Consider the following 72089-nt stretch of genomic DNA (forward strand, 5'->3'; position numbering starts at 1 on the left):
CCAACAGGTTGTGTAGCACAGGGGCGGAATTAAAAATTTTTCCAGAAGCTGAGTAGTTTCAAACATTTTAACAAATGTTGAAATATATTTTTTCAATTTTTTCATACAGATAAAATTAAATTTTTTAAAATCTACATGTATTTTTTGTTTTTAAAATATGAGAGAGGGAAGCGCATGACCCTTGTCAGCCCCCCTGCCTCCGCCCCTCGTGTAAAGAGGTGTGATAGCTGGGTTTGAAATGATGGATGCAAAAGAACTTCCACCAGGAGACACTGGATAAGTGTTGGTGTCTGTGCTACCCACCTAGTAGTACTTTGGTGGATTTTGAAGGGGTAGATCGTAACGAAGGACAAAGAGAAAGAAAGATGCGTAACTTATATGCAGGTAATTGCCTATACAAACTGACAAAAAGTGTTTATTTTTATATTGATATTTTTGGGTAATTTTTTTTCATTTACATATTGTGCCCATTAAGGTTGAAATAAAACTTTGAAAGCGTGCCATCAATATTATTTGCGTAGACAAATGGCAACGTGAACTATTATTTTAGAAAAATATTTACAAAAAGTAACTAATTCAACCATGCTGAGTGATTATGTTGGTCAAAATGAGTGAGAGAGAGAGAGAGAGAGGGAGAGAGAAAGAGAGATTTCTTGGAATCATGAGGCCTTTTTTCTACTTTACCAGATAAGGTTCATGAGGCACCGGCATATACTGGCAGAGTCAGAAATTTAAATTTTGGCAGGAAGAGCACTAATTCAAAAACTTCATCAATGTCTTTAGAGATATTTATATACATAAACAACGATCAAACATATAGCAATGTTGAGTCTTCGGTTCACAGAATGAACCGATTGAAAGCTTTTTTGTACATTAGTTTGTAATTCTTTGATTCCTCAGGCTCGACCCTTTATTAACATATTGACGAATCCAATATGAATTATGACTTGGATCAAATCAATTTTTTTTTTTAAATATCTATACGTGCAATTCCTTCAAAACCTGAGGATATTCTTATATGTTTTTGTACATAATTCATAATACAATCTCATATTTTTTTTATCTTTTTGGAGACCTTTGACATAATTTTTTCAAGCCAGTAATGTGAAAGTAAACATATTTTGTAGAGTTGATATGAGCAATGCCAGACATATTTGGCTGAGAGATACTCACCATATATTTCAAGGGCATTTTATATATAAACGTGTAAAAATTTAGAATCCACAGATAAGTAAGACAATTGCCCACACATAACCACATCTGTCTTCGCCCCTGGGCCCGCCAATGCCGGCATAGATTATTTAGAATTTGAGACGGAGCCAAAAAAGAAGAATATGGAAAACAAGGAACAAGAAGAAGGATATTCAACTAAGAACGAATCCTTCAAAAAGGGCTTACAATAGCAGCGCCTGATTCAGAGGAGATTCAAAAATGACAAACTAGATTCTATTGATCGCATGGTATGCATTGTAAATGACTGCGACTTCCTCTTCCGTTTGTACGTGCTTTAAACTAGGAATTCAGTGGTTGGAATGAAGAAACTCAAGTCAAGAAAGGAACCTGTAGCGTGTAGACCGTGACTTGTGACCATCTCAACCGCTCAAAATTAATGTGGGGAGACAAGAGAATTGATGATGACGTACTCCTAATCACAGTAGCAAAATAGGCATTTTGCACCAATCTTTTCGAATGAGTTATAATACGACTCAAAAGATTTGGTTTGTTCTTTGATTTCTCCAAAAGTTTTGAACAATAGAGATGTGATCTCCGCGATCGAAAGCTTAGAAACAATCCACTTTCATTTGATCATGATGTGGTTTAAGTGTAGGTAAGTCTTCATAAGGACCGAAGTAGTTTGATCAAAAGCTTTTGAGACACAGGAATCATAGTTATTGACCGATTAAGTAGATCTCAAGCCATAGTATTCATGACAGTTCCTAGACCTCCAGCTAGGGATGTGGTACACCGGGCAAGCCAAGCTCATGCTCGGCCAGTTTGAGATTGGCTCGAGTAGTCGAGCCAAGCTCAAGCTCGGGTTGTTTAAGCTTGTGTCACTTGATTCATATATCTTTTTTCTTTAAATAAAAATGAAACCACAAAAAAATGGTTAAAATTTATCAAATTTATGGTCATACCCTTGAAGATTAACAAACAGAGAAGATATGATCTGAGTCGAATTTAAACAACTCAGATCATATATTCTTGGTTTGTTTAAGCTCCTGTCACGTGATTCATATATTTTTGTCTTTAAATAGAAATGAACATCACAGAAAAGGGTTAAAATTCATCAAATTTACCGACATACCCTTGAAGATTAACAAACAGAGAAGATATTATTTGAGTCAAATTTAAACTAAACAAAGAATATATTATTTGAGTCGAATTTAAACAATTCGGATCATATGTTTGTTTAAGCTCGTGTCACTTAATTCATATATTTTTTCTTTAAATAAAAATGAAAACCATAAAAAAGTTTTAAAATTCATCAACTTTACAAACAGAGAATATAATCAACACGCAACCCATTCTACTTTAATCTCTTTCTCTCTCCCTCTCTCTCTCTCTCTCTCTCTCTCCACACATTGTTTAACACAATTTTCATATATATGTAAACTGCCACTATGATCACCACAAAATTTATTTACAGCCTTTTTTGGCAGCTTTCTTTTTCGTAGATGACGGCTAACTAAACTATATATGCTCAGTGTTTTAGCATTCATTAGCATAGTAAGAAACCGTTTAAAGTAGCACCTTAAAACTAAATCTTACAAGCCAAAAGAAACGCCAACAGCTTTAGCTTTTTTTGTTCTCTTGATTCTTTGATGATAAAGGACAGGACAGTACCATTTTCAATTAGCTGTGTCTATTTATATGCACGCGTTTTGCAGCAATTCAAAGCAAAGTGCAATTTTTCCACATCTTTGATTTGGAAATGTGGACTAGGACCTCCTGTAATGTGGACTTTTCATGGGCATCATCTTTGATTTTTTCTTTTTCTTTTTTTGTGGAAAAATTGCACTTTGCTTTGAATTGCTGCAAAACGCGTGCATATAAATAGACACAGCTAATTGAAAATGGTACTGTCCTGTCCTTTATCATCAAAGAATCAAGAGAACAAAAAAAGCTAAAGCTGTTGGCGTTTCTTTTGGCTTGTAAGATTTAGTTTTAAGGTGCTACTTTAAACGGTTTCTTACTATGCTAATGAATGCTAAAACACTGAGCATATATAGTTTAGTTAGCCGTCATCTACGCAAAAGAAAGCTGCCAAAAAAGGCTGTAAATAAATTTTGTGGTGATCATAGTGGCAGTTTACATATATATGAAATTTGTGTTAAACAATGTGTGGAGAGAGAGAGAGAGAGAGAGAGAGAGGGGGAGAGAGAAAGAGATTAAAGTAGAATGGGTTGCGTGTTGATTATTTTGAGATTAAAAGACAGACATAGAGTGATGGAATAAATGAAAATAAAACATTAAAATACATTACAATATAGAGCGATAGAAACATGTGTCACGTATGGAGTTCGATCCAAATATCATACATTCATGGGAAAAAGGTCACTGAATTCTTCTTTTTCATTTTTATTCAATCATTTTTATATTCTTAGCTAGAAGTCAAAAATTTTAAATTGTGAAGATTGTACCCAACATGTATTAAGAGGATATTAAAAATAAAGATGATATTTTTCTACTCATCAAATCCAAGAACATCATAATTGAACATCCTCATTGCTCAACTCAGCCCACGTAGAATCTATCGCTCTCCCTCAAGTTAAAGGACAAAGATACCAAAACCTCAAATTTCAAACATTGGCAAAGTTCACTAGTTCAAAGAAAAAGTAATTTATTGCTAGTTGCTAACACCACTTGAATCATGTCAAAAATTTATGGTCTTTGAATCGGGTCGATAACCACTAGTTACGTAATGAACACACATATGTGACATAATATTCTAAATGAATTAGCTACGACTCTCCCCGAAGTTATAGGACAAAGAAAACAAAGCTTCAAATTTCAAACATTCACAAAAAATTACAAGATCAAAATAAAACATAATTTATTAGTATGTCTGACTGACACCACAAGATTATTCAAAAAAATTTTGGTCCTTGATTTACAATGAGAATCAATGGTTAATTAATGAAACACACACACGCACGCACGAAAAGATGACTAAAATATTACTTAGCAATTAGTTAATCAAGAAGAAAGCTACATTCCAGTACTATGTGAAGAAATGGAGTAACTGGACAAATAGAAGGGGAAACAAAGACTAGAGAGGAGGGAGGGATATAAACCGTCTGTATCATTTGTTCGAGAGTTCTACATACATGGAAAAGAAAGTGATGTCTACTCGCTCATTCTCTCTTTTATATAACTACATAATTGTGGAAGTTGAGTACTTAAACGTTATAAAGTTCATCTACAGTAAACTTTAATGTAGATCTTAAGAGTAAGGATCAAATTTGAACATGTTCATGGAAGAATATAATTGAAAATGTTGATCAATTGATTTGTTCCATCGAGTGATCAGATCATCATATAGTTCTCATTGGCTTGTCAAGCTATTGTTGGAATACTATCTAAAAAGCATGTGGTTTTGGTGGTCTTCCACATACACAAGATCCACCTTTTGGATGAATAGATCTGCACATAAAGCAATTAGTTTTCTTGGCATTTATGAAAGGGGACAAGAAAAAGATGACAAATGGTAATAATAAGGCTCACCAGTTTTATAGCCTAAGACATAGTTGTTCTTGCTTTAGTTATGTGCCATATGTTTTAAGGTTTTAGTTTTATTCTCATTCTAAATTTCATATTTTTTTCTAGAACTGCGTTTGTTAAATTTTTGCATATCATGCACTTCAGGATATAACTTTCTGCCTTGCTAGGAACTAGCCTATTGTCTACTTGTATGTCCTTTGACATATATTTGTTTCTTCTAACATAACGCATTTCATGCCATTCACCTTAGCCCATACGCATCTGGTTAATTTTCATTAACCTTCTCTGATCTTTATGTCTTTATCATACAAAATTTTGAGTTTATATTTATCCATTTTAAAAGCAACAAGTTAGAAGAGAAGACTTCAGCTTAACTCTTTGTAAAAGCGACTATGGTGCACAATAAGCATGAGCTGAGTAATCCCATTGTAATCCATAATTCCGGCGGTATTAAGTCGTGACGTTGAAAGCTATGGGACAAAGTTGAGCAATCAAGAAAATTAATTAGTAATCATAGAAGTGAATTGTACATAGAACTCCAATTCTTATAAAAATGAAAGACATGCAATATCCAAAACTTTACCTGATGAGAAAACTGTAGGTTGCATGTGAGTGTGTAAGCTAAAGATTAAGAGTGATGAGCCATTGAAAAGATGCAAAGTTATAATTAATCTTTATCTAAAAGTGTATGAGACAATTATAAGGAAACCTTTGCCCCCAGGTTTTTATATGCCCTTTATCCGAACCTTAATAGTTAATACCTTTGTTTAAAAAATGGCTTGTATATCTTGTGAATGTTAAGAATGTTTTCTTGAATGATATTGAATCAAGAAGTTTCTACAAATGTCACTTCAGTATTTGATATCCCTGTCGATAGATATTACATCTAGAAAAACTTTGATGTTTCAGAGAACCCCTATGGCTAGGCTTCATTTGATTGATTCAGTAAGTTATTTTTGAATGAAATTTTAGATAATGACATTGTAGACATGCCTTATTTGCCGAAGATACTCATAATGATTTTGTCATTTTATTACTTTACATTGTAATATAATTGTTATTAAAGAACGATGAAGGTGAGATCAAACAAATGAATTTTTTATTTGAAATGTCATATCTAGATTTGCGAGTATACTCTCCCCTAAATGCAATACCTTAACTTTTCAGAGGATATGCTTTATCATAAACCAAGTTTACCTCCTAATGTCAACAAAAGATGAGAGATCAATGGTCATGAAATGGTTTATACACTTAAACTTTTGAAGTGAAGATGAAATTTTGATGATAGAGTGGAGACTCCTACCTTGTATCAAAAGCTTGCGAGAGCCTTGTCTGATGTATCTAGTAATAAACTTTATATTGCCAACTTTATCCTTGTCGCAGGCCTGGCTAATTCTAGCAAACTCCAACTCACGGCCGAGCTATGATGAGGGCCATTAAATATATAAAAAAAATATTGCAACCAAAGGATTGATTTTATCCTCTTCATTCGAATTATAACCAACATGAGACCACTAGTTCTTGTAATTCTATAAATTTCGTAGAGGTGTAAGAAGTAGAAAAAAATATTCTTATCCTCTGATAAAGTTGAATGTTTTGCCATGATCACAGCAATAATGAAGGATATTTGTAAGAGAAATCTTATTAAGGATATGGCAGTTCATATTGTGAAGTCAATCTTTGTTGTGGCAACAAATATGCTATTTATGTAGCACATAATCTCAATTTCTATGAACATATCAAACACAATTGAAATCGACGTATTATAATTGTGAAAAATTTCTTAAGAAGACCACATAGCTGCTTCTTGTTTTCTCAGAGCTGTGATTAACTGGCTTTTCACTAAAGCTCTTGCATCACCTTGTTTTTCATTTCTTATTGACAAGCTTTTCATTGACATACAATACGTTTAAGGGGTTTATTTATATCCCCTTTTATTATATTTCTTCTTTTCTGCATTTATACATTTTCTGTTTTCTTTCCTTTTTATGTTCATTCTGTCTGCTAGTGTTTCTATAGCAATTAGAGGCTTCAAATATCCAGTTTTCTAGTTCTTGGATGGTTTTCATCAGCTAAAGAAGTTGTCGCCTTCTGATTACAAAGATGTCTCTGTCCGGGATAGGCTTCTTTTGTAGCTTTATAATGTAAGACGTTACTTTTAATATTTTTGTTTGCTTCGATGAACATTGGAGTGTGAGCCAAGCCTCTTTTCTAATTTTTTCTTGTTGCACTGATATATCAGATTTCCTTCAACTTCTAAACATCTCTGCCGTCGGTCTTGAGATACAAAGTTACAGCGAAAAAGACATATTGCACCTCGAGGAGTACGTAGCCGACTAAACGGACGGGGATAAGAGGCAGCATGTGCAGCCCTAACTGGTCCTCCACTTGGAAGTGCTTCACTATACAGTGAAGAGCCCTCAAAATATTCTTGGAAGGACTTCCCGCTGATAGGGAACTCTGACCCACATCATATGACCACTGACTTAGAATCCACTATTCAAAAAAATGCGCAAGAGAGAGAAGGCAGCATTAGCTACGCGATACTTTGGTGGTGTTATGCAAAGTTCCAGTGAGTTTCTCTACTGGCAGAGATGCGTGTCATTTGGCTTTAGGGCAATACGAGTGACCAGTTTTTTCCTTCAATAAACTACCTTTGGTGCACTACAACAAATAACAATATTGCTGATGGATGTCCCGGTACATCACGAAATCATGTGCAGTGACACCATCTTGGCGGCCATGCACACCTTGATCGACCTTACATAAAGGCTACAAACACAGAAGATGAAGGGGCAAATACATTTGGACAGTTGAAAGCCTGGATGATTTTTCCATGTGGTTTTCTTTTCCTTTTTGCAAGATTGGCTAATGATTCCAGCGGATCTATTTTTACGAGAGTAATTGACCAAGAAAACGCTTGCATAACTTTAGGAGCAATATGCCATGGTTTTCTATCAGTGTCCTTTTATGTCCTCTACGTGAACCTTTCTCCTTTTCTAACAAACTACAGTCTCCCAACCAGATTCTTATGACCCAAAAAACCGGAACCACAACGACCAAGATTTTGCAGTAGAATAATAATGACTGACCATATGTATAAACAATTCCGTTACATTTTACAAAAAGATGGATCTTGTCAGGTAATAGTTTTGCTTGCGTAAAAGATTGTTAGCCAGGTATCCAGACGTGATGGCCTGATGGGCTGGACACCGCTCCAAAAAGTATTAGATCATTTTGAGAGGACTCCCGCAGCAAACAGAAGATTTCTTCGAGAGAACTGCTTGTAAAGAGAAGACATAATCAAAATAAACATAACATAGTATAACCAACAAGCAGGAAGAAGAAGAATTCACCATTTACCCGCAAAGCATAAACAGGAGTAGCCTTGGTTGGAAGTGTCTTCAAGGACCTCAACCTGCTTGCGCTGTTGCCTCTGCCATTTGAAGAGTTTGGCTAATTAGGTTACTTACTCAAACAAGTACATTTATTTAGCTGCATTACCAATTTACCAGCAAAAACAAGCTTACTTTTCTTCAGCCTTAGGAATCTTTGTACTTGCAGTGACATCCCAAAGTTTCACAGTGCAATCGGCAGAGCCAGAGGCAAGAAGGGAACCTTCACAACTGACAGAACAGAAAGAATATGTTTACCAAGAAAAAAAGTGGTATAAATGCAACTAGCAAGACCAAACATAGAGAAAAGAACATCTATAACCAAATCTCATTCATAATAGTTAGATTATTAGCTTCACTATGATTTTAACTATTTAGAATTTCGTGTGCATGCAAGACAACCAAAAGACTAGGGCTATATGCACAGGGGGTAGCTTACCTGAAAGCAAGGGTCCATACACAAGAGCTGTGCCCCATTAATGGAGTAACACAACGACCAGTAGAAAGATCCCACATCATTATCATCCCGTCCTCATCACCAGATGCCATGTACCGACCATCAGGGGACATTGCCATAGACAAAACCATACTTCGATGACCTATAAACATGCGAACACATTCCCCACTTTGGACATCCCATAATCTAACAGTCTTATCGCTAGATCCAGTTGCAATGTAGTTACAATTTGCATGCCATTGGACACACTGAAAGATAAATTTCAAGAATTAGAACTAACTAGAGACAGAAGGGAATGCAAATGTGTCAGATAAAGCTTGTAAGCAGCAGTACAAGAAAAGGACCAACGACTTGTATACAGTAATACGACTTAGTTTCCTTTGAACAATCGAATCAACTAAGAATGGTCACTGATAGGAGGAAACCTGATGATCAAGAGCATGGCATCACTCAGCAAAATGTACGATATCTTTGAAACGAATGAAAGAATTTTACCGCTAAAAAAAACTGCCAATAAGTAACTCATTACATCTTATGAATCTGATTTAGTCCCGTTAAAGAGAGACAGTTTAAGGATTAAGTAGCAAAGATGAACGTAAAACTTGCAGAGAGCACAAAAGGATCAAAGAACGTTCTCCTTTATTTCACTTTTGAGCCAAAGAGAATTGATATGAAGTCGAAAAAACATTATCCTTTTAACTTTTCACAGGGAGGTTAAAAGCACTTACAGTAGTCAATGTCCCGTTTTTATGCATAATTTTTCCATTTAAAATGTGGATAAATTGCAATTATATGGCAAGTTTGGTCGGAGTTTCATTCAAACGATTTAATTTGGGTGAAAAAAGGAAGTGTTGAAGCAGAGACACTTTCCCACAAGGTGTTTCATTCAGGTCCTAGAGGAAAGACAGCACCTTTGGGGGGGTACCAATGCCCACTACGTAAGAAGTCTAGCCCATTATGGCAGAAAATGTGCACTGATAAATTAGCTTGCGGAACAAATTTGTATGCTAAATTGGGTCACTTCCTATTCCCTTACATGCCCTATGTAACCCTAAAGCAATAACTAGGATTATAATGAAGGTCTTACCAGACCTAATTTTTCACCAAAATCGGGCCCATTCCACCTCTATAGAGGCCACCTGGATTGGTTTGGAGTTGAATCAAATGAATTAATGGGTTTGCACACCAACTTGCACAAGTAACAACTCGTCGCGTCTTCCGCATGGCCACAAAGATTGTTCTCAGGAAGGTTTTTCTTGAAGTTCTAATAAAATGTTGTTCTTTATGAAAGTCTGGAAATTCACAAAATATAAATATATAGAGAAAAATGAAAAAAGATTATAAGATTGTGAGTTTTCTACTAATCGTCACAGAAACACTGAAAATATTCATAATATTGTTTTGTAATTCTAAGAGAAACAAAAAAACGGAAAACATACCAAAAAAAGCAGATTTAATTTTTTAAATAGGAAAAAAATCAGAATGCTTATTATTGGTAATAAAAACTCAATATTCTAAAAACACAACTAATGTTTGTGCCTTTGTGGCCATGGTCTTCAGCATACTTCTTTCCTAGTAAAATCCAATAACTAAACCAAAACCAACCAGCCTAAATCTAGTTCAGGACATTCATAGGTGTTAACATATCATGTATAGGGAACCGGGTCTGGATATAGACCCGGTCCCATGGGCACGGGTACCGAGAGTGGCTCGGTACCCTAGGCGGGTCTCCCTCTTATTTAATCCCACTTATGGTGTAATTGTTGATTAAGTGGAATAATATTTTCTCTCTCCTAGGGTTGCGGTTGTGCCCCTAGGTTAGAGCTTCTCCGTGGTTTTTCACCTCTCTTTGAGGTTTTCCACGTATATTGTGTGTTCCTTCTCTTTCTCTCCATCTTGGTGTGTGTTTCTACATGGTATCAGAGCCAACGCGTGAGAGATCGTTGGTGTGCTAGTCGTGTTTCCGCCGTTTTTCCGCCGCTGCTGTTTCCGCCGTTTTTCGCCGCCGCCGCCGTCCAACGCTGTCGCCGTCCAATGCGCCGCCATCCAGCGCCGTCGCTCTCTGCTGCGCTGCCGCCCTCCAGCGCCGCCGCAATCCAGCGTCGTCGCCCTCTTCAGCGCCGCCGCCATCCAGCGCCGCCGCTGCCCACCGCCGTCGCTCTCACCAGCACCGCCGCCGTCCAGCGCCGCCGTCGTGTAGCGCCGCTGCCTCTTGTTTGTCATCTCTGGTGCTGGGTATTCCTTCTCCTTGGTGATTGTGATGGCCGAGGAGATGTCCCTCAAGATCGATGATGCCCTAGACTCGGGCAGCAATACCAAGAGCGAGATCTTGCCTGTTCAAGTCACCTCCATCCGGCTGAACAAGGATAACTATCTCTCTTGGTCGGCTGCCCTAGAAATTGGGATAACCAGTCGTGGTCACCTGTCCTACATTACTGGGGAGAAGCATGCACCTTCTAAAACCGATCCGCGATGGGCTACTTGGGCGTTGGAAGATAGTCAGGTTAAAGTATGGATTTTTCCGCAGATATTCAGCCTTTGATCTTGCGTAAATCGACTGCCTACGACATGTGGACTGTGCTTGCACGGATGTATGGCCGTAAGAAGAGAGTATTGCGTACGTATCAAATCAAACGTAGCATATACTCTCTTAAACATGGTGATTTGTCTGTAGCCGCTTTCTTTGCAGCCCTGAAGACTAAGTGGGAGGAACTTGACTACCATGTGAATGATGACTGGCACTGTGGGTCTGATCATGCCTTGTACTGGGACAAAAAATGGATGGATCAGACGTTTATTTTCTTTGGAGGCTTACGCGATGAATTTGAATCCATTATGAGCCAAATTCTCAATTGTGACGAGGTCCCCGGCATTGAAGAGGTGTATGCCCGTGTGGAATCTGAGGAACAGCATCGCCAGGTGATGCATATTGACACCAGTCAGGGGAGTTCACCTTCAGCCTTTGTTAGTCGTGCTTCTGGGATTGGACAGCGTCCTGCTCGGCGGTGTAGCCATTGCAACAAATCGGGACATTCTGTTGATTTTTGTTGGGATCTTCATCCTGAGAGGCGGCTTGTCCGGGGTCGTCCTCCTTCTAGCCGCCGGAGTCCTTCTGTGTCTGAGCCTAGTCAGAGTAGTCCTTCAAATGTTGCCAAATCTAAGCTTTCCTCCGATCAAATCAAAGAACTGCAAGCGTATATCAGCCGACTGTCTACTACTCAAGAGGATGCTTCCACGTCTGAGGGGGCTAAGTTAGCCCAAGCTCTCGTGGCCACTAGTGACCAAGGTAATTCCTCACATGGTGATTGGATTGTTGACAGTGGCGCTACGCATCATATGACAGGGGACCCTAAGATGTTCCAAGAATACAAATTGTCTTCTGGGCAGCAACGTGTGTCTATGGCTGATGGTTCTTCTATCTCTGTGGCTGGAAAAGGGAGTTTGTCCTTGTTAAATAAATACTGTCTTCATAATGCTCTTCATGTTCCCAATATTCATGTGAATTTGTTATCTGTCACAGTATTACTAAAGAACTCAACTGTAATCTGATCTTTTCTGTTGATCGGTGTTTTCTGCAGGACTTGGTGACGGGGCAGAAGATTGGGATTGGTTCGGCTATTGATGGACTCTACAGACTGCCTGTGCAGGTTGCGTCTGCTCTCATTTCAGCCACTAGTGGACAGTTGTCAGGCATGGAAGACAGATCTACTATTATGCGATGGCACGAGCGGCTTGGTCATCTTCCGTTTCCGTTGATTAAGAAGTTGTTTCCTAGTTTGTTTCATTCTGTTTCCATGGACTCCTTCACCTGTGAAGTGTGTCAGTTGGCTAAACATGTTAGGGCCTCGTACCCTATTTCATTCAATAAAACTACTCGTCCATTTGCTTTGGTTCACTCTGATGTTTGGGGTCCTTCGGGAGTACCTACTTGTCGTGGTTTTCATTACTTTATGACCCTTATTGATGATTACTCCCGTTGTACGTTCGTCTATCTGTTGAAAGAACGTAGTGAAGTTCCCATTATTGTCAAAAATTTTGTGGCCTTTGTGGAGACTCAGTTTCAGACGTCTGTTCAAGCTTTTCGCACCGATAATGCTAGTGAGTATGTCTCTCAATCCCTAGATGATTTCTTGAAGAGCAAGGGTATTGTTCATGAAACGTCCTGTAGTTACACACCTCCCCAAAACGGCGTGGCTGAACGAAATAATCGCCATTTACTTGATGTTACCCGAGCTCTTCTGTTTCATCGGCAGGTTCCCAAGCGCTACTGGGGGGATGCGCTTCTCACTAGTGCCCACCTTATCAACCGTATGCCTACTCGTGTGTTGCAGGGCCATTCCCCGTACTCTATGCTTTGGCCAACTCAGAATCCCTGGCCTCTTACTCCTCGGGTGTTCGGGTGTGTCTGTTTTGTTCATGACCATAGTCCCACCCTCAAGAAACTTGATCCTCGGTCTATCAAGGCTGTCTTCCTGGGGTATTCCTCCACTCAGAAGGGATACAAATGTGTTGATCCTACCACTTCTAAAGTGTATGTTTCCCGGGACGTCACCTTCCATGAACATGAGGCATACTTTCATGGGAATCCTCTTCAGGGGGAGTATCTAGGGCATAGTAGTGAAGAGTATTCCTCAAATCAGTTGATTCAGTTTATGGATTTCTTGGATTACAAGGCTAGTGACAGTGTGGCAGACACAGTCAGAGATGATAGAGACTGTCACATGGACGAGGGCCTTGTTGATAATCAGCCTACAGCCCGTGATCATTTGTTTGGCCAGGTGTACAGAAGGAAGAAGACAGATGTGATTGAAAATGTTGATGTAACCAATCCCAATCCTGTGAGTTCCCCGGATGACCCAAGTCTAATCAATGAAGAGCTTCCTATAGCCGTGCGCAAGGGCACCAGGTCTTGTACTTCTCATCCAATTCAGAGATTTGCCTCTTATGCGAAATTGAGTAAGAATTACAAATGCTTTATAACATCCTTGTCTAAGTCTGTTATTCCCAGGTGTGTGGAAGATGCTAGAGAGGATCCTAAATGGCTACAGGCCATAACAGAGGAGATGAATGCCTTGGCAAGGAATGACACTTGGGAAGTTGTGGATATTCCCAAAGGGACTCATTTAGTTGGTTCAAACTGGGTGTTCAATGTGAAGTACAAACCAAATGGTACTGTGGAAAGGTATAAGGCTCGTCTTGTTGCAAAGGGGTTCAACCAGAAATATGGTATTGATTATCTTGAAACCTTTGCCCCTGTTGCCAAACTGAAAACTGTGAGGGTCATATTAGCACTTACCGTGAAAAAGGGGTGGAGCATGGATCAACTTGATGTTAAGAACGCATTCTTGAATGGCCATCTAGAAGAAGAGGTCTACATGAGTATGCCTCCTGGATATGTTCAAAGCGGAAAATGTTGTCATCTCAAGAAAGCCTTGTATGGATTAAAGCAGTCTCCTAGAGCATGGTTTGAAAGACTGAGGATAGTGATGAAGACAAATGGATACAAATAGGGAAATGGTGATCACACCCTGTTCATTAAGCAGAGAGATGGCCTGGTGAGCCTTCTTCTTGTGTATGTTGATGATATGATAGTCACAGGTGATGATGAAGAAGAGAAAAAGAAGATGAAGGAGAGGTTAGCTGCTGAATTTGATCTTAAAGATTTGGGTAAACTAAGGTACTTTCTGGGGATAGAGATTGCTCGGTCAGAGACAGAGCTGGTTATGAGTCAAAGGAAATACACTCTGGATCCTCTAAAGGAGACAGGCAAACTTGGATGCAGGCCCTCTCTAACTCCAATGGAGTCCGGTACAAAGATAAGCATCAAAACTGACAACATCCTAGATGAGGAAGGAAAAGGGCGGTATCAGAGGCTGGTTGGTAAGCTCATCTATCTTACTCTTACTCGCCCTGATATTACTTATGTTGTAAATGTGTTGAGTCAGTTTATGCATGCTCCTACTGATTGTCACTGGAAGAGTGCAGAAAGAGTGTTGGGGTACCTAAAGAATGACCCAGGAAAAGGATTACTCTATACTCAGCAAGACCAACTTAATATTAAAGGATACTCTGACGCAGATTGGGCAGGATGTACTGATACTAGGAGGTCTACCACAGGGTACTGCATCTTTCTGGGGGGTAACCTGGTTGTATGGAGAAGTAAAAGGCAGGAAGTTTGCTCTAGATCCAGTGTTGAGGCTGAATACAGGGCTGTGGCTATGGGAGTTACAAAAATATTATGGTTAAAGATTCTCCTAGCAGATATTGGTGTTGAAATAGAAGAGAAGATGAGGATGTACTGCGACAACAAGTCTGCAATTAACCTTGCGAATAATCCCGTTCTGTATGACAGAACTAAACATGTGAAGATTGATCGCCACTTCATACGGGAACACATAGATTCAAAGGAGTTGATCCTACCTTATATGAAGTCTGAAGATCAAATTGCAGATGTTCTAACCAAAGCCTTATGTACATCTCAATTCGAGAAAAATGTAAGCAAGTTTGGCATGTTTGACATGTATGCCAAGCTTGAAGGGGAGTGTTAACATATCATGTATAGGGAACCGGGTCTGGATATAGACCCGGTCCCATGGGCACGGGTACCGAGAGTGGCTCGGTACCCTAGGCGGGTCTCCCTCTTATTTAATCCCACTTATGGTGTAATTGTTGATTAAGTGGAATAATATTTTCTCTCTCCTAGGGTTGCGGTTGTGCCCCTAGGTTAGAGCTTCTCCGTGGTTTTTCACCTCTCTTTAAGGTTTTCCACGTATATTGTGTGTTCCTTCTCTTTCTCTCCATCTTGGTGTGTGTTTCTACAATAGGCAAGGCTGAAAACTATATACCCATATTATCATCTAGTGAGTCCAGAACAGTTAACAGCATTTGCTTTAATGTCATGAGTTATGAAGTCATTAAATCATGTAGGTATCCAAATAATTAATATTCATTATTTTTTCCATAAAAACATGTACTTTAGATCCAAAACTCAAAAGCAGGTATGACAATTAGAGCTCATATTCATGGGATCTCAAAGAACAAGCTGGATCAGGTCTAGAAATGTAGGATTATGGTTTCACTTTGGGTAAACATACCAAGTTATGCCATATCAACAGCTCTTCCATGCTTTTATTTGCATGGTAAGTCACCACCACACTAGCCTTCGCACTTTCATGTTTTCATTTGTTGGTTAAGTGCAACAAATATAAATCAGTTTGATCAAAGTTGTCATTATAATGGCTAATAGATATTAATAGAAAATATTGTCTATGTGAAAGCTTTTATTCGATGAAGGCTTTGGGACAAGAAAATTTTCAAGGGGTTGGTCATGAGCACGTGGAATAAAGAAGACTTTGAATACTGGGATACCTTCCAACCTATGTCACACGGAGAGGAGTACCCGTATGGTACGGGTACGGCCCTGGTGCGGTCACGTACCTGAGATCATTTTTGTCCATTTTTGGACTCGGTCAACTTTGACCAAGTTCAAAGTTGTCCAATTTTTTAGTTGAAAATTAAAAATCCCCCTCTTTTCTTGTTTCCTTTTTCACTCTAAACCTTTGTTGTACATAGTTCCTCACAACTTTTCATTTAAAATCTTCCATACAATGTTTCAAAAATCTATTCCTTCTCTATAACTTGACTCTTCGATAATAGTGTAAGTCATAACCACAGCAATGTCAATATATCTTAAAAGTGTGACCTGTTGCTCCTTCTAATCTTGACGATGCGACAGAGAATCAAGAAAGCTGATATATTTGTATGTTAATTACTTTCATACTATGTTTTGTGAATATGTTATTCATTTTGAAATTTTTTGACATATATATATATATATATGTTCGCGTGTGTGTACGGCCGTACCCCCGCACCCAAATTTTTTGAAAATGGTCCATACCCATACCCCTACCCGCACCAGTACCCATACCCGCACCCGTACCCGTAACTATGTGACATAGCTTCCAACACATGCAACAAACGGACTAAAGAAAGCAGCAAAAGCTTACATCAACATCAGATAAATGTCCTGCCATTATTCTTAGTGGTTGGATTCTGTCCATTGACCAAATTCTAGCAGTTCGATCATGCGATGAGCTGGCAAAATATTGTCCTACAGGGCTGAACTGCAAAAGGGCACAACAAGAGATTAAAAGTTCATTTTTAAGATATTAAAAATGAAGCTAAATAAGCAAAGGCACAATATCAAGTCAAGGATGCTTTTCAGTGGATTAATAATTTAGAACTCATCAAAGTCAGAACCATTAAACAGGATCATACAGTTCCAGAAAACATTCAGAATGCCAATTTAGTAATGAAGGTGAGGATCACACTTTTTAACATAGGACCTACTGCAGATTCAGTCCACTGTCACAAAAATGATTCTCAAGTTTTATCAGCAAGATATTTCATTGAGTATTACTTGGAAAGTTCGTTTTTCACAGGTCAGTCTCAGGAATCAAATCACTTTTTAAATGAGAAAAAATAACAGAGAAGGTTATGAAATTGTGAGTTTTCTACAAGTTTCTTAAAAAGTATTTACGAAAATTCAAAATAACTACTCAAATGTTCAAGCAAACAAAGAAAATTTTAAATTCCTTAAAAATTATTAATAAACAGGTACCGGTGGTTTGGAAGTCCAGGACAGGAGAAATGTCTGAGAAATCTGTCAGTGCTGATCAGAGCAAAGATGAGCTGGAGATGGTGTGGTGTTATCTTCTTGGTTCGAGGAGCACTATAATGGAGGGACTATATCCATCATCTCTAACAACAAAGCTTGGCTTGGGTAAAGAGACATGGGAGGCTAGAAGGCAGACGGAAATGGGAGGATGACTGGAGGAAAGCGCAGGAAGCTCAAATCAGGATTAGAGTTTGCTGTGCTAACATCTCGCTGAAGGTGGGGTTAGCTACCTTCGAAATGGAATTTCAGGCAGATGGGTTGGACGCGGGTTAAGAAGGTGTTTTGATTCCTGGCTTTGGTCAGGATCCTCTTGTCTTTTGGTTTGGCTTTTCCGAAGACCATAAGGTGCTGGTTTTGTTCTTGGAGACAGGTTCAATCCTGTCTTAAGTTGTCAAGTTGGTCGATGCTCAGCATCCCCATTTTTTGAGCTTGTAAATCTCTTTCTTTCTGAACAAAGGTGGGGCAACCCCCAGCATACTTTCCCTTGGAACAAGAAAGAATTTTAGATTGGCAAAATTTTCAAAATATTAAGACTTTTTCATGCTTTTTGTTTTTCATTTCTCCTTATGTTAACACAATATTTGCAGAAAACATGGACATATCTGTGACAAATTGACAATGACTCAAAAACAAAAGAAAAAGTAAAGGAAGGTGAATGTGACTACCAAGTAGAATTTGGAGGGAAAGAAACCAAAAAAACCACAGAAGTCATGGACTCAAATAATACATAAAAAGAATCTACAGTGAAGTTGCTCAAGTAGCAGAGTTTCCATTTACATATTGGAATGAAATCACAAGGAATCACCTTTTAGGTCCGTAAAAACATTTGCATTTAACTATTCCACTGAAATGTTTACCTGGACATCCCAAACAGGGTAGTTATGGCCCTTGTAGCAAACAAGGTTTGCTTTCAACTTTGTGCTCCACAATCTAACTGCAAGATATGCATGAATTGGGAGGTCAACGTTGACGCAGATAGGATGCTTGTAGACTCAGACACCAAAAATGACCAAATTGGAAAGCTGCAAAGCACAAGAATTTAAACCTGTAGAATCTGCTGAAGCAGTTAAAATGAAATCTCCCAAAGGACTAAATGCAGCAGAGTAGATAGGTCCAGCATGGCCCTGGAATAATGTGTAAGGCCTTTTCCCTTCCAACCCTGCTGAAGCTTCAATATGAGCAGATTCAACATCACCCTCCGCATTGTCTGAAATAAAAAACATGCCTTCATTAAACATTGCTGTTCAGGAGCCAGCTCCCAGTCAAATGGTGCAAAAGAATCGTCACCAAAAGACTAGATAAGGTATCAATATCTCTTGTGGGTCATGGACTATCATAGATGCTATGTCACATAGGTATGGGTACGGGTACAGGTGCGGGTACGGACCACTTTCAAAAAACTTAGGTGCAGGGGTACGGCTGTACACACACGTGCACATATATATCAAAAAATTACAAACAGAATAACATATTCACACACACATATATATATATATATATATCAAAAAATTACAAACAGAATAACATATTCACACACATATATATATCAAAAAATTACAAACACAATAACATATTCATAAATCATGATGATCTACCAAAAAACTGAGAAAACAATGCAAGCACACATGGAAGAAAAACACAAAAAAGTTGAAAAAACAGATGATCTACCAAACAGATGAAAAATGGAAATCGTGTTATTGGAAGAAAATTTTAAGGAGCAGAACTCCAACAAAACAGTTGCATCGATCGGCAATATACAAAAGGACACAAAAGCAATGATTTCAATTTTCAAACATGACCCTGTTCTCAAAGGACAAAATTGCAGCGCACAACTGGTTATTAGATTGAAGACGCACAACAGGTTCTATCTACAACTATCAAGAAGTGCCGTTGTGGCCAATAATTCCATGTTAGGCATTATGAGAAAAGAAGAACCACAAATGAAACCAGGCAAAGAAGGAACAAAACCAGGAAAAGCAAGAAGAGGGAAAGGATTGACATTAAAAATTGAATAAAAAACAGAAAAGCACATTTAGCCAAGTTCAGGAACAAAGAAATCAACTCAAATGCTAAATCTCGTCTGTTAAATACCCTAAAACCCTACAAAGAACCGAACAGAAAGTGAAGGACCGACGAAGAAGCCAAAACCGGCCAACAATTATTACAAAGGCACAAACAGAAAACGAAAGAACAAAAAATGAAAAAAGGAGCTCGATCTTCACAAAACAAACGAGATTTTCAACAGATGAAACCAAAAGCTGCATCGAAAAACCCTAAAAACCTTTATCTTCGCCGTTCGCTGCTCGCAGTTCGCCTCTCGCCTCTCTCCTCTCTCCATTTGCCGTCGCCGCTCGCCGGAGTGGAGAATCGCCTCCCGTCGTCGATCTCGGTGAAGACGAGTGAAGAAGAACAGTCGGGTGTCGAGGGTTATGAACTTACGATATTTTTAACGTGAATAAAGTAAACCACATTAAATTGTAAATCACGTTTAAAAACAAAAAAAAGGTCGAAATTGACTCGGTCAACTTTGACCGAGTCTGAAAATGGACGGATTCGACCCTGGGTGCGTTGACCGTACCGGGGTCGAAATTGACTCGGTCAACTTTGACCGAGTCTGAAAATGGACAGATTCGACCCTGTGTGAGTTGACCGTACCCGGTACGGTCAACGCAGCACCTGTGCCGCACCCGAGGCCGTACCCGTACTAGTACCAGTGTCGTACCGGTACCAGTGCGGGTACTCCTAACCCGTGTGACATAACATAGATGCATAATTTGGAAAAAGATAAAAGGCAGGACAAGGATGCAAAATCAACAGCATTAAGGCATTTGCAGTGATTACCATTTTCACCTAAACAGCCAAAAGTCTTGTATAATTATCTATTGTTCACCCTTTTTTGTGTATCATTAGACCATTATCACCAATGTTGTTCTCAGGCTTTTAACGGTACAGTTTTTTCTTAGGTATTTTTCGGCAAAGTTGTTTTCATAGAAAAATCTCAGCAAAAACTCAAAAAACCTTTAAAAATGGAAAAAAATCAAAAAACAAAGTAGAAATAAAATAAATCAGAAACAAATGCACAAATAAAGCTTGATAAAAGTCATAAAAAGAATGTTTATTGATCATAAAAGTGACAAAAAATAATGTAGTTAAACTTTAGATTTGAACCCATGATGATACTAATATTAAAAAAGAAAAAAATGAAAAAATCGTGAAAGAAAAACAATAAATTCATGTTTCTTTTCAAAATATCATGATTTTTTCACATTTTCTTCGTTCTTATCTTTCATGTTAATATTGTGACATTTTCTAAAATAATGAGATATCTATGGCATTGCATTAGACTTGTGACGGATTAAGCTCATAAATAACTGCCCAAATTTGAAGGATTCACAATTCAAACTATTAACCAAATACATAGTGCAAGTTGATATGTAGTAACTAGAGATGACCCTGGGTCATTTCATACAAGGATATTGGTAGTGATTGCCACTTTCACTTGAAAGGCCAAAAGTCTAATACAATTATCTAATGTTTACTCTTTTTATCCTTAGATTTATCAAGAATATATTTAGGAATCGTTGCCTAAATCTGAAATCACAATTCAAATTGTTAACTAAATATGTAGTACAAGAAGTTACAAAGTAACCAAGATGACTCTACAATAATAACCTCACGTATGTCCAATACATCATATGGTTCCAAACTATGTCACATAGGTACCGTGCCGGCACAGGTACAACTATGGGAACCGGTGCAGGGCATTTTGAAAAAAAAGTGGATATGAACTACGAAAACGGATCCACATCTGCACTTTCCAATGGAACTGCTGCAACTATGATATATATATATATATATATATATATATATATATATCATAGTTGCAAATAACGACTTGGGGTTTTAAACAGCGAGGTTTTTCTCGGGTATAATACAGCAAACCTAAAAAACTGAAAAACTAAAAAAACACTTTTTTTCGTTTTTAACATTTTTTTAAAAAAATGCATTTTTTCAGTTTTAAACGGCTAGTTAACTTATTGTGTTTTTTTCAAAAAAGATGCATTTTCTGTAACTATGATATATATATCGAGAGAGAGAGAGAGAGAGAGAGAGAGAGAGACGAGATGGGAGAATAGGTGGTGCAAGAACTGGTCCACTTGGCCTCATAATGGCACCCTAATCTCGAGATCAACACTACTCCACAATGCCATTAAGATAGCACCCTCCAGGAATTGAATTGAGGACATTGCTATAACGCACCACCCAACCCAACTGGTTGTGCTACCCATTACTTGGTGAGAGAGAGAGAGAGAGAGTGAAAGTGTCTCCCCCTTATTCCAAGCATTTGTTGTAAGGGGTACACCCCTTGTGGAGCATCCAAACATTTTGACCGCATGCCTCTTTTTTTAAAAAAATATAAAAAAAGTGGGCATTATTTGTCATTTCTCCCAGATGCCCATGACCACTACGCAAGGGGAGGCCCGTGTTTCGCATGGTGTCGACAATGCCTTGTCGAGCATCACTAGCATTGCGAGGGGAGGCGGTCCACACCCCCTCCTAAAAGAAGGTGCAGCAGTGGCCTCCCCGACCGCGACGTACATAGTCGCTCCGCACAATCACAAAGCAATCGTGATTTTTTTATGTTTTTTAAAATAACGTCATACCCATTATGTCAAATGCCTAACGTAATAGGGGACTTTATATATATATATATATATATATATATATATATATGTTACATGGATACGGCAGTTTGGGCCACGTACCGGCGTCGACACGCGGATCCCGACACTTGGACACGGCCGGATACCTTTTGGATCGGGTCTGGGTCAGACCCGATCCGAACCACTTTCATAACCTGTTTTAACTTTAGTTTTTAACCCTCGACGCTCGTTTTACGCTCGACGTTCGACCCTCAACTCCTTGTGGTGACAGCAGAGTAGGCAATGGCGGATTACGGCGACGGCAACAAGCTCCGGCGATCGACGGCAGCAGACAGGTAAGTGTTTTTTTTTTCTTTTAGAAGTTAGGGTTTCAACTTTTGCCGATATGGGGATTTGGGGATTTTGCCAATTTGTTCCATCTATTTCATTCCTTTTTTTCTTATTTTGTTCTTCCGTTTCAGAGTTCTTCCTTTTCTCTTTGTGTTTTCTTTGCCGTAACGAACTGCCGTTTCAGAGTTCATGCCCTCGTTGCCATCGTTTTTTCTCCTTAACTTATTATTTTGTTTATTGGATATGTCCTTCTATATTTGAAGAGTTGAATCCATTAAACATGTTATTGAAGTCACAATCTGAAGTCTCTTTGTGTATTTGACTGGTTCTGGCTTTCTTGATTGCACAATCTGAAGTCTCTTCTTTTGTTGCTGAATCTCGTTTTTACATTAAACTGCATTTCTTTTGTCTTTCTAATTTCCTGCCTTATGATTAACTGAATATGTATTTCTTCTCCTGAACTGGAAGTCTGGAATTCTTTGATCTGCCTTATGAGATTGGTGATGAAAAAACAATGTTTTGTTTGAGACTTTCTTTCGTATGATTTATGAGATTGTAAGAGTGAATTATTAATTGCATGTTTTTTTTTATTATCATTTTTAATTTTTTTGAATATAATATTCACCGTATCCACGTATCCTAAAATTTTGAAAATTTGTCCCTGTACCCGTACCGGTACCCATAGGATACCCGTACCCGTATCCGTGTGACATAGATATATATATATATACATTAAACAAACACAACAATACATACATAACTCATAAGTCATAACTTATAATTATGAAGAAGAAACCAATGAATGAAGTATGAAAAGAATCATAGGATGATGATGGAGAAATAAGTTCAGTTCATGTAAAATAGAAGGTTCAACATACGTGATTGCAGCAGTAGTCAGGCATGCTAAACCTTGTTATAAACTGTTTAGGAATTCAAAGAAAATATAAGTAAAACAATGGTCATACATACATACACAATGGATTTAAAACAAAAAAGCCTCAACTTTAAGACAAAATTGAACATGATCAACTTTGACCGACTCTAAAAAGTGATGGACATGGCTCTGGGTGCATTGATCGCACCAAACACGGCTAGTGCCGCATCCAACAATGTATCAGTACTTGTGTCCAATAGTGTCAACATGGGTACTCCTCCCAAACAGGGGTATCCGTGTTACATAGGTTTGACAAAAGGTATTAAGTAATTATTGACAATAGTTGTCAACTCAATGTTTGTAGATTCATGATTTCCTTAGGCAATTGTAAAGAACGTGATCAAGATGCACAAGAAATATGTCCACCTTATTGAGTTAGAATACTTTGATATATTGAACCAATGAGCTGAAAAATTAAATAAATATCATTGACGAAGACAAAAGAGTACAATAACCTCAGTGGAGACAAAGAGGTTGATAGTGAAGGGTTTTCATATGCCAAACGAGATCTGGATGTTGAGGAAAAAAAAATATGATCATGATCCTGATAATGATGAAGTTCAATTATTTAACAACATAAATCTCTTGTAAATAATCATTTATTATTTTATTCTTGAAAACTTAGTGCCCCCTTGTCTCTTGGTTCCTTATCCCAGAAGAACATGCTCACATGCACATCCTGCAGAACAGCAGACCAGATTGGAAATTTGGAAAGCTTGAGAGAATGAGAATGAAGAATGACAAACAGCAGTTTTCTGGATCATGTTTCTCCAGGAAAAGAGAATGAGAATGAAGAATGACAAACAGCAGTTTTCTGGATCATGTTTCTCCAGGAAAATTCTGAAAATGAAGATGCCTTATCATTAATGATATTGGCATTGATGACACCTAAAAATTGTGTCATATCATATGATATGATACAATTTATTAGTTTCATAAAACATGATACGATACAATTTATTAGTGTAGTGGCTTGACAAAGATAAATGATCTACATCATATTATACCATATCATCCAACCTTTTTTTTTGGTCTAGACTCTCATTCCTTCAATTTCCAAAAGGATGACTAATATAAATAGGTATAAATATAAAATTATATATATATATATATATATATATGTATATATATATTTGTTGCACCAGCATTTCAGACCTATGTAACATGGTAAATGAAAGAGGCTTTTGCAGCTATTTTATCTAAACCAAACCAAAACATAGCAAAAAAAAAACAGATACAAGAAAATGTTCCAAGTGGAAAAAAGAAAAGATCAGCACAACAGCTTCCATATTTTTTATTAGCGCCAGAAAAAAAAATTGAAAAACACTTACACGATTTTACTTGCTGACCCTGTTTTGAGATGTCCCATACCTATAAAGGACAAAACCAAAAAGAAAAACATTACAAATGGAGCAAGTGAACATATGATATATTACGCTGAAGTACCTTCAAAGATGAATCAGAGAAGCCCCCAGCTACTAGTGATCCATCAGAGGAAATTGTAGAACAATTTAAACTGCCAAAAAGTTAGAGATGGGAGTTGCAATCAGCAACATTAAGCCAGGAAAACATTTGAAATGAAAAGACTACAAGCTCACAGTAATTACCTATTATGAGTGTTTATAAACGTATAAAAACTAACTGATGGAAGGGCAGAGCTTCCTAGTGCTGCACGGTTCCTTAGGTCCTCAAGCAATGCCTGCTCCACCTCTGTTGACCTATTGCATGCCAATTTATCAGCGGTGACAACTCTGACTGGTAAATAACATTAATCATTAAAATTAAGATGTCTCATATGTAAAATACACATACATGTAGTGCAAGTGTGCAACTGCTATGCTTACAATTATATCTATATAAAACAAGTACCAGTTCAAGTTTTTTTGAGCAAGGCTCTTATTGCATATTACTTGAGAAGTTTGCAGTTCTTGACAAATTCTTGGGAGTCCAGAAAATTTAAAAATATAAAAAAAATTATGGAAAAGGTTATGAAATTTTGAATTTTCTATGAGAAGTTTGATCTTTCGAAAAAAAATATCATAATGAAAAAACTAAAAATGCGGAAATTCGATTCTCTAACTAAATTTTCTAAAAAACTTGGTCCCAGCTTAAAATGATTAGTAAAATATTAAAAAATATTAAATAATAATAATAATTTTCTTCTGAAAAATCGAAACAACGTGCAGAGACTAGAGCATGATATTCTTACTATGAGATTTTCTTTTCCAAGGTTTTCACTTTTTTTGTGGAAAATGTGGATATTTGTGATTGTGATGAAATCAAGACATTATTGAGTGTTTCTCACCGCAAGTCATGTTTTAAATGTTCTTTACTTTTCCTTTTCTAATTATTTTTTTTACAAAAAACATCAAAAATAAAGAACTGTTACTAAAATATTAAAGAAACCACCAAAATATTTAAATATATTAAAAACATTTTTTGAAAGAAATGCAAAAAAAAATGATACTTTTCACGTTGGCTTTTGTCAAATAATTGAGGTTTTTCACTTTGTCTCTTTCTTTGTTTTCACTCTTTTTTGAAGAATATATATATATATATATGCATAGATACATATATAATAAAAACAGGGTTGGATTTGAAGGTAAAAGTAGCATAGCTCTTCAACAATCATGTTTGTTTAACACTGTAAGTATTGTTTTTTTTAATGTCTTTAAGGGATTGTATGCATTGTGCATGCAAGTGCTCAGTTTTTACATGGTTACCTCTCTTTTATGCTGCATGTCAGGTTAACCATATAATCCAATCTGTTGGTGGCAACTACCAATTCCATGCTGTGTGAAACTAAGTGCATCTTTTTAAAGAACACAGCATTAAGTGTGACGGATTGGGGACACAATTGTGATATTACACCATAGTAATTCAACCATTTCAATTGCTTAAATTTCGAAATTTAGAAGACAACGACTTTTAAGAGAAAGTGTGAGATCTGAGATCCTGAATTTTCCTCCCATAAGTATCGTGATTTTGATAATGAACTACAAGCATCATTCATCAAAATAGCTTTGGTAATTCGAAAATGAAATTAGAGTTTGCAGTAAAGAAGAAGAGTCCTATTTGGAAGTTTGTACCAGTCACCAACTTTGAGTTTCCAATATAATTTTAATAAATTGGAAGTAGATATTTTAAGAGAAACTGAGATTGAGTTAAAGTTCATCTTAAAAAAGGATAAAACAATGAACACAAACTCTATGCGAGAAATTTTAAAATATTTTTGTAACTTATGCAAAAGAAGAATTCTAAACAATGAAACAATGATTTCATTAACAAATTCTGACATTGAAATAGGGAATCGAACAAAATTATGTTTTAAGAGAGCTTAATTTAGCAAAAAAGGTCTTTTTGGCTTTATCATGAAAGACTATGGTCTTACATGATAAATAGGCTGGAATATAATTTTGATAAAAATGACATTTACAACTATGTTGTCAACAAGTTTAATTTTATTGCCTTCTACATCTATCATGGGCTCACGGCCAAGTACTTGTATCAAAGGTGGGTTGTTGGGCCTCTGCCTCATTCCCCAATCAGATGTTGTACTGTGTCAAAGGTTGGTTGTTGAGTTTTCGAAATCAAAAAGCTCGTCTTCTTCGAATGACATTTAAAGGATGAAATTTTTCATCCTGTTTCAAAAAGAAAAAGATTCCCTCAAAATTCAAAGGTTGAAATGCTATCATTAGCTCTACACACACACACATATATACAAAAGAAATCAAGCACATACCTCACAGGCAACGCAAGTTCAGATTTCACCCGAGGAGCTACAGAGACTGTGCTTGCTTCAGAACGGATACTTTTTCCTGTTGCACCAACGATCTTATCCTTCTTTACTTTCTTGGCTAAAGTTCCAGACTTCCCTCCTTCTGCTGACCTTTTCTGAGTAAGAAATGGAAAGATATGTAAGCCATTACTTCATCATTGTTAATAAAAAGCTAGTAGCCTGAAGCAACAGTCATACAAGAAAAAATGGAAAAGAAAGATAAATGATAATCTTAAGAAAAAAACCTCTTTCTTTTCTTCCTGCTTCAATGAAGAGGAGAGTAAAAACGAGGGTAGGAATACAGACCCACTACAACAGAGAATCATCAACCAAACATTATTTATTTTTCTCTGGAGATAATGATATCCCTACATCTCAAAATCTGGATTCAGAGGCAGACCTGGGCATCCTAGGCAGATGGGCTGCATGGTTATCTAAGTAACAAGGACTCTTCAGAAAAGGTTGCTGCACCCGATTGTCAGGTGCAACTTGGGTGCTTCTCATCTCGGGTGCACAAATTGCTTTCTCTTTCTTTGAATTATTGATAAAATTATAGTTTATTAATCATTAATTGCTAGTTCTAATTATTCTGAACAATTTTATTACTATTTCCATTGTTTGTAGATAATTTGCTTTATAGAGAGAGAGAGAGAGAGAGGAATTGAAAAGAGCCGGCCATCTTTGTGCCGAATGGCTGTTTTTTTTATTTTGTGCCACTAAAAACAACTGCAAAAGGTGGCAACAGACTTGCTTTGCCATGGTTTTTTAATGACAGAATGCACCTTTTGCAACGGTTTTAAGCGACAAAAAATTTTTTGAAAAAAAAAACAACCATCCGCCCACAAAGGAAGCTGGCTGTTTTAATATTGCTCGCCACACCTGCACCCATGTCTTCTTGGAAAATGTAGCACCCGCACACTGCACCTGTCTGACACAGCTGTTTATCATACCTTGGTGGAATATACGGCTGGGTTGTTTTTCTCTTTTAATTTGATTATTCCTCAATATTCTGAACAAAAATATTGCTGAAAATTATGCTGATTTTCACTTCCCACTCATTCTTATTTTCCAGTCCACCTAGGCAACCCACTTAGGCCCCAACCGGGTGAGAAACAACATATACAGAATTATCTTTTGGCAGACACTGTGCCACATCTTAATAAAGATAGGGACCAACATAGCCACTTGGATGAGATAATCCACTAGTCCAGTTTCTATGTTTCTATGGTGTAATAAGTCCAGATTGTTTATTTATGTATTTTCTGCAAACCATGAACAAACAATTGCACATCCAAAATTTTACATTTTCTTGCTTCTTTATGCATTTTCTGCAAACCATGAACAAACAATTACATATTTTCCACGTTTATCCATAAAGTCCCAAATTAAGGAGAAATTCCTATAATAGGGACTGTAGAGAAACTAGGAAAAAGAACAATGGAACCTGTACATGAAGTAGATTAGACATTACAAAAATCTTTTCCTTTTCCTTTTTGCGTAAGGAAAAAGTAGAAGAAATTCTTATGTTACCATCAACACATGCAGAGAATGAAATACAGAACAGAAGAGGCAACAAGATGTTACAATAGGTATTCTAAATATGGATTTTAACATAGCATGCAGATGCTAAAAATGCACAAGGCCCGTGTATTGTGCAAAGACAGTTATAAATGTAAAAAAGACATTAGCTAAACTATTATGGAAGTATGCATCTTCTCATCAGAATTTCGAATAATTAGACAATACAAGAAAGAAACCCTTAATGTCTGTTGATAGATTGTGGGTTTCGGGTCCGGATCCATACCCGACCCGCCTTGTAGCCCGTTTTGGGCTCTACTTAAGTCATGTAACCCTAATCCTTAAGTGTTAATGATAATCTTAAGAGAGAGAGAGTCTGGCTGCTAGTGGGCACCAACTCCTCCTCATTCGTGGTTTTTTCTCCCTCGTGTTGAGGGTTTTCCACGTTACATCGTGATCATTGTTTCTCTTCGTCTTCTTCTTGTTCGTATTTCTACATGGTATCAGAGCCGTGAAGTTCCGGCGTTTATGGTTTGTCTTTTGCCCTTGTTGGAGGAGGATTCGCCCGGCACTGTTCATTGACTCGCCCGGCACTGTTCATCGTCTCGCCCGACACTGTTCATCGCCCGTGCCAGACGCTCGTGCCCGAGCTTCGCCCGATGCCCTTGCCCGACGCCCGTGCCCGACGTCCGTGCCCGACGCCTGGGCTTCGTCTGTCGCCCCGCCGCAGTCTCCGCCCAGCGCCGCTCAGGATTCCGCCGTCTCCGCCTAGCGACGACCGGCCCAGCGACGCCCTGATCAGCGTCGTTCCTGTTCAGTCGCTTCCGCCCAGCGTCGGCCTGCCCAGCGACGCTCTGTCCAGCGGCGTTCCTCTCTGTCATCCGACGCATCGCCCACCGCCGTGTCTTTTTCCGGCGGTCTGCTTCCGCCGGTGCGCCGCTCTGCCTGGTTCCGGCGGTCTGTTTCCACCCAGCGCCGCGTCGTTCTGCTTCGTTTTTTTTCTCCGGCGCTGCCTCTCTGTTGCTGTCTCTTCTGTCGGTGAGGTTTAGGCGTTCTCCGTTTTGTCCGTTGCCTGCTCTCTGCCTTTTTTGGTGTTGTATTGTGCTGTTGCTCCCTGCTGCCCTTGCTGCCTACTGGGCTTCACCTGTAGCTAGACTGGTCTGTGATTATGGCAGCCTCTTCCTCGTCAACCGTCAACACCAATCCCACTGAAATAGGGGCATTTAGAACTGAGAATGTTCCCATGCAGGTCATCACTCTTCGCCTCACCAAGGATAATTATTTCTCGTGGTCGCCTGCTATGACCATGGGGATTGCTGGCCGTGGTCGCATGGCCTATATTGATGGGAGCAACCCCGAACCAGCAAGAACAAGTGATGTGTGGCATACTTGGTTTCTTGAGGATAATCAAGTGAAAACTTGGATTGTCAATTCTGTTTTCGCCGATATTCAGCCCCTTATCCTTCGGAAGAAGATTGCTAGAGACATGTGGGTGGTCCTCGAGCAAATGTATGGCCAAAAGAAGACTGCAATTCGTACTTACCAAGTAATGAAGACAGTCTATGGCATTCGACAAGGGACCTCGTCTGTTGCAGAGTACTATGGGGCTTTGAAAGCCAAGTGGGAAGAGCTTGACTATCATTCTGATATTCCTTGGCATTGTCCCCATGATCAGGCGCTCTATGTTGCTCATGAATGGGAAAACAGGGTGTTCCTATTTTTAGCAGGTTTAAATGATGAGTTTGAAGGTGTTCGAAGCCAGATTTTGAATTCAGGGGAGGTGTCCAGTATTGAAGATGTGTACTCCTGTGTTGAAGCGGAAGAACAGAGAAGGCTTGTTACAAAAGAAGGGAAGAGGGAACTTGTGCCCTATAACGAGAGATCTGCTCTCGTGAGTCGTGGTCCTGGCGGCCCATCTAGGTCTCTTCGCCGGTGCACTCACTGCAAGAAGACAGGTCACACTGTGGATTATTGTTGGGATCTTCATCCAGAAAAGAAGGGGAACAAAGGGAGATCTTTGACTGGGAGAACGCCTGTGTCTGAGGTGCAAGCCTCTAGTGGAGAAAAAGTCTCCATTTCTGCTGACCAGCTTCGTGAACTAAGGGCTTATTTGGGCAGGCTCGATGTCAACAAGACTGAGACCTCAGAGGGAACTACAGCTAATCATGCTCTTGCAGTTATTGGCAATCAAGGTAACTCTTCTGTGGGGGAATGGATTGTCGATAGTGGTGCTACTCATCACATGACAGGTAATCCAAAATTGTTTCATGAGTATAAGTTGTCCTCGGGAAGGGAACGTGTTTCTCTTGCAGATGGTTCCTCTACCTGTGTGGCAGGCGAAGGCACTCTGTCCTTGTTGGACAAATTTCATGTGCAGGGCGCTTTACATGTTCCCCAGTTTCCTTTAAATCTCTTATCTGTCAGTAGACTTACTAAAGAATTGAATTGTGAACTTATATTCTCTGCCGATCGTTGTGTTTTGCAGGACTTGGTGACAGGGAAGAGGATTGGGATTGGTTTAGCTTCTGATGGATTATATCGTCTTCCCATACGTGTGGCTACTGTTTTGTTGACAGCGATCCGCAAGACAGTTAAGAGAAGAGAAGATTGTCTTCAGTCTTTTATGTACTGGCATGAACGTTTTGGGCATTTACCTTTTGGGATTTTGAAACATTTGTTTCCAGACTTGTGTTCCTCCTTTGATGTGTCTTCAATTTCTTGTGATGTTTGTCAGTTTGCCAAACATGTGAGAGCTTCCTACCCTCTTTCTTCTAGTTGTGCTAATGAAGCTTTTTCCCTGATTTACTCTGATGTATGGGGACCTTCGGGCATTCATACCCGTCAAGGTTTCCAGTATTTTATCACTTTCATTGATGATTTCTCTCGTGCTACATTTATATACTTGTTAAAAGACCGCAGCGAGGTTCCTCGAATCATCGAGACATTTATTCTTCTTGTGCATACCCAGTATGGTGCGAATGTTAAAACTTTCAGGTCTGATAATGCCCGTGAGTACATGTGTCGGCCTGTTGAGGAGTTTCTTAGACAACGGGGGATTGTTCACGAGACATCCTGTAGTTACACCCCCCTCAAAATGGGGTAGCTGAAAGGAAAAATCGTCAACTTCTTAATGTCACTAGGGCTCTTTTGTTTCAGAGAAATCTTCCTAAACACTATTGGGGTGATGCAGTTCTTACTAGTGCCTATCTTATTAACCGCATGCCCAGTCGTGTTTTGAATGGTAGGACTCCCCACTCGTTGCTTCCTGGCAGTCGTCCACCATTTCCTCTTCCTCCTCGTGTTTTTGGTTGTGTATGTTTTATCCATGATCACAGTCCAAATGTCAAGAAACTTGATCCTAGGTCTATCAAAGGTGTCTTTGTTGGATACTCCCCTACGCAAAAAGGATACAAATGTATTGATCCTATTACTGGTCGAGCTTATGTTACGAGGGATGTTACCTTCTTGGAACATGCCTCTTACTTTGGTGCGAATCCTCTTCAGGGGGAGCAGTCTGTGGGCAGGGAAGAGTATTCTCAGAGACAGGAACTTCAGTTTATAGATTTCTTGGACTACAAGAAAGCAGAAGTGACTGTTGATGTGCCTGAGAAGGAGGAACGGGGTGACAATAGCATTGAGAAAGAAGGCCCTCAGTTGTTTGGACAGTTCTACTCTAGACGAGGTACTCGGACAGAGGTGATGACTTGTGATGCTAGATCTACTTTCAATCCCAATGCCACTCCTTCCCTGGATGAACCAAGTCCTACCAAGGAGACCGTGGAGACTCATGATGAGGTTGAAAAGAAGAATGACGATCTTCCCATTGCCCTGAGAAAGGGTGTCAGGTCATGTACTCAACACCCCATTGGTAATTTTGTTTCTTATTCCAGACTTGGGAAAGATTACAAGTGCTTTGTTTCTACTCTCTCTTTGGCTGTGATTCCCAGGACTGTCGCTGAAGCTCAAAGTGACTCCAAGTGGGCTGATGCAATGAAAGAAGAAATAGATGCCCTAAGAAGAAACTTGACATGGGAAGTGGTGAAGATTCCTGAAGCCGCTCACCTAGTTGGATCCAAATGGGTGTATACCATCAAGTACAAACCAGATGGGAGTGTTGAAAGATATAAAGCTCGACTTGTGGCCAAGGGGTTTAGCCAGAAATATGGAATTGATTACTTGGAAACCTTTGCTCCTGTTGCGAAAATGAAGACTGTGAGGGTGGTTATATCCCTAGCTGTGATGAAGGAGTGGAAGATGTATCAACTGGATGTTAAGAATGCATTCCTCAATGGTGACCTCGAAGAAGAAGTATATATGCATATGCCTCCAGGATATGAAGAACCAGAAATGTGTTGTAAGCTGAAAAAGGCATTGTATGGCCTTAAACAATCGCCCAGAGCGTGGTTTGAACGACTGAGAAGAGTGATGATACGTCATGGATACAAACAAGGAAATGGAGATCACACTCTGTTTGTGAAGAAGAAGGAGAGCAAGGTTACTCTCCTGCTCGTCTACGTAGATGACATGATTGTTACTGGAGATGATGAGGAGGAGATTATCAAGCTAAAAGGGTTACTGGCTACAGAATTCGACCTCAAAGATCTTGGCAAACTAAGGTATTTTCTTGGTATGGAGGTTGCTAGGTCTAGTACTGGTCTTGTACTAAACCAAAGGAAATATACATTAGATCTGCTGGAAGAAACTGGTAAATTGGGATGTAGACCTACTCCTACCCCTTTTGACACTGGGCACAAGTTGAGTCTTAGAGATGGAGAGCCTCTCTGTGAAGAAGACAAGGGAAGATATCAACGTTTGGTTGGGAAGCTAATTTATCTTACCCTCACGAGACCTGATATCACCTTTGCGGTGAATGTTTTGAGCCAATTCATGCATGCGCCAACCGATGCACATCTGAAGGCTGTGGACAGAGTGCTATGCTACCTGAAGAAAAATCCTGGTAAGGGACTCCTGTATGTGAAACAAGAGACTGTGGAAATCGAGGGCTATTCTGATGCGGATTGGGCAGGTTGTGGTGATACCAGACGATCCACTACAGGGTACTGTGTCTACTTGGGAGGAAACCTTGTTGTATGGAGGAGCAAGAGACAGGATGTTTGCTCTAGATCCAGTGCAGAGGCAGAATATAGGGCAGTTGCTATGGGATTGTCAGAGTTATTATGGTTGAAGATATTGTTGACTGACATTGGAATAGAGATTGAAGGACCTATGAAGATGTATTGTGATAACAAGTCTGCAATCAACTTAGCCAACAATCATGTTCTTCACGACAAAACAAAACATGTTGAAATTGATCGTCACTTCATTCGGGAAAGGATTGATGCGAAAGAGTTGATCTTACCTTACATGAAGTCTGAAGACCAAACTGCTGATGTTCTGACGAAAGCTCTTCCTTCAGCTTCATTTGAGAGGAATGTATCCAAGTTGGGCATGTTTGATATGTATGCCCAACTTGAGGGGGAGTGTTGATAGATTGTGGGTTTCGGGTCCGGATCCATACCCGACCCGCCTTGTAGCCCGTTTTGGGCTCTACTTAAGTCATGTAACCCTAATCCTTAAGTGTTAATGATAATCTTAAGAGAGAGAGAGTCTGGCTGCTAGTGGGCACCAACTCCTCCTCATTCGTGGTTTTTTCTCCCTCGTGTTGAGGGTTTTCCACGTTACATCGTGATCATTGTTTCTCTTCGTCTTCTTCTTGTTCGTATTTCTACAATGTCAAATAACAAAGAAGTGAAGAACAATTAATCAGATGAACGAGATTTCCAGTGGCCAAGATCACAAGCTTGGCTGCAGATGATAAGCAGGTTCAAACTGGTGACATCCACCATAGAATAATTCTCTCTCGCTCTCTCTCTAATATATATATATATATATGCACACAAGCACAAATATACATAACAGGAATCCTCCAGAAAACAAGAACTAATTTCCGTTCGTACCTTGTTATCTTCTAAGTCTCCTTCTTTGGATTCACCTTCTGTCTTTTCCACATCAGTTGCCAAACCAGCCTTTTCTAATTGTTCCTCTATAGAGTCTTCAAGCAACTGAAGAATGCATATGATGAGTAAAACTCAGCCCCACAAACATTTGGATGTAATTAAACAAATATAAACTTGATTCAGAAATATAGTGATTGAAAAATATAGACAAATTTGTGGATGCTTAGGTAAATCAAATGGCAAAGTAAACCATCGAAAAAGCTCAAAGCAACATAAACAGTTAAATACTGGTTTGAAACATAGAGAATAGAACAGAAATATGTGCACGCCATGCTCGCCTAAATGATAAACAAACCATAACAACAAACGGTAATACCATCCACAAATACATTATGTGGCTTATACAAGTGAAATAAAGATGAATAGATCCAGATCCACGTCTATGCAAAATCCTGTCTTGTTTTATTTCTATTGTGGCATAGTATAGTATCAGTTATTGTAGGGGTAAACGTGTCACTAGTTTCTTGTATTAAATAGAACATATAGTGTTGAAGGTTAGGTCCGTCCCTTGCATCTTGTTGTGGATTGTGACAGATTGCTGCTGTCCTTCCCTCTCTATCATCTCCTTTCTTCACGCAGGATTTAGCTCTGCTTTCATAGACTCTAGTCCCTAACATGGTCAGGGGACCAATTAGGCGAGGACCTGTGACTGTATTCCAAAAAGAATGCCCAATGAGATTATCCGATTGTCTTCCACAAAGAATGTCCAAAGAGATATCCAATCTCTCAGGCCAGAAGTCCCCTTCTTTGTCAAGTATGTTCGGCGCCAATCACTCCACATTCTTTTTCTTGTTTTAAATTAATTCAACGCCAATCTTCCTCTGCATCTCTTGACATGATTTTGGTCTCTTACTTCTGTTCTCTTCTGTCTGATTTCTCCAAATCATCTCTTTTTCTTTCTCTTGAATATAAAAGCTAGATTTGGTTTATTCAATCAGAATCTTAAATGCAGTATTTTCCTTTGCTATAACTGTCTGCATGAATCTGATTACCCAAATGAAAGATTAAAATCAGATTTTTTTTGCCCATGCAATTTCAAAGTATCATCAGAATATTAACTGATATTTTTCTCCATCAGTGATTTGTTGTTACTGTTTTTGTTGTGTATTCTCTTTTCCGCATCCTTTTGGTCTATAATCAAAATCTAGTCCGGCAAATAGCCAGCCCCTGATTAATTTTCACTATAGTGTGAAAGGGATCAGAAGCATCATTACTGACTTTCTTCATTGATGAGACGTCTGTGTACATAAAACTGATCATTGCTGCCACAGAGAAAAGGACAAAAATAAAGGCAGTCTACAGGAGGAAAGATCTTATCAATTGTTCATGAGGGTTGCACATTGTTTTATTTTTTGGAACTGTTTGATCAATGGAGACCTTTTATTTGTGTCTTTCAGATTCTTCATATCTCTCACAACAATTGGTTTTTCCTTTCTTCAAACTAGTCTTTCTCAAATTTGAGTCAACATGCTACTAAGAAACGTATCAGTTCTCATTTCTTGACTTGGAAGAGGCAGATAATCATTAGGAGCTAAGATCTCTCTGGACATCTAGATGGATCAATCCCGGTTCCACCAGAATTTATCTCGTGAAGGTTAAAAAGGGGTTGTCACCATCAAATCTGTTCAAAATCCAGAACTATTGCCTGGATAAAAAGAGATCAAACTTTTATTGCACATATTACTTCTACTTTTTCCAAAAAGGTGTTAGTGGGAATACCAAATAATTGTGTGGCAGTGGAGTTGTGGAGCAATTAGCAAAGGAGCAATTAGCAAACTAGTCTAGACCTATCCTCGGACATCTAAAGCAAGGATTTTGTACCTCCAATGTGAGTTTTAATTGTTGAAAAGGGTTCCATGTCAGTTATGGAATATCTAAATAAAATGAAGAAAATTATTGATTAGCTAGCTGTAATGGGATGTGAAGTGAATCACAAAGACAAAGTGTGGAAAACTCTTAGTAATTTGGGGCCAAAATATCATGTCCTAACCATATGCTGATTGTGCTTGCTTGTATTGTCGATATTTGAAGATTTATGTGTGAAGTTGCTGCAATATGAGATGACAATCAAAGGTTTTTTGAAGACATACAAACAATGACATAAGATGTTCTTGTTATTGAGACAACTTATGGGCATCTACAAGGAGGAACTAGTTTTTAAGGGGGCAAAGGCCAAGGAATAAGTGGTTTAGGACCTTAGGTGGTTGAGGAATTTTTCCTATACCTACACCTAATCCTAATGCAAGAAATCAAAATCCAAAACCTATTCCCACTTGCTTCTTGTCTAGCAGGAGAGGCTACATCAAAGAAAATTGCTATACTCAAAATAAAGCAAAATTACCAAGGGCTGCAACAGAAGTAGTTAGCTGAATGAAACAAACAGCATATTTCTGAAATCACTATGAGCATGATATCTAACAATAATGTTCCTACTGGCTTGTGGTCTGAAGCTCTCAGTTCAGCCATGAATGTTACCAATCGCCTACCCATGTATATCCAAGTAATAAATCCCCATATTCACACCTTTTTGGAGAGCACCCTCATTATGATCTCCTAAATGTTTCTGGATATGCTTATTACGTACATGTTGATAAACCTTTGAGAAAGAACAAGTCTTAGGTGATCCACCTCAATCAGAAGAAAGAGATTCACTGCCATCAGAAGCTCTTAATAAATTTTCAAGACAGGCTTACATAGAAGAAGAGAAAATAGACCAATCCTCATTACTGATGAAATTACCCAAAGTCAACCTTCAGTGATAAAGTCAAAAAAAAATTGGCATCTCATTCAAAGATGGGTCAGTTATGATCATTTTTCTTTTGATTTCCAACTATTTTTATCTCAGTTTCAAAAGCTAAAAAGAACGCATCACTTTTCATCAAGTCATATAATCTCAAATGCAGATAGAGGCAATGAATGAAGAAATGAAAGCATTCTATGAATCCCAAACATGGAAAATTTTATCTAGACCGAACGAGAAAAGGTTCATAAGCTCAAAATTGGTATTCAAAACAAAATATAACCTAGTTGGAGAATTGAGTATGGACAAAATTATGATGAAACCCTTGTTGATACGGGTAATACTTGCACTAAACATTATGGGTGAAATTTGGGCCAACTGGAAGGTTAAATTGCCTTTTAAGTGAGATACTTAAAATTAAAGAAGAGACAGCCACTTGGATATGTAGAGGGGGATCCTAAACAGTATGTCTATAAACTGAAAAGGGCCCTATATGAACTAAAGCAATGACACAAGAGGCTGCCTGAACAAAAATGAAAACTGTCGGTACTGGAGCCCCAGAGCATCCAATTCCTTATAGGCATTTCATTAAACTTTTCATGAAGCTCATGGGCTTACCTGTTGGAAAAAAAAATTAGTGTGGCCCCACCATGAGGCACGAATAAATAAAGTTGTGCTATATGTGCTCTATGTTATACGCTAGGCCACGTAGATGCAGGATGTGGGTGCTGATGAGGCATTCTAAAAAAAAATTGGATGCAGCAAGTATCTATATCTATATATATATATCTATATATATATATAGAGAGAGAGAGAGGAATTAAAATCAGCCGGCTACCTCTGTAGCAAGGTGTTTTTTTTTTATTTTATGTCATTAAAAACCATTGCAAAATGTATATTTGCAACGGCCAATTGCTTGGCAATGGCTTTTAGCGACGAATGCACCTTTTGCAATGACTTAGACACTTAGTAACATGAAAAAAAAAAAAAACCAACCGGTCACAAAGGTAGGCTGCTGATTCAATTTTCTTATAGGGGAATTCCCTGTTGTCATGTGCTAGATGTTTGCTGGATGCTTAAAATTTAAAAATGTGTCATTAAAAACAGCTCATAAATTGGCATTAGCCACAGTTTATGGTGCGACGATGGCTTATGGTGGCTTTAGCAACGATATGTCTTTTTAACGATGAATTTTTAAATGTTAGCTATCTGGCAACTATCCAGCATGTTCGCATTGACCTACCCTATATATATATAATAGGATCTTGTGATCATCGCTGCTTTAAAGGACGGGCGGCCAGGTTGTCCACTTTGATGGATGACTAGCACTAGACCCTCATACCACAAGAGAGATTGAGTAGGCATGAGAGAGAGTAGGCATGTAGGCATGGATTGTTTAGCTTGGTATCATGCCATGGTAGATTGTAACAGAAAAGAAGTCAGATTTCATGTTACAAATGATGTTGAAGCAGTATTTCAAGGAGAATGCAGAATTTTGCCAACGCCTCTGATTTTTTGTCATATTGCCCGAAGAACATACTAAATAGGGTTGTATTGTTGGGTGAGCAGATTTGTAGTGTAATTTTTTAAAAGCATACGTTCTTTTTATTTGGTTTAATAATGCATGAACATATGCAACAGATTATCAGCACAGCTGAATTTTTATGTTTGATTTATTCGTTGTACAAAGCATGAAATTGATGAGTATAGCAGATGGAGCACGATAGGCATCTTGCTTAACCACGATTTGTTAAGTTATCTAAACAAATAGAAATTTAGATGTCATAGCTATCTGAAGTTGTTTTACCTCATTATATTTGTAAAGGTTGATTTGGTAAGAAAGCAGCTATCTTAGAATTGTTCATATGAGAACTCTAAAAAACTTTTCAGCAAGTCTCTATCGTGACTGGCCGCGAGGGCTGCCAAAGGGCAGTGACCAATGATAGCCCGCAAGGGGTGAGGAGCAAGTCTCCTCTATTTAAAAAAAAAAAAAAATGGTCACTGGTCGCAAGATTCCACAAAGGAGCAAGTCTTTCAAGTGTGGGAGTTCAAGTGGAGAGCAAGTCTCTCTTGAGGTGATGGAGCGAACTTAAGAGATTGATATGAGAAGGTTCATTATGCTTGAAAGTTGTGTATGTCAAAATATCTCTTAATTGTTGTAGTTTGTATTTGCTTTCAATGATTATCAGCTTATTGTGTGATGTTCACTGAGTCAGTAGGAGTCATCCTTTGTAATTTCTATTTTCCAGCTGAGTGAGAAAGAAATTTCTGAGCAGGCAGCTAAGCATCATTATATTTCAGCCTCCGGGTTCCCAATGTGATAGTAGAAGTTAGATTCATTTTGTTGATTATGCACTGCATATCATGTAGAAAGTAGCTGTTACACTTATTTCCACCTTATTTTATCAGTTATATAATTCAAAATTTTATCCTAGTGACCGTTAGATTTTGAAATGTGCTATGAAGTTATTGTTTGCTCCTCATCTCCTAGAGCAGGGGATGACAATTGGGTGGGGGGTGGAAGATAATGGTTTAGGGGAAGAAAATGGAGAAGAAATAAGGAGGGTAAAATGAGAGGAAAAAGTGAGTGGGTGCGGTCAGTAGCACCTCACTCGCATTGACCGAGTCAGATGCCATGTAGGAAGCGAATCTGCATAACCAGGTATAACCCCTGTTTTAGTTGTCCATGTGACCTAGGTTACATTGGTGCAGGTGGAAGTGCAAGTATATAATTTCCTAAAAAAAATTAAGTGATATATATGCGGCAAATTAACAAAGCATAATGAAAAATGATACATAGGGAAAGCATAAAATATAAAATGTTCATAAGAATAAATTCATGAAGCTATGAGTTTATCACTCATCTAATAAATCATAACACAGAATTTGAGCTAGTGACTAAGAAAATAATACAAATAAATATGTATGTTCTTATCATCTTTGAGAGCGAAAGAGAGAAATTGCACTATATACAAATGTATAGTTTTATTTGCACGCATATTTGCATACAAATAGTATGCACACATACATACATACATACACACAAGCATAAGCATATACGTACATACAAGCATCATACATACATACTACATAGTATATACACAGACATATATGTACATAAGCATATATTTCATATACCTTTTCCTTTTCATTTTACTTCACATTTCAGCCTGAGATAGTCATTGAAGTAACTACCATTGGGCAATTTCCCCTTTCTTCTTCATGTATAGGGAGTGGCTTACCCTGTCAGAATACACTTCCTAATCCTTTCAAATCAATGAAATTTTTTATCTATTGTCTCTTCATTACGCTTAGTTAACTTGGGATTACCCCACATTTGTCCTTGAGTTTCATGCCCATTTGCAGCTCTTATGGGCCTTGTAAGTAACCAAGCCTCTACGTTGCTTCATTATATTTTTTTGCTGCAATTTTATATACATCATCACAATCGAATCATCCAACTCAGCTTGTAAAATGGAAATAAACTAGAATGCTTAATGCTCCACTCACCCCCCAATGAACTTCTTTCTGATTCACCTGCTTAGCTATATCATTGCTACTGCCCATCAAACTTACCACATCAGCATCATCAGTAAAAGAACCTGGCTGTCCAGGGGAAACTGACAAAATATGAATTAGTATACTACGTTACATCGTATAATTTTGAGAAGAAAAAGAAAGTGAATTATGAAGGCCTATAGATAAAGCAGTAGAAAAGCAGTAATCAAACATTAGGAGGACTTCTGAGTAAGTACCTCGGAAATTGATACGCTCATTTATTATTCCAAGCATTATCATTGACTCGGATTTCTGCAGGTATTGCAGTAGAAGATCATAGGAATACTGCAGGTTAAAATGTAAAGAGTGAGAGGAGTCAATAAAAACACAAAAGCAATTAGAAAGGTAAGTCAATCAACTTCTAGAACTGTACATGACACAACAGATGCTTCAAGCTGCACATGCAAGCACAGATATATTCACAACCTAGTTCTGAAGCTATACATAGCACAAAGGGTCTGTACATGTGCATTGGTTGGTCATAACATGTGGATACAGAATCGGAAATGTCAACCAGCATTATGTAGGGCATCTATAACACCATTTAGACAACTACATCAGGTTCAGTCTAATAGTTTGTATTGAAAACTCATGCACTCATACAACTATGTTGCATATGTGAATGCACTCATTTCAGATGGTTTGAACTTTAAAGTTAACACAGTGCTAATTGACAGCATTCTTCCTGACATATATGTGCTCATGTGTACTTGTTTGTGGGGTATATGTGTGTGTGTGTGTGTGCGCGTGTGTGCAGGCCAGAAGGTTTAAAATCCAGAAGGGGATAAATTCATATATCACCAATCATCCTGATTCCAAGCATCAATTTTTCCCAAACTTGCCAAGAAAAGAAAGCAGTTAGAACAGGGAGTTGAGCCAAAGCATGGAAGCAAAGGCAATTGAAGGCACAGGCAAAATGACAAACTAAATTGCAAGCAACAAATTAATATTAACCTAAAATGCAATTAGTAATGTAGAATCAAAAACAAGAAAGGAACACGATGTAACGTGAAAAACCCCTCAACAAGAGGGGAAAAACCACAGGTGAGGAGGACTGGTGCCCACTAGCAACCAGACTCTCTCTCTCTTAGAATATCATTCACACATCGAAAATTAGGGTTTACACAGGTTAAGTAGGGCCATAACAGTACCACACTGGATTGGGTCCAAATCCAGACCTGGATAGGTGACCCAAATAACATATGTCAACACTCCCCCTCAAATTGGACATACATATCAAACATGCCCAACTTGGATACATTTCTTTCAAACTGAGACACAGGTAAGGCTTTAGTCAGAACATCAGCAGTTTGGTCTTCATATTTCATATATGGTAGAATCAACTCTATGGCATCAATTCTCTCCCGGATGAAGTGACGGTCAATCTCGACATGCTTTGTTCGGTCATGTAACACAAGGTTGTTGGCCAGATTGATTGTGGACTTGTTATCACAGTACATCTTCATAGGTCCTTCCGTCTTTATCCCAATAACAGTCAGTAATACTTTCAGCCACAGTAATTTTGACACTCCAGTAGCAACAACCCTATATTCAGCATCTGCACTTGAGCGGGAACAAACATCTTGTCTCTTACTCCTCCAAACAACAAGATTTCCTTCCAAGTAGACGTAATACCCTGAAGTAGATCTTCTAGTATCAACATAGCCTGCCCAGTCTGCATCTGAATACCCTTCAATCTCAATCGGTCATTGTTTCACATATAGAAGCCCCTTGCCAGGATTCCTTTTCAAGTAACACAAGATTCTGTCGACAACCTTCAAATGAGTATCTGTAAGTGTGTGCATGAACTGACTCATTACATTTACATCAAAGGTGATATCAAGTCTAGTCAGAGTGAGGTAGATCAATCTTCCAACCAAACGTTGATACCTCTCCTTAGCTTCTTCACAAAGAGGTTCCCCATCCTTAATATTGAGTTTGTGTCCAACATCCGGAGGAGTAGAAGCCGGTCTACACCCTAATTTTCCTGTCTCCTTATATAAATCCAGGGTATACTTCCTTTGATTTAGCACAAGGGTCGTACCTGATCTCGCAATTTCAATACCAAGAAAATATCTTAGTTTGCCAAGGTCCTTGAGATCAAATTCAGCAGTCAGTAAACCCTTTAATCTTGTTATCTCGTCTTTCACCTGTAACAATCATATCATCAACATAGACTAACAAGAGAGTAACCTTACCTTCCTTACTCTTTACAAACAGAGTATGATCTCTGTTTCCTTGATTGTAGTCATGTTGTCTCATTACAAGTCTAAGACGTTCAAACTATGCTTGGGGAGACTGCTTGAGCCCTACAAAGCCTTCTTCAATTTACAGCATTTTCTCGGTTTCTGATATCCTGGGGACATACACATATACACTTCTTCTTCAAGATCTCCATTGAGAAAAGCATTCTTAACGTCAAGTTCGCACATCTTCCACTCCTTCAACACTGCATGAGAAATAATAACTCTAACAGTCTTCATCTTCGCAACAGGAGAAAACGTCTCCAAATAGCCAATCTCATATTTCTAACTAAACCCCTTGGCAACCAGGCGAGCTTTGTACCTCTCAACATTCTCATCTGGTTTGTACTTAATGGTGTAGACTCACTTGGATCCAACCAGATGAGCTGCTTCAGGGATCTCTACCACTTCCCTTATCCGGTTTCTGCTCAAGGCTTCCATCTCTTCTTGCATAGCATGAATCCACTTGGGGTCACTCTGAGCCTCTGTAACAGTCCTGAGAATCACAGCCAAAGAGAGAGATGATACAAAACATTTGTAATCCGTACTCAGTCTAGAATATGACACAAAGTTACCATTAGGGTGTTGGGTACAAGACCTGACACTCTTTCTCAGGGCAATGGGAAGCTCCTCATTTTCAGATTTTGTCTGAACGGTTTCTGTTTGAATGTCTTCCTCAACAGTGGATTTTTGCTGGGACCTCCATCATGAAAAGAAGAATAGTCGAAGGAAACCTTCCAGTGAGAAGAAATCTACTGCGGATGCTACCAACTCTAGTAGAGGGAAAGCCTCTATCTCAGCTGAACAGATTTGTGAGCTTCGTGCTTATCTAAATCAGATTGATGTTGGCCAGGCCGAAGTGTCAAATGATGTGAAGGTTAACCATGCTCTGGCCATTTCTAGTGAAAAAGGTAATTCTTGTATGGAAGAATGGATCGTTGACAGTGGTGCTACCCATCAATGACTGACAATCCTAAGTTTTTTCATGAGTATAAGCTATCTTCTGGAAAGGAACGTGTTTTTCTTGTCGATGGTTCATTTACCTCTATGGCAGGAAAAGAGTCTTTCTTTGTTAAAAAAATTTTTAGTGTATGGTGCCTTACCTGTTCCTCATCTTCCCTTGAATATGTTATCTGTCAGCAAGATTACTAAGGAGTTGAACTGTGAACTCATATTCTTTGCAAATCGTTGTGTTTTGCAGGACTTGGTGACAGGGAAGAGGATTGGGATTGGTTTGGTGTCTAAAGGCTTATATCGACTTCCCATCTGTGTGGCCAATGCTCTTATGACAGCAGTTAGCAGGACCGAGACGAAGAGAGAATATTGTCTTCAGTTATTTTTGTATTGGCATGAACAACTTGGACATCTCCCTTTTGGAGTTTTGAAACAGTTATTTCCTGAGTTATGTTCTAGTTTGGACATATCTATGATATCTTGTGATGTATGTCAGTTTGCTAAACATGTTAGGGCTTCATACCCTGTTTCCAACAGTCGTGCTAATGAAGTTTTTTCCTTGATCCATTCTGATGTGTGGGGTCCTTCGGGCTTCGGGAATTCATACCCGTTGTGGTTTTCAGTATTTTATAACATTTATAGATGATTACTCACGGACTACCTTTGTTTACCTGTTGAAACATCGTAGTGAAGTGTCTCATGTCATAGAGACCTTCATTCTTCTTGTAGGGAACCAATATGGTGGTTCTGTTAAGACATTTCGGTTTGATAACGCTCATGAGTATGTGTGTCATGCTGTTGAGGATTTTCTTCGAAAAAAGAGGATTGTTTATGAGACATCTTATAGTTATACCCCTCCTCAAAATGGGGTCACTGAAAGGAAAAATTGTCAGTTGCTTAATGTCACCAGAGCCCTCTTGTTTCAAAGGAATCTTCCTAAACATTATTGGGGAGAGGCTGTTCTTACCAGTGCATACTTGATTAACCGCATGTCTAGTCGTGTGTTGAATGGGCGGACTCTCCACTCTATGCTTCCAGGGGATCGTTAACCCTTTCACCTTCCCCCTCGTGTCTTTGGGTGTGTTTGCTTCATTCATGATCACAACCCTAATGTTAGAAAACTTGATCCAAGGTCAATCAAAGGAATATTTGTTGGGTATCCTCCTACTCAAAAAGGGTATAAATGTCTTGATCCTACCACTGGTTGTGTTTAGGTTACCAAGGATGTCACATTCTTGGAACATGTCTCTTATTTCGGCGAGAATCCTCTTCAGGGGGAGAAGTCTATATCAGGGGAAGAGTATTCTCTGAGTCAAGAAATTCAGTTTACAGATTTCTTGGAGTACAAGCGGGAAGAGAGTCCACCGATTGTTGAGGTGCTTGAACATGAGAGGAATGAAGGGTGTTCCACTGGGACGGAAGAGAAGTGTAATCGCTTGTTTGGGCAGGTGTACTCTAGGTGAAGAGTTCGTACAGATAAGGTGACTGATGGTGAGAATTCTACTCCTAATCCCAATCCTACTTCTTCCTTGGATGACCCAAGTCGTGCTCAGAAGAAACATGTTCAATAATATGTAGTCTGTCAGAATTAAGGATTTGACTCCTTATACCTTCAAAGTCATCATTCAACCCTACTAAAAATAGGAATACCATATTCTCCCATTCTTTGGCTAAATAACGCACTTGATCTTGAGGACAATTCCAAGTGTCCTCAGAGTAGTAGTCAAGTTCTATCCACTTAGATTTCAAGGCAGCATAGAAATCTACTACAGAGTGTTCACCTTGCCGAAGAGAATAGGCATCTTTCATCAACTAATACACCCGAACAACTTTCTTCTTTTGGCCATCATCTGCTCAAGTACAACCCACATATCCCTCGCAGTCCTCTTGCGAAGAATAAGAGGTTGAATCTCGGGGGACACAGAGTTGACAATCCAAGTCTTAACTTGGTTGCAGTGAGTGCACTTGCGAGGAGGTTGGGCAGCTCCTACAGGACCACGGCTAAGGGCAGACCTCTCATTATACGAGATGTGATCCCCCTTTTTTCTAGTAATAACAAGGCGTCGTTGCTCTTCAGCCTCTACACGAGAGTAAACCTCTTCAATAGTAGGTAGTCTGTCAGAATTAAGGATTTGATTTTGACTCCTTATACCTTCAAAGTCATCATTCAACCCTGCTAAAAATAGAAATACCCTATTCTCCCATTCTTTGGCTAAATAACGCACTTGATCTTGAGGATAATCCCAAGTGTCATCAAGTAGTAGTCAAGTTCTATCCACTTAGATTTCAAGGCAGCATAAAAATCTGCCACAGAGTGTTCACCTTGCCGAAGAGAATAGGCATCCTTCATCAACTGATACACCCGAACAACTTTCTTCTTTTGGCCATACATCTGCTCAAGTATAACCCACATATCCCTCGCAGTCCTCTTGCGAAGAATAAGAGATTGAATCTCGGGGGACATAGAGTTGACAATCCAAGTCTTAACTTGGTTGCAGTGAATGCACTTACGAGGAGGTCGGGCAGCTCCTACAGGACCATGGCTAACGGCAGACCTCTCATTACACGAGATGTGATCCCCCTTTTTTTCAGTAATAACAAGGTGTCGTTGCTCTTCAGCCTCTACACGAGAGTAAACCTCTTCAATACTAGGTAGTCTGTCAGAATTAAGGATTTGAATCCTTATACCTTCAAAGTCATCATTCAACCCTGCTAAAAATAGGAATACCCTATTCCCATTCTTTGGCTAAATAACACACTTGATCTTGAGGACAATCCCAAGTGTCATCAGAGTAGTAGTCAAGTTCCTCCCACTTAGATTTCAAGGCAGCATAGAAATTGCTACAGAGTGTTCACCTTGTCGAAGAGAATAGACATCCTTCATCAACTGATACACCCGAACAACTTTCTTCTTTTGGCCATACATCTGCTCAAGTATAACCCACATATCCCTCGCAGTCCTCTTGCGAAGGATAAGAGGTTCAATCTCGGGGGATACAGAGTTGACAATCCCAGTCTTAACTTGGTTGTCCTCAAAAAAACATGTGTCCCAAGCAACATTAGTTTCAGTGGGTTCAACTTTCCTTCCGTTAACATACGCAATTCAGCCCCGACCAGCAATCCCCTTTGTGATTGTTGCAGACCATTGAAGGTAATTTTCCTTGGTGAGGCGAATTGTAGTGACTTGAATTGGAATATTCTTAGTTTTAGATGCCTCAGCATCAGCCTGGTACGTATTGACTATAGAAGAAGAAGAATCTGCCATGATCAGATTCAATACTGCAACAAGCGGCAAGGCGGCGGCGAGTGAATGGCTGATGTAGTCGCACAAGCAAGGACAGGAAGAAGAATCGGCAGACTGAGCAAGGAGCACGGTGGAGCAGGGAGCACGACGGAGCAAGGGGGGGATAGCCGAGGCTCAGGCATCGGTGCCGTGCTCAAGGGACGACGGCAGCAGACAGACAGATAGAGCTCAGGAGACGGCAAATGGGAGGCGATCAACTGACACTAGCGACGGTAGAAGTATAGCGATAGGCCCCATGCACGACAGGAGAAGGCAGCATGATAGGGGCGCCAGAACTCCACGGCAGCAACTCAACCGTTGAACAAGGAGCGCAGAACCAATGGCGACCCTTGGGCGATGCGCATAGCAGTGGACTCCGTCGGGCAAACTTCGCCGGAACTCAGGGCAACGACACCAGAAGACCATGGAGGCGAGCAGTGGGAACAGTGGAGAGCGTCGGGCAAGGGTGGCTTCGAGCGAGAAGTGGGAAGCAGTGGAGAGCGTCGGTCGTCGGGCGAGGGTGGCTTCAAGCGAGCAGTGGGAAGCCAGAAGATCACAGAGAGTGGAGTCGGGCGATGCATGCAGTGGGACGCCGAAACTTCAAGGCGGCGGCAGAAACCAGGCAATAGGGAATCGTTCACCCAAACACTGTCGAGGGATTTTCGGTCCAAACTGAATAGTAATTGCAGAACCAACCGGCTCTGATACCATGTAGAATCAAAAACAAGAAAGGAACACGATGTAACATGGAATACCCCTCAACAAGAGGGAAAAAACTACGAATGAGGAGGACTGATGCCCACTAGCAACCAAATTCTCTCTCTCTCTCTCTTAGAATATCATTCACAAACCGAAAATTAGGGTTTACACAGGTTAAGTAGGGCCATAACAGTACCACACTGGATCGGGTCCCGATCCAGACCCGGATAGGTGACCCAAATACAACATATGTCAACAAGTAACAACTGAATGAGAAACAGAACTTGAATCCAATTATGAAAGTGGAATGAGCTGGTAAGGGAAAAAAAAAACTATCCTATCCTTTATAGAGCGAAAAATATAAGTTTGTAATGCTACTATCGAGTATCAAGATATGGAAACCCAAAAAACTTTATAATCTTATACTCTAAAATGTAAAACTGAACAACATAAAATGTGACTTTTGTTTGGGCTGCTATGTGAATACTTTGTTAAGCCTGCCACACCTGTCATACCCAGTCGCAACAACAATATACTAGCTACCTCACAATTGGCTACTTAAACATTAAAGCTTTGGGCTGAAAGGTGTCTACTGTTTACTAAACCTTTTCATTGGGCAAAATGGGGACAGCTATAATTTATGCTGCATTCAAATTGGGCTCAAGTATTTGACCAATAGTCTGTAAGTTGTATTTCACATTTTTATAATTTAATTATTAATATATAATTGCTATAGAAACCTTTGGAAACACTTAACGTATTTACCTACTGCATACATGTTTTCAACTTTTTATATACACATACACCACTACAAATAACATCCATATAATTATAACTACTGTTTGTAACTAGGGATGTTACCAGGGCTTGAGTCAGCATTCTTCTAACTTAAACACCACTAATCAGCTACATATGGTAGCAGCCTTGCAGGACCCAGATGTAGTCAAGCAATTAATAGATATTCCTTAAAATATCAGGTGATTCTTTCTGGTAACAAATACCAAAAAAAACTGTTGGCACATGTATAATGGTAAAACCTCAAATACATCCAAGCATACATATTTATTACGAAAGTGACTATAGTATACACCACATATACAAAGTAGTTCTCCATTTCTCCACTTTTGAAACCAAAAATTAAAAAAAAAAAAAAAAAAAAAAAAAGCCTTCAGTTCTGCTTGTGTTGTTCACCTAAAGAGTCAACAGAGGAGAATAGAGGAAAGGCTTGTGAAGGTCGCCCTTTAGATAATTAAGAAGCTTGATTCCATGTTAACAAACTAGACCATGATCACAAACAAAGGATGAAAGTTTCCCTGTCAATACTAAATTGTCAGAATGTACCCTGGTTACACAATAGCAACTAAGATACACACCTGACAAATACGTATATTGACTTTGTTATGCCGCAACGAACGAGCAAATTCATTTTCCTGCAAAAAATGGTCTTAAGGCTCTGTCCTTGATCATGCGCTCAATATTCCAATAGATAAAAAATGTGTCATAAGGAGATGTGCATTCCATACCTCCAGATGTGAGGGAGAGAGAACTCCTTCTAACTTCTGCAAATCTCTCAGGTGCATTAACTCATGGTCTTCTCGGAAACTATTGAAGAAATTACGAGCTGTAAAGATGATACCAAATAAATAACAATTTTGATCTATTTTCACTAATAAAATTTCCTTTGTATTTGTCTCTATTTCATGGAAGACAAAAATGAAAATGAGCATTTCAGTTGGTAAACAAGCTAAACACAATTTAGGAATCAAAACATGATATAACTTAGACCTTTCCCTTTCAAGTCCTTCCAAGAAACCAGTTTTGGAAAAAATCACTAGAATTTTCTTGGGAAAAACAGCAACTCACCTTCTTGACTATACCCTTTTGCAACAAGATCCATGTAACAATGGATAAATACAGGATAGAGCACACGCAGCAATTCATGCTGCAAAATAAACGACAATGTCAATTAAAATTCATATGAATTATACCAAATTCGAAAAACTATATGAGAGTCAAAATAGGCATTCAGAAGAAAACAAAAGGATAGCCATGTTAGTTTGCATTTGCTCTTGTGAACTAGATTCAACACAGGCATCTACGACAGGAAGCAAGAGACAACTTAACAATTACCAACCTCGTGCTCATCAGACAATCATCTATGAGAAAATTTTTCCTAAACCAGAAGTTTGAAAAAAAAACAACGGTTTGCATTAGTTCTTTTGGTTTTCAAGATTAGGAAAAATAGCACACAAAAGGTACAAAAAAGAGAAACTGTTGCACAACGTAGCAAAATCATAAAATCACAGCAAAGAACAATCTCATATTGCCCATTAGGAATGGCATTCTGCACTCACTAGTTCCATCTGTTCATATGATCTCGATATGTTTCTCATCCTATGGTAGTGTCCATCTTGTTGGCCTTTGATACGTTCCAGATAAAGGTTCTTTCTCTCAACTTTCTCTCAACTTTCAAAAAGAGAAACAATTGAAGGTAAATGACGACTTTTTTCAAGAAATATGGGAATTGGGAACCAAGCTCCACTTGCAGCATTTGCAAAGCAAAACAAAAGAGTTCAATCCGAGTTTAATCTTATAATTTTGAAAATCATGCAAGCGCATGATGACCACAGAATTTCTACAGGAAACATCAGAATCTATAGGTCCAGGTAAAACCTTGTACAAGTCCAACGAATTGTAAGTCCACGACCTCAGCGTGCTGTATCCCTCGCGATATCGAGCTGGGACACTCTCTACCCTGAAAGAGTAAAGAACAAAGAACGTGCAAAACGCTGAGAAAGAGACAACAGAGCAAGTGGTTGGTCCGACCGAAGAATCTGGAATCCAGAACTCTCGCAAGGAAGCAGAAGAAGAGCAAGTGGCTAGATCACTAAACCGAAATAAATTGAAGCAATAAAATGTTGAGTGATTCAGCGGGGGCTTACTCGGAGAAGGAGAGTATCTGCTTAGCGATGTCAGGATCGGTCTTGGTTGTGGAAAGGTTCTTGCTCTGCTCCTCCTGTAACGCAAGCTCCGTCTGGCGGAATCCCTTCCTCTTAAGGTACGCAATCACCGCCTTCTCGATCTCTTCCTCCTCCATTTCTTCTCTCTCTCTCTCTCTCTCTCTCTCTCTCTAACTCGCACTCTTCTTAGGGCTTCCCTCTGTGCTTTGTCTGGTTCGCCTATCTGTGGAACGACAGACCGCAGAAAAGAAGAGCAGAAGAAGGAAGAAGGAGAGCCTTCCCTTGGGTCCGGCGACACAATGGCGAAGTAGAAGTCCCCGTAGAACGACCTTTTGGAAAGCGGGAGAACGAGAGAGGGAGAGAGAGGAGGCACAGGGGCTTCCCAACTGAACGAGTCAGTCTACTATTCAATTGACTAAACTGCAAGGTGATTAACTTGGATCCTAACGGTTCTGATTCAGATCCCATATATATGAAGAGTCAGATTTGGATCGGATTCGGATAGATACTCTAATCCCTCCCCTCATTAGATGTTTCTTGGCGGTTTATTCTTTGCTTCTTCTAGAGATTACTTGGAGAACACAATGACAGGGCCCCGTTGTTGCTGCTAGCTAAAACTTCACACTATAAGAGGTAAAACTTCACACTATAAGAGGTGCTACGTGGATGATTTATTCTTTTGCACCCTCAAACTCAGGGACATTTGAATTCTTCAGATTTTGAATTTGTGATTATCTTAAATGTTAGAATTGTTGGTTTTAGAATTTTCAAATCCTTATTTTATAATATGAATCCTTAAATCCTTTGTTTGAAAGATGTATGGAATACACTATAAATTTGCAAGTATTGCATATTGAAAATTATCGATCTCTAGTGAAGCGTCTCTTCCTCCCTTGGACTTAAAATCCATATATTTGAAGCACGAGGGATCTCGAATCCATGGTTTTTTAAACCATAATTTTCTAGAATTATAAATTTAAGGTGGGCCTCACGTTAAATCATAACGTCAAATTTTGGATTGATCAGAGTAAGCAAATGCCTTTCCATAATTGAATAATAAGACAATATGAATTTCTTTTTTTTTTTGTTACATTTGGGATAATGACTAAACCAACGAGGGAAGAGACCAGCATAAGAAAAAAAAAATATCTAGGTAACTCTTCTTCAATATTGTACCCACAATTCCTACCAGCTAACCATAAACTTGAAACTATGATGAATGCTACAATATATCACCATCACCATCACCATAGAACCATAATTACTTCTATAAGTAATGGCATTGCACTAGTCATCCAACCCTTTATCTGCCTATGGTACAAGGCTTACTTTTGGTATCTCATAGTGCCGATGTACAGTGCTTCAACTTACATATCAATGACCCTGTTTTGCAACACAGACATTTGATGCCCCGAATATTCAAAATAGAGACTGGTTGCCTACTAATCCCCACCCCCAAGTTGTTGCGCCAACTCCCTTAGGGATTACCAGTTATGACTTTCAACACCATCATCATACACAATATAACAGTTGGCAACATGGAGAATTTGAAAGTTAAAATTTGAAAATGTAGTATTCTTGATACTCCTAATGATATAACATCAAGAGACTTTTAATAGTTGATGATTATGAGGCAATATGAGTTACCATTTACCTGATTTTTTTGTGGGATTGATTGTGAAGTGCGGCATTTATAAAGAATATTTATGAATTCGTACAGACAAAGGAAATCACCAAAGAAGTAAAAAGTTAATCTCTTTATTGCAAAATACAACAATTGTACAAAAGCTTAATAGTAGGGAAGTTTCTTACAATCCTCTAAATCTCATTCTTAACTAACAATGTTCCCATTAAGTAAACTAGTGACTCACTAAAACCACCAGGACCCTTCATAAGTCACACAACTTTAACATTAACCATAGTGATTCAAGTTCTTAGCTGGCAACCTCAAACCTTTATCTCCATATTTATAACTTCTTCTTTAAATTTTTCCACCTATTTATGCTATCAAAAACGGAAAATGTGTCTTTAGCAATTTCAAGAACTATTACTAGGAAAATGAAAAACCATTCATATAAGTTTTTAGCAATTGTTTCAACCCATTGGTAAAAGTAATGAAAACTGTGTCTAATACTATTGTGCATAAAAACTTTTAAGCACTATTTTTAGTACTTGTCCACATACATACATGCGTGCACACACATGTGTGTGTGTATGTATAGAGAGAGAGAGAGAGAGAGAGAGAAAGAGAGAGAGAGAGATTCTGTTGTTAATAAATTAAACTATTTACAACTTAAAAATTACATATTTTTACATTGATCAACTGATCATTATCTTGACATCCACAATATTATTCATGTAGCAACAACAACACTTTTCTTAAATGAATCTAATGTAGACAGCAGCAGTAGAAGTTATGGGCCTACTTGAAGGAGTGATTGTGGCATATCAATGCTGTCATTTGTCATCCCAACAAGTACCTGAAAGCCTACATGGATCGGCAGTCAATCTTTTATTTTGAAACCTTCCAATGAAAGTTGCTGGAGGTAGGTTCTCGACCTTTATTGAAAAAAAATGAAGATATTTACAATAAAATCAGGAAGAAAGTGAGATGAAAGAACATCAAACCTGCCACAAGCCGGACCATTGGAAGAAGGGGAAAACAAACTATTGAAACATAGAATCTGTACCAGCTCAACAACCAAACTGTCAGAAACGCTGATGCCAAAAAATATCACTCCCAACATCAGGCACCACCAATGCAAGGAGGGATCCAAGCTTAGCTATTAGCACATGTTGGGTTTTCCATCATGACCCTTTATTTGCACATCAATAAACATGCATTTAGCGATAGATGCATTTCTGCAAGAAAAAATGCATTGTAATCTCTTACAACCATTCTTGGGAAATAGTCTATGGCGTGTTAGCATTTGATTAAGCCTCATGATCCATGCCTTCTTATTGGATACAACTCCCTTCCTGTCATTGTTCTGGTTAGTAGATCTCAGCCATTTCAAAAGTAATTGCATCTTAATCTTGTTGTGGCCTCCTTCTGCTCTTAAGAATTCAAGTCTAAAGTTACCCTTTCTTTTATCCATAGTACATTAGGCCCATCTGCTATAGAGCGTGTGAGCGCTCTTCTGTTGCTCTATCATCCCTAAGAAACTCTTAAAAAAAAATTGAGGCTCCTCTCAAAATGTCCTCCTACCTTTCAAACTTGAGATCTCTAGTACACATACCATAATGAGGTTCTTGTTCTTCATGCCTTTAGCTAATGTTTGAAAGAATATCTTGCTTTTGTCACCTTTAAGGAACCATCGAGGTTTGGTCTTAACTTTCAAAAGCAGTTCTTCCATCTTCAAAGCTGCCTCTAGTTCAGAGGACACTATACATTCCTCTTCCATAGCTGCAAAAAACCTTGTGGAATAACTTTTTTGACCTCTACAAGTTTATGGTATAGGGTGGCCATTCTGTTATCAATTCCACCAAATTTGAGCATGTTCCACTCACTAAAACTTTTCTTAACTCCCGTAAACTTTTGGAGGACTTTCACCATATGACACTTACTCCATTCATGTATCACAATGTTGCGCACATCAAGATCAAGCATCCAAGGTTTCACAAACTGAAAGCTCTTCTTCCTATGGGCATTCTCATTCAGTATTTTGAAGCTTACTAGTAGAACCCTTATGATCACTTGAATTGACCTGCCTTGGAGTCGATCTATTGCTAGGTGATGAAAACCTAGTCAAGCTTATAGTATATACGATCAGCCCCTTAACATTTATTACTCCATGTGTATGTACTCTGATCATCTCTAACTTCTACCAGTCTACAGACAGCTATAAAGTTGTTAAAATCCCTAAAAGACACTGCATTGGGAGTCATTACAGTTTTATTGCCCATTGATGGCATTGCATTAAAGTTCTCTAATATTATGTGGGAATATTAGAGTTTTTCACCTCGTCACTCAACTCCAATAGTGTAGCCCGACACCTTATGGGGTGATTTGGGAGATACACATCAATTGCTCTGAAATATAAGTTGTCTGTTGCATTTGTGAAACAACCCACCAACAACCACTTGCTACTCCTTCAGTTCATGTGATAACTTGTGTTTGTTTGATAGACAAACTACCCTTGCAAGAGTCTCATTTACATCTTCATTTACTTTCAATCACTAGTTTCCTTGCCTGGATATCCAACATGAAGCTACAATTGAGCTTCTTCTCATTATATAGATTAATGAGGTCTTTCTAGGCTGCTGCCTGCACAACTCTCCCCCCAATATTCCAAGGCATGATGTCCATTCAGAACGATTGGTCATTTGTCTTCTCTCTTTTATGTCTGCTTCCCTTGCCGTCTCATAGACTATATCATTCTCTTTGTTCTAGCTATGATCATTGTTAGTTCTTTTGGTATGTCAATGATTCTTCTTCATCTTAGTCTATATTCTTTTCCATCAAGGGGACCCCTTTGTCATGCTTTGCCTTTACTACCTCTCTCATGGCCACCGCCTAAAGGCAGCACCTATACAACGCGACACGTGAGTTCGTTTCTTTGCCTTTTGCAATATCTCAATTCTCCACTTCCTTCCTTGAAGCCGGCCATGAATTTGAAGCCTAACAAGGGATCATGTGCATCCAAATCCATTCCAATGACAAAAGATGAGAAGGGATTGGGGTTTGGTTTAGTCATAGGTGTACCTTGCATCGCTATGAGAGACATCTATGTCGGCCTTTGCGGAGTTGGTTATGTCTATTTCATCCTTTTTTCCATCTTCCCCAACTTCAGTTACAACGCTAAACTATGGCTGCCCCTGACGCCTTCAGATTTGTATCGACCCACATTCCGTGGTCGTCCATATCTGTCATTCCCAAGGGCCTGCGTACCAGTTTTAGGCTGGTTTTGCCTCTGCAAGCTCTCCTTTGTGGGGTCCTTTACTTTGAACCTTGCTTGGTGTTTCGAAAGGACCTTCACCCTGCTCCATGGATCATCTATTTGAATGAGCTCAGTACTTTACTTTTGGCTATTTCTGCACACAGTAGGTGAGTGGGTCGTCGTTCCACAATGGCGGCAAAAGACTATTTTTGACTTATTGATCAATTCCCATAGCACTAATTCCTCTCCTCCTGAACTAAGCTTCATCTCCAGAGTAGAAGCGAAGCTCACCAAAACATTCAGAGCGATCCTCGCAAGCCCTCATCTACCCCATAACTGCATACTCTAGTCCTTAGCCGCAAATCTCCCATTCAATGCTTCTGCCACTCCCTGAAACATATATTCATTTCATAATTTTGTTAGGAAGTCAGGCATTTGGATCCAAGCAGTGACTTTAGCTTCCTCATGTATCTTCATCTTTGCTCTTGGAAGCTACTAGTTGACAACCAAAGTATGAGATGTGACTCCCCATGCTCCTTTTAGCAAGATGGTTTCTAGTTCCTGCGATGCTTCAACCTGGATTAGGAACTTCCCATTTCCCGGTCACTGAGAAACAAGGGTTCTTGATTGATTACCATTGCTTCCTTAAATAATCAAAGTATTCAACACTTGAGAATGGATTTGTTGACACTTTAGAATGGATAGAAACCATAGGTAATCCATCTTCCATGGTAATAAACTTTTGCTTTGGGGCACATTGATAAATCCAGCTTCTCTGAGCTATTCACTATATCTGCCCATCTCTTCGGGTAAGCTCCCTCCATTTCCTGCATTGTTTGTGGTGAATCTCTAGCACCCCCTCAACTTTAGAGGGGTTGTTGGATCTAGAGCACTTGTCGACTCTCTCTACACAACCCTTGACACAACGAGAAGAGAACTGAACACTCTCACTTTTCTTTTGAAGCCTTCAACTTGAAGTGATCACACACACATTTAATAAAAACGATAAGGCACCTCACAAGAAGACCAAGTACAATAGAAAGGAGCAAGTTAGTGCCCTTACTTGACAAATTCTCTTCAGTTGTGCTCCTCTATGGCTCCTTCTTGACCATCAATTTTACCTAAAGCTCTATGAGAGCTTCTTGAACTTACAATATTGGTCTTAGCTAGAGTGTCACATAAAACTAGCTACGACAGCCTTGCCTTTGCCTTAATGTTAATTGTGTTTCTGTATACAACTGATTTGCAAATGTTAATTTAATTAGCAAAAACAAAAAATGTTCAATATTGCATTTGTTGTGCATTGCACTATTGTTTGATTGGTATTGTCCATTTTAAGTTATTAAGGTTTCACCACTCTTTTGATTTTGAAATTATTTTATTGATCATGTTTTAGTTTAATTTTGCTTTTATTTGTTGCTTATTGAGAATTGGTTGGATTTGTTTATTTTGTTTTTGAAGAACTCATTCTTAACACTGAAGGTAGTGTTCATTATTTATTTTTTGATAATAAAAGTTATATGATCATGTGCAGGCAAGAGCAAATTTGAATCATTCTATGGTTTCATCCAATGGTTTAGAACTTCATTTCCTTTGGAAAAGAGAGAAAAATGCATTTTCAAACTAGACAGGTGTATGATAAATCAAGGGTGGAGAGATCAGCAAGGCCTTAATAGTTGGTGCAATGTTCTGCCACGAAATAGTTCTAAACACAATGCTATCACTTTTTCATCTTTCTTTAGCTAACAAGGTTGCAAATTTCAATCTTCCTTCAAATACTATTCCTTTTGGTGTAAAAAGGAGGAATATCATCAAATCGTCACCATGATATGAAACAGACCTTTCAAAGGATGCCCACTAATCAGAGTTATCTCTAAACTTGAAGCAGCAAAGCATGAACCAACTAGATGAAATAGATTGTATGTGGGAAATTTTAGTAGAGATTTCTTCTCTCTGGTGAGCATTAGTGGACCTCCAATCCAAGGATGGCAATCGAGATCAAGGGGATGAAGATTTATATTATATTTTGTGTAAAGAACTTGAAGAAGCAATAAATGAGGAAGAGCCGTTGTGGTGTATCAAATCTAGAATGAACTGAATTGTTTCTGGAGACAAAAATACAAAATATTTTTAACTTATTGTAAAAGGACGAAGATCTAAAAGCCTTTATTGCAGAACTGGAACATGATTGTCACACCTTTTCCAATCAGTCAAAAATTACGCATCTTTGCGATTTTTTTTAATTGATCTCTTAGGCAAAGAAGAAGATTTAGGATATGCATTGCAATGACAGAGATCGATGGGCCAACTATAAAGAAAACTGAAAATCAAGAGTTGCTCTGTCAATTGACTGTGGAGGAACTTAAAAGAAGTATCTTCAACATTAAGGGTGAGAGGCTCTAGGACTTGATGAGTTCACTAGATGCTTCTTTCAACAACACTAGCATATTCTTGAAAACTATATACTTGTTATTGTTAACAATTTCATGACAGCTGGTCACCTTGTTAGAAAGATTAATAGAACAGTGATCGTTCTCTTCCCTAAAGGAGATATGGTTAAAAACAATTCAGGCCTATTAGCAATGCCTTTTACAAAATCATTTCCAAACTCCTTGCAGAATGCATGAAGAGATGCCTTGACAGAGTCAATAGCGAAGAGCAGGCTGCCTTCTTACCCAATAGAAATTTGGCAAATAATGTTAGTATGGCCCATGAACAGATTCACTCCATGGAAAAATTGAACAAGGGCTCTCTTTGCATAAAAATTGATGTTTGGAAGTGTATAATAGAGTGAACTGGATGTTTTCACAAGAGGTACTTCTTAAGTTGGGTTTTTCTCATGAATGGGTTAAGCATCTTATGCTTTGTGTTTTCTTTATATCATTTGTTGTTCAAGTCAATGGCAAAGCCAGAGATTTTCATTTTGTAAGGAAAGGATTAAGACAGGGAGACCCACTGTCTTCATGTTTGTTTGTGGTTCTCATGGAAATGTTGTCCAAATATGTGAAATTTAAAGTTTCCAATACTCTACTAGGAGTTCCTAGCAATTACAACTTGGGAAAATTTTCTGCTCTACTTTGTTTCATCGACAACCTCCTTATATTTTGTGAGGTTGAAAGGAACTCTATAGCATCTCTTTTTTTTTTTTGTTGAGATAAGAGATAGATCACATATGGAAATCAATCTAGTTAAAACTAAGATCATCCCATTTAATGTTGGCCTTAAATGAGATAATTGGGACAACAAAGTGGGGTATTTCTAAATTGCATATTAGATATTTAGGTTTGTATTTATCTAAGGGCAATCTAAGCACAGATTGGTGTAATGATCGTTTATTTAAAGCATTGTCACAAAAAATGTGTACGAGTATTATAAGACAAGGAATTTTTTGGGTATAATACGGTAAAGTTGTATACTTGGAAATAAAATGAAAATATCTCCATAATTTAAAAAAAAATTAAAACATTTAATAAATCCTAAAATTTATAAAAATAAAAAACACAAAAAAATGCATATAATACGGGTATAATACACATTTTTTCATATTTTTTATTTTTTAGCGTTTTTCTTAAAGATGCATTTTTTCACGTTTAATACGACTGACTCTGTTTTGGCGTATTATACGTGTCTTTTTTCCAATACGACGTCTTTTTTGTGACAGTGATTTTTGTGACGTCTTTTTTGACGTGAGACTTTTAAGATTCTTGGAGACATATTGTGAAGAATCAGCTCAGCTATGCCTAAATTCTTATGGGGAGGGGGTTGAACAAAAACATAAAATTCCTTTGATAGGGTGGAACACCATATTCCCCCCTTCTTTGGAGGGAGATGCTAATATCCTCAACTTGCATAAGATGAATAGAAGTTGCCTAGATCTTTGTGCTCTTAAAGGTGATCAAATTTCAATCTTTGTATGCTACTATGATCAAGCGAAAATATCTTCACTTTCATAGCTTACGGACTAGGAAAGGAAGTACTCCTGGTGGTTTAAAGGAATGAAATGGGGTTAGAAAGCTGGGGCTGGAAAGCCATAGACAATATGTTAAACTTGAGCATTGGTAAAGGACCTATTAAATTTTGGTAGGACAAATGGTCTATAGTTCGCTTATATTCTATGATGACAAAAAAGGAAACCTTAGAATTGGGGGAATCTCTCCATTTTTAGTCAAAGAGATGCTTAACTCTTACTGTATTCTTTCTCAAGAGTTCAAACACTTATTTGCTAAGAACAATATAAAGAGACTGATGCTAAAGGAGGAGGAAGACCAACTGTTGTTCAATAGCATGCCTATAGCAAAGTTAAAAATTTGGTTACATTTAGTCATTCATAAGAAATTTCCCCATGAGGAGTGGAGAAAGCACATTTGGTTAAACGACTTCATTTTCATTGCATCTCTTAGTAGAGTCATTGCTCAGGACCAAGAATTGGTGTTACATATGTAAAGAACAAGAAGAACTTCGAGACCACATGTTTTTTCACTGCAAGATGGAAACACAACCCTCACCATGATTTTATTTAAAAGCTTAAACTTAGTTCACCTATAAATATAAATAGGGATGGCTCAATAAATGCTGGAATATTACTTTTCACATTGTAATGTGGTGCTTATGGACAACCCGTAATAGTTTTATGATGATAGGATAGAAGCGTAGGTACCCCCAAGAGGCATTCAAAATCTGGTAAAAATGCCTTAAGCAATACAACAATATTCTTTGTTGGATAAACTTGAATGCAAAATTTGGTTGAATCTTGGATGTCATATCAACAATTGGCCTGAGATTCTTGATAGCATTGTTTGTATCCAACTACTAGTTATTAAGTGAGGTAGATTATGGAATGCTTCTTATGGTATTTCCTGTGGAACCAACCACAAAATTAGTTCAGATGTCATTAGATTGACTCTATTACTTTGTTTATTGAAAATTTGCTGTTGGAAAACTTGCTAAGATCTTTGGAGGTGGAAAAGCTCATCAGTATACGGCCACCAATTAATATTTTGACTGTTGCCGATAGAGTGAGATGGCATAGATGGTTGCAGATGATCCTAGAAGGAAGAAAGAGAACTTGGGGTCATTCCCCCCTTATTACCTCTGCCCAATTCTGATCGACTGCCTTCAACAGAAGTTGTTGAAGCTCTCTTGATGTAATGGTCTTTGCCCATCCATTGTGGTTTGATTAATAAAGTTGAAGGCATAACCTCCAGTAAGATGGTTTTCGAGACATTTAAGATGCCTAATATGCATAATAAGCCTTGTTTTCCTAAATCTTGAATGTATCGTTTGGGTATTTTGTTTAAAATGCAAATTTTTTACTTTCCATTTATGTATGATGTATCCAATAGGCAAATGTCATGTTTGATTGTATAGATGTAGCTGAGAGAATGTGTTTGTTATATGACTTTACCAACATATCATAAGATTCAATTAGACACTAAAAAGACTAGTTATTTACAATTCATTAATGTAGAAAATGTCTAAAAGTAGTTCAACATGCAGACATATTGAAAGTTGAAAGTTTGTAAACATAAATAAAAAAAAGTATCATACAAAGCACTTCATATGTTGATTAGTGCAAGAAAGTTCATATTTATGTCTTGATAGCTTGCACTAGAGCCAAATCTTCACTTATTTATAGAAGAGCTTAGGTTGAGTAAGATTTACACGCCCTTAATCCGAACCTATAAATCTAAGATTTACACTAATAAAGTTCTTGTCTGTCAATTAGCTTTCATTTTTATTTTGTAAATTGGGAGTGTTTGATTATATTTTATTCTAATTTCACGAAATTAGGAGGCAATTGATCACCTAAGATGACATCTGTGCTAAGAGAGATCCACTATCTAAACAAACACCAAATTTTAGATGCATCGTTTTCAATTTCCTTTTATATTAAAAGTGATCAACATGAGATCCAACCTCAAGGTTTAAGATAGCATTTGGCTGAGACATCCACAATCTCAAGTAAAAAGTTTAGATGCCAATTGGATTTATCAAGTCTTGACCTCAAATTCTTAGTCACTAAATCTTGAAATCTTTCATAATATGCATCTTGTAGATTTGCATACTTATGTTTTTCTTTCTTTTTTTCACATAAGGAGAATATTCAAATTCATTTTTGGAATCATACTTGGCAATGTCATTCATTTATTCAAGAGTTTGATTTTAGCCAATGAACAAATTCCAAATCAACTAAGGATTGGCCTTGCCTTTTACAAGTTCCAAAAAGAAGATCAAAATGCAGTTTCCACATTCTTCTCTTGTCCTCATTGTTACAGGCTTTTGCTAAACATTAAATATTATGTCACTTTGAAACTAGAAAGATAATTGTCACTTTTTATGTTTAATCACATTATAATTTGACATTCTAGAGTTTTATTTTCATACAAAGGGAGATCAAGTGGGAGCTTTGTTATTTTAAGGTATTTGAGAAGATGAAAATCATTCATGATTAATTCAAAAAGAAACAAACTACTATAAAAGAGGGAGAAAATCATGATGTTGCAAAGGGAGAAAACCAAGATGTTGTTGTTGTTATTATTGCTAGTTGTTATGCTCCAAAAGCTCATGTTGGTGGTTTTTTGGAATCTGATTCTCCACCTTTTAAGTATCGATGATTGAAACTGCAAAAAAGTATGGTGAGTGATGTAGAGTGTGATGTCCTACATATGAGATATTAGTGAATGCGAGAGATGAAGTTAGATGAGCTTATATTTGTTGCGGGTCATGTCAGCACAAACTTTATAAATATCGATCGTCAGGTCTTTAGACCGTCCACATAAATTTCAAGTTGCATGGTTACAAAAATTTTCATGGTTGAAATATTCTCCTAAGAATAACAGTGCATATTGTCTACCATGTTATTTTTTAACACCCTTACTTCAAGTGGCACCATTTATTACTAAAGGATTGAAGGTCTTGAAGAAGGTAGGTGAAAGTAATAAAGTATGTGCACTTCACTATCATGAGAGGACAAGTCAAAATTTGTTACATAATATGAATATACAAGCACAAAATGAATTAAATTCTCAAAGCAAACATATAAATAAAATAATTGGAAGGCATAACCAGTTGATATTGAAAGCATTCGTTGATGCAGTTCATCGGTTTTCATTTTAATGAAAGTTCAAGTTTACTAAATGAATGTATTAAATTTATAAAAATTTACCTAATTATATTGAAAATTTCATGTGTTTTAGATAATGCCCAAAAAGATGCTAAGTATACATCACCAACAATTCAGAAATTAATTTTGCAAAAAATGAGAGCCAAATTGGAGAAGAAATTAGTGATGCTAAATGTTGTACTATTGTTGATGAAACTAGAGATAAATTGAAGAAAGAGCATATGATAGTTGTTCTTAGACTTGTAACATTAAAGGTCAAACCCCAAAACCTTTTTTAGATGTTGTGCATGTAAATGATACTACAAAAATTATTGTAAAGAATGTGATTTTCACTTTGTTATCTCATCATAGTCTCTGCATGTAAGATATATGGGGTCAAAACAATAACAAGGTGAAGGAATGAGTTTTTAAGTTTTTATTTTTGATGAATGTTCTTCAACATATTATACTCGTTGTTGTGTTCATCGATTACAACTTACAGTTGTTGAAACTTCAAGAAAAGCTATATATGTTCATAAAGTTAGTATATGTAATTAATATTGTGGCTGCAAGTAGTAAATGAAATGATGAATGACATGAAGCCCAATTGAAATTAATTCTACAATTTCTATAGATGAACTTGACAAGAATACAACTTAATCAAATTGGAAGACCATAATGATCTAGAAATACTTGATGGGGATATTATTTTTCTTCTATATCTAGTTTGATAAAAATGTTCACTGCAATTGTACATGAGTTTTAGAAAATGTAGCGAAAGGTGGATCGGCATATCAAATATGTATTGATGGTTATTCAACATATGAAATAATGACCACATTTGACTTTGTATTATTTTACACTTAGTAAAAAAAACTTTTGGGATATAAGCACTACAAAGACAAGGACAAGACATTTTAAATGCAATGATCTTATTTAACTCTATGAAAAAGTTGTTGCAACAATTAAGAAAGATTGGCTTTGGTGCACTTTTAAATATTATGGAAGCATTTTTGTAGGAAACACAAAATTCTCATTCCTAATATGGATGCTCAACCTTTTATTAAAAGGCCACCTTTTCGTCGTCAATATTGTTGAAACATCATTATCAATTAGACATTTTTATTGTAGCTATTGATTATCAGTAAGCAAAATAGATAATATATTTAAGGAGAATTCTCTAAAATTACTTAGTTTGAACTCAACACTTGACCTGAAAACGGATACAAGTTGTTTAATGAAGAATATTTGTACACTCTTGCATGGAAGTTTATCGTGGAAAATTTTGTGAATTAAATCTACTGTTATTAAGATACAAATTGGCGCATGATACAAACTGAAAAAAAAAAACAAAAAAAAACAAAATATATCTTTCAATATACAAGTTGATTTTCTCATTCTGACATTTTATGTGCATATGGCAACTATAAACCATGCATTTTCTACTACGAAACTTAGAAAAACAAAATTGCATAGCAAAATGGAGGATAAGTACTTTGGAGATTGTCTAACTTTATATATTGAGATAGAAATAGCTCAAATGTTTGGTCTATATGTTATTCTTAATGTTTTTTTATAAAATGAAAGCTCGTTGGGCACAATTGAAACGGTTAAAGTATCTTATCAACTTTTATTTCTTTTCATGTTAATCTTTATTTGCATATTCTTGGCTTGAATAACTGATAATGCAGTTTTTTCATTTATGTTCTTAATGCAGGGTGTATTGATGAAGATTAAAGAGGTGTAGCTCTTTCTTAGTGAAACGAATACAACATTTTTGTTTTGGTTAAGTAACATTTTTATTTTGTATTGTTTACATGTTTTAAAAGGTACTGCTAGGACATGAGATTAGTTGTTTGTTTCAGCTGTTATTGTTAGGACATGATATAAAACTGTACCTTGTTTTAGAAGTTACTATAAATATTTTTTTTATATGCTTTGATTATATAATTGCATATTGTTTTAGAAGGTATTGTTAGGACTTGAGATGAATTATAAATACATAGCATTACAAAAAATATTATATTTTTTTATATATTTTGATTATATATATACACACTCACTGTCACACACACACAGTTGGTCCTCGCTCCGCCCCTGTTTGATGTGAATGTACTTATCATTTGTGAATAACCATTATTTAGAAAACGGCAATAATCTTCAAATGAGTGTTGAGGTAGTTTATTCATTTCCTGAAAATATGATGTAACTATCTTTAAATATCATGTAATGGCCTTCACATCTGCGTTAGCATGGATCCGCACCATTTTAAGGTGGTAAATATGGAGATGTGCAGGTTTTTTTTTTATCATTTGATCAGTGCAGCATTGCTGAATCTATAGTGCTGCAATAGTACCGTTAGACCTGTAGACAGATGTGTCTTCTTCTTTGCTGTTGCAGAGCAGCAGCAACGAAGTCTATACGTAAGTAACGATTACTAGCTAGCCAAAATGGGGGTCTTCTACTTAAAGCACTTGCAACTTGAGCCCAGTTTGCTGCTTTCTTTCTGTAAGTAGTTGAACAGGAAATTTAGAATGAGAGAAAAGGATTGAGGATGTTTACAATTTAGTTTTAGACTAACTTATAATTATCAACATTCTAGTGTATTCAAATTCGTCAACCATTCGCTTTGTTTATTGAGCCATGATTAATTTTAACTTTAAGCTCAAAATATTGGATGAGGTTCGCAAACGCCAATTCATCCAACTGCCAAAAGACAGCTGAATTCAAAATGGTCCCACAAACAAGTTATCTTGTCGCCATGAATCAAATGGTTTTAGGCATCATAAGTTGGCAGCTTATGTGAATCCACTTGTACACACTTCCAGTGGATGTGTCGTAGGGATGTACAATGCATTGAGCGAACTTGGGATCGACTCGAACTCGCCCATATAAGTTTGACTCATTTGTTAACAAGTTACGCTTGACTTAAGTTAAAACTTGAGTTACAAACAAGTTGAGTTTGAATTACATGAACTTGACTTGTTTAAACTCGAGCTTGCATAATACGGATTCCAAACATTCATGAGTCCAATTACTGATTCCTTCATCTGTTGGTGAACAATCTTCTCAAGGATTGTGAAAGATGTTCCAATAAAAATTTGCTTTGACTCATGTTCCTTAAATAGTAGATCTCGCTCTAATAGCTTCAAATAAATCAAATAATGCATTAAAATATGAATGTTTCTTATTTCACAACAATGAAAGCACTTTTTGGTTCTTTGACGTACTAGGGGGTTCTGCTTGGATGTGTCTTCCCTGTATGTTAATATAATTTTTCACTAATTTGGACACTCTTTTTGTGGTTTTCATTAAATAATATATATATATATATAAGTGACATGAGCTTAACTGAGTCAAGCTCAAGTTTGCCTCATAAAACTTGACTCGAGCTCGAGACAAGTAATAAACGACTCGAGCCGAGTTCGGCTAGCTCATTGTACATTCCTAATGGCTCACAGGCAAAGCCTTAAAGATGAGACCAGTTTGAGAATCTTTTGCTGACAACCCCTAGAGAGAATAAACCGGAAATGAAACATGAATTATAAAAGTGAGAGTAGAAATGTTGCTTAGACAATCCAAGTTTCTTTTTTCCTTCTTTATGTTTAACGCCTTGGTTGGGAGCTTTCCTTTGGAATGAGAAACCCAGGCTTCATGCAGTCGTTTCGAAAAATATTAGACTGACGAGTGACAAGCAACACAAATGTTTAATTGGTAGGTGGTATTGAGATTTCAACCAATTTGTGTCCAAGATTGAGCCAAAGAATGTTAGAGGAAGATCTATTATTCCCTAAATCAGTAAATCCTACCGTAAGCATGTCAACATTTAAAGATTCTCGGTACGAACTTCAGCCCGTATCGATCTTTCTAACCATTGAAGTTGGAAACAGAAAAAAGATGTGGATGATAACGAAACTAAAGGCAATATCAAGTGCTTAGAGATCACTGCTGAATTTATGAAAGATGGTCCTGAAGAGAACCTCTTCCAATCGATCTTTTCATGTTGCAAGTTTTGAGTCCTGCAAGGAAGTTCCTTGATGAAAGAGATTGCTGATTTTTTCGGAAGTTCCTTCTTCAAATGAAACTTTGGGGAGGCCTTTCCCTTTTAGAATGTCATTCCTTCATGATTACATACGACTTGAGATTTTTTTTTGTGATTTTTCTAAAAGAATTCCCTGCATCTTCGTCGCCGTGTCTGGGCCGAGCACACCCAAATGGAATCCTCAAAACACAACCTACACCAAGGTAAAGCACCCTATTATGGAATCCCCGCATACATTCAACACGGATCCATATTTCAATTCTAGCAAGGCGCGACAAGTAGATTGAAGATACACAGTCATTACCCGTAGATTCAGTTAAGAAAACTGGAAGTTCCACTCAAAGAATTGATTGCAAGTCGGATTTAAATCTGAACTTTGAACAAAATTTATCGCTATCTAATTTTGATTGTGTTAATATATCATATTTAATTTAGGTTGTGCTTGATAGTCTAAGATCTTAGATCCAATGTTGCATAAAAAAGTGTGTTTTAAGAGATTCTTAGTTTACACTACTAAGAATTCAAAATCTATGAACTATGTTAAAAACCACGGATTTAAGGTTGAATGAAAGCAACCTTATATCCGACTTATAATGGTACCCCAAGCAGAATCCATTGACAACCATAACCTCATAGCAAAGCCGTCACAATTATGTTCAATGGATTTTAAACCTCAATTACTCTTTTGGCAAAAAATAAAATATCAAAAAAAAGTTCAGCAATTTTTGAGAAAAGAAAAAAATCCTGAAAAATAACAAAAGGCAAAATAACTGATAAAATGATAAAAATGGTATCATTTTTTTAACGTTCTTATCAGATCTTTTGTAGAAAAAAAAAGACCCCTTGTTTTTTAACTATCGAACAAAGTAAACCAATAAAAAAATCCACGCTCTCTTACAATTAAAGCGTCGCCAACAACCCGTTTCACTACAGTACACAGTGAACGCCATATGTTCTTGTATCTCACGTGGCCCATCCTGCCTGGATTTAAACCTTCATGTGCAACTTGAACCCGAAGATCCGGAACGAAATTTAAATTCATCAATGCCAATTCAATCAAACGCCTCTTCCGTTTTGGAAGCCAGCAAACAAGTCGGACGTTTTTTTACTCCACCTTTTCCCAGGGTTACCATTCGCTGCATGTGCAGAAGGATCCAAGAAAACGGTGTTTAATCCGTCCTTTCTTTTCAACACATTTTCCAAGGCGAAGCCGCGGCACCGCCACTCAGAAGCGCAGATGGGTGAATAATTTCAATCAATCAAAAAGCCAATCAGGCAAAGGAATCCTGACATGGATGCCATCCCGTGAACGGTAGTAATTCCTACCATAGCCGGCGGAGACACCATGGACAAGCAGAACATCTCCGCCGCAGACTCGATTCCCTTGTTATAACAAGAATGTCATTACAAAGGAGACTGGTAGTCGTAGATGATGGCAGGGAAACCAGTTTCATTCAGCTTCTAAGCACTTTGATCGCGATAAGAAGGGCAGAAGAGAAGCAACAGAAGAGATTAAACAGAACATCTCCACATTCCAGCAACACAAACACAATGCACAATTCAACTTGCAGGACTAAACATCTCAAAAGCAAATGGCTCTCTCTCTCTCTCTCTCTCTGGCAGCATGAACAGCCTCATACCAACATTCCAGAAACACAAACACAACGTAAAATTCAACTTGCAGGACTATGTACCACTTAACTTGCAGAACTAATTACATCTCGAACACACTCGCCCCCCATCTCCTCTCTCTCTCTCTCTCTCTCTCTCTCTTTCTCTCTCTGTGTTGGCATGAGCAGTCCTTGAAATTCTTTCAAGCCGCAGTGGTGGGATTCTCCCCTTGCCACGACCACACGATGTCCTTGAGTTTGGGCCGCAGCTCGTTGCTGCAGAAGCGGTTGTAATCCAGGGTGTCGCCGCCGGACTTCTTCATCTCTACCACCACGAACGACGGCGTCACCGCGAAGACCTCCGCCGATATCGCCAGCTGCTCCCTTCGACCGTTCTCCGGGCCCTGCATCTTCACCCTCCTCTCGTTCTTCTTCACGCTGAACTTAACCTCCTTGGCCACCTCCTCCAGCTTGGACAGCACGTTGCTCGCCGACTCCTTGGCGGTGAACCTCAGCTCCTCCCTGGCCTTCATCTTCTCGTCGAACAGGGGCGACAGGTCGAACCCTTGAGACAATGAAATTATATGGAATGCGTTCAGGGATTCCATGCGGCAGTCGTCGTCGTCCTGTTCGAAATCGTCGGCTTTCTTCCGCGCCGAGGGGATCGGCGGCAGAGCCGCTGGCTTCTTAAACCAGGTGTTCTCCATGAGCTTGGCCGTGGTGATTCTGGTATTCGGGTTAGGATCGAGAAGCTTCAGAATTAGGCGCCGGGCGTCCGAGGAGAACCATGGCGGGCACTTGAAGTCTCCCTTGTAGATTTTCCGGTACATGGCCATGATGTTGTCATCCTGAAACGGGAGGAATCCGGCCAACAGAACGTAGAGGATGACCCCGCACGACCAGAGATCGGCCTTGGCGCCATCGTAGCCGCGCTTCGCCAGCACCTCCGGCGCGACGTACGCCGGCGTGCCGCAAGTGGTGTGCAGTAGCCCGTCGGGTTGCATGTGTTCCGAAAGGGCGCTGAGGCCAAAATCCGTGACCTTGAGGTTGCCGTCCTCGTCGAGGAGGAGGTTCTCCGGCTTCAGGTCGCGGTGGTAGACGCCACGGCTATGGCAGAAATCGATGGCGGAAATGAGTTGCTGGAAGTAGGCGCGGGCAGCGTCCTCCTTCAGACGGCCTTTGGCCACCTTAGAGAACAGCTCCCCGCCCTTGACGTACTCCATGGCGAAGTAGATCTTCGTCTTCGTCGCCATCACCTCGTGGAGTTCGACGATGTTGGGGTGCTTCACCATCTTCATCACGGAGATCTCTCTCTTGATCTGCTCCATCATCCCCACCTTCAAGACCTTCTCCTTCCCCACCACCTTGATTGCAACGCTCTTCCCGGTCACTACGTTCCGCGCATGGTAAACCTTCGCGAACGTTCCGTGACCGAGCAGCCGCCCGAGCTCATACTTCCCGTCCAGAGCCGGGCTCTTCTTCCCTTCTTTGCCGGAGCAGTTCTTCTCCATCTCCAACTTATATCACCGATTAAAAAAACCGATCGACGGAGAAAGAGACCAGAAATATGAAAACAGAGAGAAAATACAGAGAGAGTGAGAGAGAAAGAAAGAAAGGAGATGACTGCGAGGGATGTGAAAGGGCCGTGACGTCCGCCGTGGTTCCAGTAGACTAACCGTCCTCAACGTGTTTCCGGTGACACGTCCGGCTATGATTCTTCCTCTTGGGCCGGAATCCGGCGGCGTCAGGGGTGAAGCGCAGGTTCAACCCCATCTCTCTGCATTCCCCAAAACCAGACCTGAGAAGGAGGATGACCCCTTCTTTTTCTTCTCTTCTCTCTCTATCTATCTCTCCCTATATGTCACCCACCACTCGCTACTCTGCAAGACCCTCTGAGAGAGGAATTCGTGCGTCCTTATATAGCAAGTTTGCCCTATCCGAATTACCTAAATGCCCTTAAATTTTGAACAAAATGACAGTTTCGGTGGCGGTGAAGTGTGTCCAACGTGTGATACGTTCATTGGCTGATCTAGTTGGCAGCAAGCAGCTTGATAATGCATGAGGGACGAAGGAAACGTCCAAATAAAGATCGAATTTGATATTAAACGATCCGACCCGAATTTAGTGTAAATATCGGATCTTATTCATATTGAGCTAAATCCGAACAATATTCGGTTTTTACTTGGATGCAGGAGAAGGAGAACTTAGACACGACGCCATGTCGCAGGATCTTTCCAAGGAAATCGAGCTAATTCTGACCGGCAAATGATCTTTTAATGGTTTTAGTGCGTAGTGGTTGGGATAATGGAAAGAGGGAAAAGAAATCGTCAAACCGTGCATGAGGGAGAAAGGCTATCAGCAGAATCCTTTCATGATTCTAGTTAGATTCTTAAAGGTGAAAGAATTTTAGCTGTGTACGGTTTTGGATTGAAATTTTCCATCCCGGCAAGTCACCCAACAAACGCGTGGGAAACTTCTCTAGAAAAAATTCACCTGCATGCTTTGCCATGATTACGGCTTCTTGTAGTTCCATTTATCCATATCAAAAAGGACATGCTTTATATCCTAATGCCTCCACATATATTTCGAGCTGCATTGGAGTAGTCAAAATTCTTCCGCCTTACAGATCGTTTCCAAACATGGTGCAATATTCTTACAAGTATTTCACTCATTCTTACAGATCCCTTCCAAACATTGTGCAACATTCTTACAAGTATTTCACTCATTCTTGACTTGATGGCACAACATTTAAAAGGAAAAATAAAGTTGAGCTTGTGACAAGGAATATCAATGGATTAGACATATTCAAATTATTAAATTGATTTTGAAACTACTTATATAAATCTTGCCAACATATTCAAATCCAACTTACTAATCTGATTTGGAGTCGATAATTATATTCAAGACTTCTGCCAGACTACATCTAAATGTCAAGGAAAAATTAATGTTAAAAGTTAAAAACTCGTCACTTAAATGACCATAAATCATTATTAAAGTCCCCATAAACCAACAGTGCACCAATAAACTATTGTGAGTGTCAATAATGTAGTGACTATTTCTTAATAATAAATTTTAAATTTTAATCATCTGACAACATTTGATTTGGCATCTGGGCGGCATGATTAAATTACCCTAAATATAAGATCTCATGCCTAACATGATTAAACTCTTTAAGCATGATGAACTCAACTCATTGGTTTAAGTAGGATCCAATTAAGGTGAAGTCGGTAAAAGCAGGTGGGTGGAGCCCAACAGACAGACGCTGGTTCCATTCGTGTTCGGTGGGGCTCGAACTACGCCTGCGCGCCCCCACCTTTCTTGTAGCTACCATGGATGATCGAATATATAAGAGCTCGAAGCTTCCCTCCTCTTTCTTCTCTTGTCTTTTTGGTGTTGTTTTTCTGATCTTATTTTGTGGTTGCAAAAGGCGAGAGACTTTGACCACCTTCCTCCTCACACTGTTGTCGCCTTCACCCCAACTTCACAGCAGCCACCGTTTACTGCTTCATCCTCGCCTGCCAGCTGC

General features: G+C 38.5%; 2 protein-coding genes across 2 annotated transcripts; both read right to left on the bottom strand.

Moving 5' to 3' along the window:
- Nucleotides 1-7651: 7651 nt before the first annotated feature.
- On the bottom strand, nucleotides 7652-51358 carry LOC116253720 (transcription initiation factor TFIID subunit 5). Its single transcript, XM_031628695.2, has 19 exons — nucleotides 50912-51358; nucleotides 50643-50724; nucleotides 49833-49911; nucleotides 49493-49590; nucleotides 49343-49399; nucleotides 40988-41075; nucleotides 40743-40852; nucleotides 34433-34537; nucleotides 26922-27073; nucleotides 24787-24897; nucleotides 24626-24695; nucleotides 24511-24550; nucleotides 18297-18458; nucleotides 18109-18185; nucleotides 16581-16697; nucleotides 8557-8822; nucleotides 8253-8348; nucleotides 8086-8158; nucleotides 7652-8002 (listed from the first exon to the last, which is right to left on the bottom strand). Exons 1-19 carry the CDS (start codon nucleotides 51064-51066, stop codon nucleotides 7955-7957), a joined length of 1986 nt encoding a protein of 661 aa, XP_031484555.1. The 5' UTR covers nucleotides 51067-51358; the 3' UTR covers nucleotides 7652-7954.
- A 17107-nt stretch (nucleotides 51359-68465) lies between these two features.
- Nucleotides 68466-70452, bottom strand: LOC116252697 (CBL-interacting serine/threonine-protein kinase 6-like). Its single transcript, XM_031627140.2, has one exon. The coding sequence runs from the start codon at nucleotides 70072-70074 to the stop codon at nucleotides 68767-68769; it is 1308 nt and encodes a 435-aa protein (XP_031483000.1). The 5' UTR covers nucleotides 70075-70452; the 3' UTR covers nucleotides 68466-68766.
- Nucleotides 70453-72089: the final 1637 nt, after the last annotated feature.

The sequence above is a fragment of the Nymphaea colorata genome, chromosome 4, assembly GCF_008831285.2.
Source record: "Nymphaea colorata isolate Beijing-Zhang1983 chromosome 4, ASM883128v2, whole genome shotgun sequence".
Lineage (NCBI taxonomy): Eukaryota > Viridiplantae > Streptophyta > Magnoliopsida > Nymphaeales > Nymphaeaceae > Nymphaea > Nymphaea colorata.

Excerpts from the sequence above, each read along its gene's own strand:
- LOC116253720 (XM_031628695.2), bottom strand. The coding sequence starts at position 51,066 with ATGGAGGAGGAAGAGATCGAGAAGGCGGTGATTGCGTACCTTAAGAGG. Across the intron at positions 49,400-49,492 it reads TCTCTCCCTCACATCTGGAG|GAAAATGAATTTGCTCGTTC; the intron begins GTATGGAATGCA and ends CATTTTTTGCAG. Across the intron at positions 18,186-18,296 it reads TGCTTCAGCAGATTCTACAG|TTAGATTGTGGAGCACAAAG; the intron begins GTTTAAATTCTT and ends CATATCTTGCAG.
- LOC116252697 (XM_031627140.2), bottom strand. The coding sequence starts at position 70,074 with ATGGAGAAGAACTGCTCCGGCAAAGAAGGGAAGAAGAGCCCGGCTCTG.